The sequence below is a fragment of the Mercenaria mercenaria genome, chromosome 1 (assembly GCF_021730395.1).
Source record: "Mercenaria mercenaria strain notata chromosome 1, MADL_Memer_1, whole genome shotgun sequence".
Lineage (NCBI taxonomy): Eukaryota > Metazoa > Mollusca > Bivalvia > Venerida > Veneridae > Mercenaria > Mercenaria mercenaria.
This window is the reverse complement of record NC_069361.1, coordinates 98647922-98700895: the sequence shown is the minus strand read 5'-3', so window position 1 is coordinate 98700895 and position 52974 is coordinate 98647922. Positions and strand designations below refer to the sequence as shown.

Sequence of the window (52974 nt, the reverse complement as noted above, 5' to 3'; positions counted from 1 at the left end):
CCGTAAACAAATACATAAGAACGCTAGATTAGGATCTGGTGGAATAGGTTTTTTTGTAAAAAATTGTCTTTTTGATACTTTTGATATATCTGTGTTAGATGATACAGCTGAAGGTATTTTGTGGTTAAAATTTAAAAGCAAGGAAGATGGTACTACTTTATTACCGTGTGTTTGTTACCTCCCTCCAGAAAATTCATCTAGATATTTTGATGTAAATGCCTTTTTTGACAAGCTTTTAACAGATATATATAGTTTTCAGAATGATGGGTTGGTGTATTTATGTGGTGACTTTAATAGCAGATGCGGTGACTTAGATGACTTTATAAGGGGTGTTGATGAGGTACCAGAACGTGATATTGTTGATTTTACTACCAATGCTTATGGTGAACTTCTTATTGAATTTCTTGTAAATTCAAATTTTTGTATTGTAAATGGAAGAAATACCATTAAAAATGATTATACCTCTATATCTGCAAAGGGGTCCTCTGTCGTTGATTATTGTATAACTGGTCAAGATAGTTTAAATAAATTTAAAGATTTTTCTGTGATACGTACAACAGAGTTAATCAATGACTCTGAGAATATTTCCCTTTTTGCAGGAACAAGTATGCCGGATCATTCTATGTTAAGTTGGAAAATCACTGATTTTTGTACCAACAAGGCTGTTAATGAAACTTTGCCGTTTGAACCTTATGATAAATTTGATGTAACTAATGTACCTGTTGATTTCCTTAACGATAATGTACTTGCAGAAGTAAATGCTGTTATTGATAAGTTGGAGCAAGGTATGAGAACCCAGGATGATATTGACTCTGTATACAATGAATGGTGTATTATTTTAAAACAGAACATGTATAATCAACTCCCATACAAAACTGTTAATTCAGGTTTTAATAATAAAAAACGACGACCAGGAAAGCCGTGGTGGTCTGAAAGACTAACAGAATTATGGTCTAATGTTTGTAATGCAGAACGGTTGTGGGTGAAGAGTAAGCAAAGAGCAGAAAAAGTAAGGTGTAAATCCGAGTATGTTAGTATTCGCAAATTGTTCGACTGTGAAGTGCAAAGAGCTAAGCGGTTCTACTGGTATAACATGCAGCAAGAACTTCTTACTGAGTGCAATGTTGATAATACTAAATTTTGGAAAAGTATTGGGAAAGTTGGTGTTTGGCATTGTAAAAAACAGAGCATACCTAATGAATGTTTTGAATAATGGTAATATTTCTTGTTCACTTTCAGACGTACTGCATAAATGGCAGTCAGACTTTAGTTCTTTGTTCCATAATGATAATGTTTCTAACTCTGACTTTGCCTCCAACGTAAATGGTACTAGATCTAGTGATGTATTTTTACCATTTAATGAACCTATTTCTATCCTTGAAGTAAAAAAGGCCGTTGATAAAGCTAAATACGGTAAAGCTCAGGGTCCAGATAACATACCCTCAGAAGTTTTAAAGAATAATACAGCAATTTTATTCTTACATTCACTTTTTAGTATATGTTTTAGTAATGGCATTGTACCGACAATATGGGGAAAGTCTATTATCAACCCTATTCCCAAATCAGGTTCCGCAGACCCCAGAGATCCTTTATCTTACAGAGGAATTGCACTTGCATCTTCCATGTATAAAATCTATTGTACTATTCTAAATGATCGTTTAAATGTTTGGGTTGAAGGTAACGACAAGCTTGTGGATGAGCAGAATGGTTTTAGAAAAAAACGTAGTACAATTGACCAAATTTCGTCACTTACTAATTTGATTGAAACCAGGAAGAAATTGCATAAATCTACATTTTCTGCCTTCATCGATCTCAGAAAAGCTTATGATTGTATTAATAGAGAGAAGCTGTGGGTAAAGCTGCGAGAAATCGGTATTTCTGGAAAAATGTTGACAGCAGTGAAATCACTCTACTCATCTGTTTATGCTTGTGTTAGGGTTAATTCCTTTAAGACAGACTGGTTCAGTGTACAAACTGGTTTGAGACAAGGATGTATGTTGTCACCCATATTGTTTAATTTGTATATCAATGACTTAGCATTGTATTTAAAGTCTCTGGCGATTGGTGTCTCGTTTGAAAATGAAAATATTTGTATTCTGATGTATGCAGATGACATAGTTTTACTAGCTGAAAATGCACATGACTTGCAAACTTTATTAAATGCTTTAAATGACTGGTGTAATACCAATTATATGAATATTAATAATGGTAAAAGTAAAGTTATACATTTTCGACCTGTGTCTGTTCCAAGATCAAACTGTATTTTTATGTGTGGTAATGTGATTGTCGATACTGTAGATAAGTATATATATCTTGGTATAGTCTTAAATGAATTTCTTGACTATAATGTAACTGCAAAAGCGGTAGCTCAAAGTGCAAGTCGTGCGCTTGGACTAGTTATTGCTAAATGTAAAGCCATTGGAGGGGTGCCTTATGATATCTACTCTAAACTGTATGATACACTTGTTTGGCCGGTAATCAACTATGGGGCAGCTATATGGGGTTATCGGTCATACTCTTGTATTAATGCAGTGCATAATCGAGCCATGCGTTTTTTTCTTATGTGTTGGTAAATATACACCTAGTGCAGCACTTGCTGGAGAGATGGCTTGGCAGCCCCTATAGTACGTCAATATAAAACTGTTTCAAATTTTTGGGTGCGTCTTTGTAATACATCTGCGGATAGAATTAACAAGCGAATTGCACAATGGGCTATTTCTAAATCACGTGTGTCATGTAAGAATTGGTTTTTCTATGTTAGAAAATACTAACTGAATGTAATTTAAACAACTACTGTGGCATAAATAACCATGTGTCTAAACGAGTTGTCGTAGAAAATGTTGTGAAGATATCAATGGAAAAATTTGTACACAATTGGGCATACTCTATTAACAGAATTGACAGCACGTCTGGTAGAGGACGGAACAAACTTAGAACTTACTGTATTTTGAAATCCGGTTTTTGTGTAGAAAGTTATTGTAAAATGATAATGCCATTGCAACATAGGTCAGCATTTTGTAAATTTCGCTGTGGTGTTGCACCTATAAGGTTGGAAACAGGCCGGTACGAAAATTTAAGTCTGGAAGATAGAAAATGTCCATTTTGTGATGTTGTAGAAACAGAAAAACATGTAATTCTTAGTTGTAGCTTGTATGATGATTTGAGGGAGACTTTATTCCACCATGCATTGAATGCCGAACCTAATTTCCTTGCTCTATCAGAAACTGAACAGTTTATTGTGTTGTTCACATATCCATCATTAGTCAGAAGATGTGCCAAAACCTGTAGTGATATTTTAAGTAGAAGACAATTTTATCTTTGTAAATAATGCTAAGGTACACTTTTACAATTTTTTTACCTCTGTAAAAAAAAAAAAAAAAAAAAAAAAAAAAATGTTTAGCTCCACTGTTCGAAGGAAATGGGTGCTACTCTCCTAGTGCCCTGTTGTCGGCGTGTGCCTTTTCTTTTTGGCTAAGTTTTTTTTCAGCAACCTTTGCTTTTCTTTGTTCTTTGTGCTTAAAGCTTAATGTAACTTCATGTTAACATTGCTCCGCATGCAAATTAAATATGCAGGGGCTGGGCCGATACTTAAGGTCAAGGTCATCAAGGTGTTATACTTAGATTATTTTCAAGGAATTTTTTTTTTTTTTTTTTTTTTTTTTTTTTTTTTTTTTTTTTTTTTTATATATATTTGTTACTATTGCTGGTATGCTATTGATAAATTGACATAAATACTGTCCGGCATGCAAACGGGGTATATGAGGGGACTAGGCACACTATACCTAAGGTCAAGGTCATGTTCCCGGATGCTTCCTTTATAGACATAGTGTTAGTATGTAAGTAGAGGTCTTTATTGTGAAATAAATTTATTTTACCTTCAAATTGCTGAATAGTGGAGCAAGCTGTCTTGTAGACAGCTCTTGATATTTGAATGATTGTTTTATTTTCATGTATAATTTTTGATAAGAAGTGGGTGCTAATTAGCTCATCAACAATTTGATGAGATAAAATCATTTTACTTTTTTTCAGTACTGCTAAATTTTAATTTGGCTGCTTTCTTATATATGGTTTTATGGGCATGCCTCAACATTTTATTTGAGCTTATTAGCAGCTACATCTTTCTTTTAACATGGTGTTTTAATAGTCAAAGTAATACTGATATGTTTTAGCTATAAGTCTCTTATAACTCTTTTATAGAGTGGCAGTGTGCATTTTATTGATATTCTATTATGTATATTATGTAATATATGTTGTACACTGATGAGACTGAAATAAAGAGAGTATATATATTTCGATATTACACTAAAACAAACAAATATCCTCTATATAGCCTATTTCCTCGTGAGTTCACAAATATAAAAAATACATAGCAAAAACAAGAACGCAACAATTGGTGAGCAGCGTAAATGTGGCTGTACCATGAAAACACATGTAATATTATAATGCATTGAATTAATACTGCCAGCTATTACTAACGAATTAAATTAAATATAGTCAGGTTTCTATATTCGAATCTTAATTGTTACTACAGTTTTGAAGAGATATAGTACTAGTTTTGTATTTTGCATGAAAACATAATGGAGTTAATTTTCATCTCAAATTGTAAATAGATATATTTTCTTTTTGCAGTGATACTTAATTGGTAAATATCTGTTTGTTTTTGAAACATGTTAATATTTGTATTGCCTGTGTATATCAGATAAACCTGCAGTACATGTAACGTACTTAATCTAGTTACTATATTAAGTTTGAAAATGAATTATGTAGAAAAGTAGATTCCTTTTCAGACTGGTACGCTCCGTTTCCCTCCCTATTGGTTTCTTTTTCACGAAGAATTCACTTCATAAACTCTATCTATAACGAACAATTAACTTAATAAACTCTATAGATCTATAACGAAATCGTCAGCGTTTTACTTTAAACCAAGGTAGATTACCCGGTGATAAATAAAAAATGTTACAATTATAGAGCAGAATAAATTATCTCTAATCTGGTATAAAACAGTATATGTCTGATGATTATTCATCAATATTAATCGTCTTTTATTCCATGAATGACTCTAAAATCGGAGTTAGTCTAAATGCTACGGCTATTTATTTTAGGCTCTTCGGTGAAATACTGAAATTTATCAGTGAAATAAAATTCATATTTTCGCTGTTTCAAAAAGTAAGGATATCATTTTTATTTTTCACTAGCAGAGTCTACGGAACTACACTTGAATGCGACAGAATATGAATTATAAATAATAGAACATTTTTTTGCAAAATATACCTAAGTAAAGAAATAGATTTATAGAAATACTAACAGGATCATAGATATATACAATCTATCATCATAAAATGTAAAAGAAATCAGGCAACGTAATAGAACTATTTACAGTTTTTCTACAAAGATATCCTGGCGTCACGACATTATGACGTCATGATGCGATGCACGTGACGTTCCGCCGACAAACTGGATATAATTTTGTTAAAATCTTTAAAAAATACATGAAATAATAGAAAATTTGTTTGTTTCGGTGTAAGCCACTCGTGAAAAATGTAAATTATGGTGTTCACTAGTGAAATATATTTCGATATTACACTAAAACAAACAAATATCCTCTATATAGCCTATTTCCTCGTGGTTTCACAAATATAAAAAATACATAGCAAAAACAAGAACGCAACAATTGGTGAGCAGCGGAAATGTGGCTGTAGCATGAAAACACATGTAATATTATAATGCATTGAATTAATACTGCCAGCTATTACTAACGAATTAAATTAAATATAGTCCGGTTAGTACTAGTTTTGTATTTTGCATGAAAACATAACGGAGTTTTTCATCTCAAACTGTAAATAGATACATTTTCTTTTTGGAGTTATACTTAATTGGTAAATATCTGTTTTGAAACATGTTAATATTTGTATTGCCTATGTATATCAGATAAACCTGCAGTACATGTAACGTACTTAATCTAGTTACTATATTAAGTTTGAAAATGAATTATATATAAAGTAGATTCCTTTTCAGACTGGTATCATTTAGAAGATGTTATTGTTATGTTGGTGTTTTTTTTTTCTCTCATTTCTAACTAAATATTTATATCTTATGTACACAATAACAATTTTATTTCAGATAAAACTGTCAGTTTCTATGTAACCGAGTCAACATCTTTTCTAAATACTATTTATGAATGTGACCTAGTATCAATGCACTTCTAGCACATCTTGTTGTATATGTAGCTTTCAATTTTGCTTTTGTATGTTTTTCTTTTGTTGTTGTTGTTCTTGTTGTTTTTAGTATTCAGACAACACAAATATTCATTACCTATTAATGCGAGTCCTATCACATTGCCAGCAGATTTATATTATCTGTGTATCCAGACATCAATATTCAATATTTTAGAAAAATATTAATCACTCTCATAGTCAAATTTTCACATTTATACAACTTACTATGTATAATAACGTATACATGTAATTTATACGTCAGTTTATATCATTTTTCAATTACCATAATTCGTTCAGTATGGATTCTATACTTTTTCTATACGTACTTTTCTGTAAATCTATATAATTTCAATATTTTCCAAATACTCTTATCTTTCATTTTTCAAGTTTCAACTTAATCATTCGGACCAGTTCAGATGGAATACACTTGGCATCAAGTATTCTTTTGCGCGTGCGCATGACTGTGGCTAAACTGTTTTTGTTGTCATTGCACGGTCATGCAAACTTATACCTGCCCATGGAAATTCCCTTTACTTTTGCATACTGTTGTACTTCTAGTCACTATTTCAAACATATTTTACATACTCTCTGACTATTCAATTAAAGTTCCAATTGAAAGATAACATTATATACCCAAATAAGCATATGATTCCAGGGATTAAATTCAAACAAAATTTTTCCTTTACGCGATATGTTGTTCTTGTGTTTACGGGATCTTTGTGTACAACTTGGTTATGTTTCTTAATAGCTTTATCTGGTGATGTAAAACCGAACCCTGGCCCACTGTCAATGAGTTCCAACAGTTCTTCCTCATCCACCTTTTCTTCGATGTCTAACACTTTATCTGAATTAGTAACAAGTACTAGATGCATTTCAGTCTTACAATATAATGTAAAAAGTCTTTTAAGTAAAAAACTTTATGACTCTATCGTCTGGAGCACTATCAGCTATGGAGCAGCTATATGAGGTGACCGTCAGTTTTCCAGTATAACAGCTATACAGAATAGCGCTGCAAGGCTTTTTCTAGGTGTTGGTCGGTAACCGTATACTCCAAATATAGCAGTTAAACAATTATCAACAGTCCTGAACCATTGGTATAATCTCCGAGCAATGTCGAATGATAGAACAAATTTTAAAGTATTTCAGTGGTCTACTTTACAAAGTAACAATAGGTGTAACAAGAAATATCTTTAAAAATGATGGCCGGCGAATTGTAATAAGGAAAGAAGTTTATGAATTTTTCATCTAACATTCTTCTTTCATCTAACAGTTTTCAAATTGCAAAACTAAACACCGCACTTAACAATTTAAATGGTTCTCTTTTAATTTTTCGCAAAGGTTTCGTAGGGTTGCAATTTTGTTTCGTTTATCCTTAGACGAATAATTACAGCAGTAGTTTGATGAAGATTCATGAAGCGGTTCATGAGAAGAGGTCATTAAACGTGTTTATATTTTTAGCTAAATTGGTCCCTATCCCCATTTGTAACAAAATAGCAGGAGACTTACGATATTGTTACACATCGAGTTTGATAAAAATCCATTACATTTTAGTGGTTAATGCGAAGAAAGGCATATCTACTTTTAGCTATAGTGGTCCCTAATAGGGCCCAAGTTCCTATATAAATAAATTTGGAAGAGGACCTTATAATGATGCTCCAGACCAAGTATGACAAAGATCCACCAAGCTGTTCATGAGACGCTGTATAAAGGCAATTCTAGTTTTAGATCTAGCAGCCCCTGAAAGGGGTCAAATGTCCCAGCTGAACAAAGTTGGCTGCAGGCCTAATAAAGATGCTACAAATCAAGTTTGATTAGAATACATGAGAAAAAATCAATTAAAGGATTTTTTTATTTATTATTTTTATTTATTTCTAAAATAGGCTAACTGATCCCGCTATAACAAATAGCATATTCGCTATTCATGAATCTTTGGACAATGACGTCACACCTATAAAAAAAGTGAAGGTCAAGCAAAACATACATTTGCAATTATTTCAATATTTCTGTTTCATAAGCAAAGTTTGACCATAGTCATAAGCAAAGTTTGACCATAGTTATATCACATAGATAAACTGTATGCAGCGTACCTTCATTTCAGTGTAACGAGATTCAGTCATTATATAGCATATATATAATAAAACGGATTTCCACTGAGTTCAATATTTGCATACCATACTAAAGAAAAATATTCATATACAATAAATCAGTTAAATAATTTATAACAAATATATCAAAGCAAACAAGTAGTCATTTTAATATGCAACCTGAATAAGGCACAAAAGCAAGAAACCTTTTCAAATACAGCCGACAATTGTAACAAGGAAAATCTTTTAAAAAGCACTTCTCTACATAAAAGACTCTTATCACACCCTTATTCATGTGATACGCAGACCGTATTCAGCTCTTTCTTTAATTTGATATATGTTGGTATTGAACAGGTTTTTATCATATTTATTAAACTTACTTATCATTTTGAGATATATCAATATTCTTACTAAATATACTGAGCCAAAGTTAGCTTTAAAACTGTGAACAGCGTCGTTTAGGATAAACGCTTCGTCTACATTTCACTCAGCGTAGCACAATCAACAGAGTGAAAGAAATTGACACTCTCGTCCAATCAGGCAGAGTGTTGCATAAATCTTCCGTTTTGACAAATTATCTGTAATGCGTTATCAAGTAGTTTGATTTGCAAACTGAAGTCACGTGGCATAGGTAACGAAAACGAATTTAGACGGCGTCGCCGAAAAATTGGAGTTTCAGACTTGAAAAGCTATTCATAGAAGCTGGAATCCCACATCATTTCAAAAATACAAGTATAGACAGTGTGGATAAAAACTTTGTTAAAAGCAAAATCCAAGGCAAAATGAATGAAAATATCATCCAGAATTGGGTACAGGAATTGAATGCCCAGAATGCAAGAAGAGGTAATGGGGGTAATAAGTTAAGGACGTACAGATTGTTTAAGCAAATTTATGAGACAGAAGCTTAAGTGAAATGTCACTTGCCAGGCTTACATCGCAGAGCACTGGCTAAATTTAGATGTGGTGAACATTGCGCCTATACGGCTCGAAACCGGTAGGTTTGAGAACATACCGCAAGGGCAAGGAACCTGTTTTAACTGCACACAGTCTATAGAAAATGAGAAACATGTTTTATTACACTGTCCGCTTTATGATGATTTACGATACGAAATGTTTCAGTATATTCTCAAACATAATGAAGAATTTGCATTATATAATGAGGATGAAAAACTTGCTGTAATCTTAGGGTCTAACAATTTTAAGGTGATAAGATTATGTGCCAGAATCTGCCATGAAATTTTAGTCAGAAGAAGGAGCTTTTTATACTCTTAATTTTTAAAGTAAGTAAACAGGTTAACCATGAACTTGTAGATATTTAATTATGTCTCCCACCATACATCTTTGTTGGAGACATATTGATTTACTCCTGTCTGTGTCCGTGTGTGTCTGTCACTAATATTGTCCGCACTCTAGGTCGAACATCTCTCATCTGATCTTCACTAAACTTGAACAAAATGTGTTTGACCATAAGTCCTCGGCCAAGTTCAATAACTGGCACTTCTGAGTTATGGCCCTTGAATTACCGGAATCGGCCTTTTTACGCTTGTCCGTGCTCTAAGTCGAACATTTCTCAACCGATCCTCGCCAAACTTGAACAAAATGTGTTTGACAATAAATCCTCTGCCGAGTTCGATAACTAGCCAAATCGGCCCAGGTGCTTCGGAGTTATGGCCCTTGAATTACCGAAAATCCGCCTTTATTCTCCACACTCTTAAGCTGAACATATCGCAAAACGTGTTTGATCATAGTCCTCGGCCAAGTTCGATAACTAGCCAAATCGGCCCAGGCACTTCGGAGTTATGGACCTTGAATTACCGAAAAAAAATCGGCCCTTTTACTCTTGTCCGCGCACTAAGTCGAACATTTCCAATCCGATCTTCACCAAACTCGAACAAATGTGTTTGACCATAAGTCCTCGACCAACTAGCTAAATCGGCCCCGACACCTCGTAATTATGACCCTTGAATTACCCCAAATCAGCCTTTTTACACTTCAAAGGTATTTTTGTAGTGAGTGAACGGTATACAAAGACTGACTTACTATGCGGATGATTATGCAGTGTGGGAGACATGCGCTTTTCTCAAAAGTAGCTCTAGTTACTAATACTTTTTACCATTTTAGAATGCAAAATGTACATTAGGTTTTACAACGTTTTATATAGGAAATGTAATAAATAGCAGTTTCTGTTACCTCAGCTATGAGAAGGTGATATGTAATAGGTTTTACTATCTTGATATGCAATGCTTGGTATATGTTTTACTGTGTTTTAAACAAATGTACAAGTTTAATAATAGTCTCTCATATTTCTATTTTAAGACAGGTTTCCTTGATAAGTCTTATGTTAAAAATGTATTGTATATGTATCATGGAAAGTGAGACTCTAATAAAATATCTTATCTTATCTTATTTATTTCTGTTCGGTCTTTTTTAACGTTTTTTTTTCTGCCAACATTTTAGAAAATCATCACAAAACTGATGTGCTATAATAGAACAATCTGAGACAAGGCATCATCTGGTATCATCGATTTTCACCAGATTTTTTTTACTGAACCGCGTAAGCCTTAAAAAGATGTTATAATGCCTTATTAAATTAATTTGTATTAGTGATATATAATATACTGGTAAAATCTCATCTGCGATAATCGGGTTTTATTTAGAACACTTTTTTTTTATTATTTACTCGTGATATAGTGTTATATGTTACAAAGTTTATAGTTCTACAATCCATTTTGTGGCCAGACATCTAAAACGGCTAAGAAATAACAGGTAAATGTGGGCAGATTCTTTATACATGCACCCGTAAATCTAGGTAGACTAAAGCTTGCAGGAAACAACAGAATCTGATCACAAACCGCCTTCTTACTGTTAGTACATCACTCCTTGAATTATACGCCGGTCAATAGTTTTTCCTATTTACCAGTTTATAGCGTAAAATTAACATAGGTTTTCTTTGTCATGAAATAGATGCAGTATGTGTGACATTTTGTACCACGTGATGAATTAAATTTAAATTATATATGATGTCAAATGATTGGATCATTTATATCAACAGATAACTGGGAATATTATGATTCAGTGTAATTTCCTTTCGTAAACATTCCCGCAAACACACAACAAAATTTAGGATTTGGCTTGCACAAATTTCAAAACTCATCCGTACCCACCTCATATAGAAATGTGATAACATTTTCTAAAAATAAGATGACCATTTTATTGAAAACAGCTCTTAAACACATAGAACAAAGAATGTAAATAACAATATTCATAACTTACTCTTTTTATTTTAAAAAATCAATTAAAATACAACCTTTTCCTCAGGTAAAAAAAGAAATCGCAACACACTTGTGACACATCAATTTATTACATAAATATCTTTCTCTTTAACGTCATCAGAATGCAGGATTTAGCGTTTAAAATACCAAACGTTTGCAGGATATGGTTCCCCCTCCAATAGTCTCCCTAACTCTGGTTCCCCAACTTTGAAAACAATTAACCTGGTATACATATATACAAATATATAATAATGTGTATAAACAATCTGATTCAGGGGTGCATCCACGTAAAAAACGGCGAGCATGTATTTTTGATTTCAGACTTGAAGTACGTTTTTTTTAAGTGCCTGCTCGCTACGCTTACAAGCCTCGTATCAGTAATATCATAGTTAGCTAAAGAAGCCTAAATTACATTTATGACCAGTTATGGGAGAAATCAACAAACATAAAATGTGGTTTAATGGTCATGAAACGACCTTGTTTATTTTTACATAGAAAAAACATATAACATGTTTATTGTATGACAAAAACAGATTTCTGAATTTTTTTACCAAGCAAAATAAATTTATAAAAGTAAATAAAGTAAATAAAATGTGGAGGTTTCTTTAGAAATGGCCTGAAATTTTTTACCAAGCAAAATAAATTTATAAAAGTAAATAAAGTAAATAAAATGTGGAGGTTTCTTTAGAAATGGCACTGGCCAAATGGAAACTTGGGATACCTCTCTAACTGAATTTGAACAAGTGTGGAGATGGGGTAGGTGGTGGGTAAAATCAGAAATTCGATCCTTTGTGTTTATGCAACCCACGCTCAAGAGAACTGGATCAAACCGGTTCCAGATCCTCCCACTGCCGTCATAAATTTCGCTGATGCTACGTGAGCATACCAGTTATGGGAGAAATCAACAAACATAAAATGTGGTTTAATGGTCATGAAATGACCTTGTTTATTTTTACATAGAAAAAAACATATAACATGTTTATTGTATGACAAAAACAGGTTTCTGAAATTTTTTACCAAACAAAATAAGTTCATAAAAGTAAATAAAGTAAATAAAATGTGCAGGTTTCGTTAGAAATGGCCAAAAAGATAGGATCTTCCCCCACATTTTCTAGGGAATTCTCGAAAAAGGAGGAAGTGAGAGAGACACCCATTGAAACAAATATGTGTAAATATACGTTAACAAAGTCTTTTGTACACCAATGGCATAACAAGCGCTGTACATATTTCTTAAAAGAAAACGATATCAAAGACTCTAGTATATAATATCTTTAACATTCAGGTACGACATAATTATTATGTGACTTAGTATGCCTTACAAAACAAGGTAAAATATAGGTATATATGCATGTTTAAGCTGACATGCGTATGATTTTCACAGGTATAATCTATATAGTATATAAATAATTCCAAATGGGGAGATATAACGCAAATCTAAATATACATCAAACTGCACCAGCGCTGCTCTACAATTCAAAACTTTTCTCATGGGAGTAGTCCCCTACCCCCATTCCCACTAATGTGTCCCTCAACATTCATCCATTTTTGGCTGGTTATACCTCTTGTGGCTCATCTGTCTTTTAGGTATCAATTATATAATTCATATATCTATGTATAAATATATTCAACCATTTACATGACGGTGCCACAAATTTGGAACTATAATTTGGCCCGAAATGCTGCTTATTTAAACATTAAATCAAAGAGACATTTAGCTATTTCATGTGTATTTAAGCAAATTATTAAATGCAAATGTATATCTTTATCATTATCAGATCTAGTTTTTGAATAAAAAAAAATGTATAACAAAAATATTTTGAAAAAAAAAATGTTTTCTGTTTTCTCTGAAAGAAAGACCTTCAAGTTCTGAAAGAAATATATTCTGACTTTCGTAGAAGTCAAAAATAAATCTTGGTTCCAAGTAAAATACCAGCCCCGCCCCCACCCCTTCGAAGAAGTTCAAATAGTCGCCCTTCATCCTTGTATAGCACAACACTCACACTTACCATAAACATTAATATAATGTGTAACAAACGTGAAACTATCATGTGGTTGTTTTTACCATGTCACAAAAGAAGACACCATCTGGTTAATAATATTTTGCATTGAATTAACCATTACTTCTCTTCATTAAACACATGTGAGCCATCACACAAGAAATTGTAAGGTGAAACTGTAAAAAAAATATCAGCAGAAGCGTAAATGATAGACTGTTGTTTTATTTCTCATATGGCGGACATACCTATTGACCATAAATAAACGAAACCTGAATAACGTCGGTTTTTCTAACATTTCGGTTGCATGGTTTTGGATCTCCAGTCACATGATGTTAAAACTCGGTTTTAAGGTACAGGGCTGATCTAAGGGGCCGACCATTTGAACTTCTGAGGGTGGGGGCTGTTGATTTTACTTGGAGCTAAGATTTTTTTTTTTTTTTTTTTTTTGCCTTCTAAGGAAGTCAGATTCTTTTTTTCAGAAATTGAAAGCCAGAATATTTTTTCAGAGTAAACCAAAGATCATTTCTTTTTTTTTTCTCAAAATATTTTTGTAATACCTCCGTTATTCAAAACTAACAAGCGCGATCGATTCTGTATTGTCTAATTTGCCCAAGTACACATAAAATAGTTAAAATGCAAGTATGTTTATAAGAAGCAATTTGACCTATTAATGGATCGCGATAATTTTATTTTAACGGTACTTGGTAAAATCCAAAAACAGGTAAAGCAGGTGTATTATCCGATAAGTGGTATTAAATTTGTATTTTGTAGTGTTCTTAATTCTAAATACGATGTGTTATTCCATAACAGATTTGTAGTCTAGTGGATAGTGTGTCGGACCTCTATTCTTTTTCATGTTTGTATGGTGTAGGTTCAAGCCCTTCTTTTTAAATTACTTTTACTTATTCATAATGTTTTTAACAATCGCAGCATTGGTTTCATTTTTCTTGCAAGAGTTTTCTATGTTAATGGATTCAATGTCTATTCTAATATGAGACCTAGAGAAAAATGTCAATACGTACTCTGTATAAGTGCACGAGAAAATCATGATACAAAAAGTTTTACCTGTATTCTTTCTCCAGGTAAAAACATGCTGGAAAAATAAAAGAAAATAGCTCGTGCTGTATTCGAACCAGCACCGTCAGCTTACAAATCATATGTGCTAACCACTAGACCACGCCGCCACTTACATTGATTTTGCGAAAAATGATATTTGTTACAGAATGTGTACACCTGATTCCCTAGTTCTTTGTTATGGGTTGATGCGGTATTAGTAAATAAAGGCCACAGTTATCGCGTTTTGTTAATAAATTACAATTCCTTATTTTGAGCACAGTAATTAACTTCCCTAAGCAATAATGATGAAAAATGACATTTAATGTTTATATACATTAATTATATAATTGACACCTAAAAAATAAATGAGTCCCAAGGGGCAAACTCAGCAAAAACTGGATGTTGATGAGGACATATTAGAGGAGCTCGGGATGCATGCTCCCATGGAAAACAGCTCCGGTGCATTTCGATATATGTTTGAGATAACTCTCACCAATTTTGGAATTTTTTTACATAATAATTCCTGGCCGTGCATGTGTGGCTTATCTGATGAAAATGCAAGCAAAAATGTCTGATAAAGTTTACCGAAATATTTGAATAATAATTACTTTTAGGTAAAACAAAGATAATAACTGTCCAGACGTAATACAAGGTACAAGCAGTCTGGAGGATAGAGAAAGGGAGAAAAAGCAAAATATCTTGTATAACTAGAAGACAGGGGGTTCGTTTCTGCTCTCTCCTGGACTTCAGGTTAATATAATACTACTGATACCAGATTTGCTAGCATAGCATTGTTTTAAATGCTCTTAGATCTAAATTGTATGCTTAAAAATGTATGCTTGCAATTTTTTAGGAACAATGGTGCATTTGGTGCACCCCTGACTCAAATAGTGTATACACTTGTGCACATATACTAATTAAAGTGTAGGAAGGTGGGGGAGACTACTCGAGGGGGAACCCCATCCTGTAATATTTATGTATTTTAAACACTTAATCCTGCATTCCACTGAGTTTAAGAGAAAGTCATTTCTGTCATATTTCTGCCACAACATTAGTATTTCACTGAAGAAAAGTTTGTATTTTAAAGGATTTTTTTATTATAAAGTGTTAAAAATTATAAATAATGTTATTCACATTTGAGAGCTATTCATAAATTTTAGAAAGTGTTGTATTATTTCTGTATGAGTGTAGTACGGGGGTCCTCCCCCTGTGGTACGGGGGTCCTCCCCCAGAAAATTTTGCTATTTGTGCATGCCAACTCCTGAATTCCAAGGGGATTTCAACACTGAAAATTATGGATGTCGATTACTTTAGGTTCAAGTTATATATTATCAACAAAAACTTGGAAAAAGTATTTTAAGTAGAAATCTCTATTAGGGTGCAAGATCCTTGTAAGAATTCTACAGCAAAATGCTGACTGCTAGTGAGCTTTAGGGATATATTTATTTATTTATTTATTTATTTAGATCTCATCGGCATGACACAGATATGCACAATATATTAAAAACACAATAAAATACATGTATATGCATTGCCGCCACTCTAGCAGAGTTATAAGAGATCATTTATGTTATATACATAGTACTACATAAAATCACTTACTAGTATGTAAAATCATAATGTACAAATTTCTAGAACGAAAATTTGTCATATTGTCCATTCTCAAATGTATTAAAGTCTGAAGAGATGCCATTCTCAAATGTATTAGAGTATGAAGTGATGCTTTCCAAACAATGTCTAGAAAAACTAAGTTATGAGTTTGTTACCTTCAAGTTATCACAATCCAGGGCAACTTGAATCAATTTAGAAAAAAGGCAAACTTTCGTTCTAATATATGATCACATAGTCCAACATAATGAAATTTACTATACATGAGCTGAGTGAAGCAGAACCCAACCACAAGACGACTGCAACCAGCATAGACTCAGAGTAAATCAGCCACACCAAAACTGATATGGTATGATAATAAGAAGGAAATATAGATATAATACTTAAAAGATGGTGCTCCCCTCCCGCACCTCCCTGTCCTTAGTTAGATTAGTGTTCATTGATATGCTGTATTATCAGTATAACATACTGCAGTCAAAATTACACTACACAGAATCAATCTGGCATTTTTATTCAGCAGTGTTCAAAATTTAAATGTTGATGGATATGCTGCTCCTCCTAAACTGTTATGTTATGATATATTGTGTTTTATAAATCCCAAGTTAATTTGTTTTCAGTCATATGTTGATCTTGTGTTTCGTTTCGACAAGATCAATATATGATTATGTTACTAATAAAGACAATCATATATAGTACTAATTTATTACACACATTACCGTGTTATGTTTGTTATATTTATTTCTGAAACAAAGTATTTACAAAAACAGACTTCATACAAAAAAAAAACTCGTCTTAAGATTTCTCACAATCTTGTGTTGTTTGTTTCGATATATGGATACTATTTATTTTGATAGTCGTTGATATTATCAGGCATTAAGGATATTAACAACCTTCTCCGAACATCAACTTCAATTGTATGTATATGTTGTACATTGTCTTGTCATATCGTGTACTGCATGTCCTCATGGGCCGTTTGGCCTAATGGAATATTGAAATAAACTATCAAACTATATAGACCAACCTTATTGTGTAATTTCAAAATATTAAGTCTAAAAGCAGTTTCGAAACAAAGAATATGGCTTACAGAGTAATGGAATTTTTTTTAATCTGATTTGGGGCCTGATTTTTTTTTTCCAGTGATTTTGGGAGTCAGAGTTTATTTTCAATATGTTGTAGCAGAATATTTTTTCAAGACAAAACCAAAGACAGGAAATTTTTTTCAAAACAATTCCAGCCCCCCTCCCCACCCAAACCCAGAATATCAAATGGTCGGTCCCTATGGCCAGATATGCTGTTTTCATGCAGGTAACAATATCTCAGTTGTTTTTTTGTTTTTTTGTTGTTTTTTTTTTTTTGTTTTGTTTTGTTTTTTCGTATAGAAAGTCATGACAGAATTTATTTTCTGTGTTGTTTTACTTATATGCAGTGTCTCAGATAAATTTTCTGAAAGAATTCCTCCTAGATATGTCTTCAGTAACTTGTTTTAAATTGTGTTAACATATAAGTAGAAGAGTGTGCCTTTTTTTTATAAAAATTCGTAACATGGCATATTTATATTCAATTTAAATCTCTACTTAACAGCATACGTTTCCAGCTCACGTAAGGCATTTTGTGGGATGCCGTAGTCAGTATTTTCTGGATTGTTCTGTACAAGAAATATCTTTTAAAAAGATGGTTGGCGTGATGTAACTGAAGCACAAGTTACATATGAGCAGAAAGGCCTGTATTTTAAATCTTTTGGCAATGTTGAAAGGGGCCTCTGTGAAGTTTTGTATAGAGGACGGTAGTTCTGAAGAAGACTGTGTTTAGAAATTGTGGAGGGACACACGGCGGACACCAAACAATCACAAAAGCTCACTTTGAGCCTTAATTTGGTGCTTAACAGATGGTAACTGTAAGCAAACAATATTGAAATACGTTCTATACTTTATTTCTGGAATTGTTGGAAGCAACATGAACCCTTACCCTACTTCAGCTTATTATCAAATTGTCTATCATTCAGAATATGTACAGTACTGTTTTCACCGGAAAGATTAATTTAAAATTTAGGGTCTAAAATTTAACAGTATTGGACATGTTGTTGCAGGTTAGCGATGATTTGCACTGGTTAGAAATTGTTGCTGTAATGCAGGGTAAGAGTTAATGACTGTATAAAACAATAAATTAAATAACCTTTTTGTAAAAACAAAACTTAAGTAAAGGAAACTTAACAAAACAGAAATAACTTAACAAGAAAACTTAACAAAACAGAAATATGTCCGGATGAGCAGATAAATATTTGGTTACGCACACTTGTCCAAGTGGTGCGCATACAACCCGATGGTGCTGTACTTATAGAGGTTATAGATGACGAACGCGTTGTCATTTCACTCAGTGTCACACATGACTCAGAGTGAAGCATTTTCAGCATTTCCTCCAATCAGCGCCACTCTTACAAAATCTCTAATTATGGTTGAAAATACCAAGAATACCTTACCAAGCAATCCGATTGGTACATTATTCAGGCGGCATAAGGTCATACGAGGTCATAAAATCGTGCTTAATACGGCACGCCGAAAAACCATCGGCAAATGTGATTTTAGGGATAGTGGCCGATCGTCTATATGAAATAACAAGAAATATCTTTAACAAGAGCACCGCCTTGCGGGTGCTGACGCTCATCTGATTTTTTTTGTATAATAGAAATATTGTCCTACCCATGATTTTCTAAGTCTAAAAAGGGCCATCATTCTTGCAAAAAGCAGGATAGAGTTATGTTTCTTGATGTACAGTGTCCACTTATGATTGTGAAAAACTGTTGCAAGTTTTAAAGCAATAGCTTTGATAGTTTATGAGAAAAGTTGCCTTAAACATAATACTCAACCAAGAAAATGATTTTCTAAGTCCAAAAGGGGCAATAATTATTGCAAAAAGCAGGATGGAGTTATGTTGCTTGCTGTACAGGGTCAGCTTATGATGGTGAACAAGTGTTGCAAGTTTCAAAGCAATAGCTTTTATAGTTTAAGAGAAAAAGTTGACCTAAACATAAAACTTAACCAAGAAATCTGATATTTTCTAAGTCCAAAAGGGGCCATAAATCTTGCAAAAGCAGGATGGAGTTATGTTTCTTGCTGTACAGGGTCAGCTTATGATGGTGAACAAGTGTTGCAAGTTTTAAAGCAATAGCTTTGATAGTTTAGGATAAAAGCTGACCTAAACATAAAACTTAACCAAGAAAACTGATTTTCTAAGTCCAAAAGGGGCAATAATTCTTGCAAAAAGCAAGATGGAGTTATGTTTCTTGATGTACAGGGTCTGCTTATGATGGTGAACAAGTATTCCAAGTTTCAAAGCAATAGCTTTGATAGTTTAGGAGAAAAGTTGAACTAAACATAAAACTTAACCAAGAAATCTGATATTTTCTAAGTACAAAAGGGGCCATAAATCTTGCAAAAAGCAAGATGGAGTTATGTTTCTTGCTATACAGGGTCAGCTTATGATGGTGAACAAGTGTTCCAAGTTTCAAAGCAATAGCTTTGATAGTTTAGGAGAAAAGCTGACCTAAACATAAAACTTAACCAGGCAACGCCGACGCAGACGCCGACGCCGACGCCGACGCCGACAACCGCTCAAGTGATGACAATAACTCATCATTTTTTTTCAAAAAATCAGATGAGCTAAAAATGATGGTCGGCGAATTGTAATAAGGAAAGAAGTTTATGAAATTTTCATCTAACATTCATCTTTCATCTAACATTTTTTCGAATTGCAAAACTAAACACCGCACTTTAACAATTTAAATGGTTCTCTTTTAAATTTTCGAAAAGGTTTCGTAGGGTTGAAATTTTGTTTCGTTTATCCTTAGACAAATAATTACAGCAGTAGTTTGATGAAGATTCATGAAGCGGTTCATGAGAAAGGGGTCATTAAACGTGTTTATATTTTAGCTAAATTGTTCCCTATCCCCATTTGTAACAAAATAGCAGGAGACCTTACGATATTGTTACACATCGAGTTTGATAAAAATCCATTACATTTTAGTGGTTAATGCGAAGAAAGGCATATCTGCTTTTAGCTATAGTGGTCCCTAATAGGGCCCAAGTTCCTATATAAATAAATTTGGAAGAGGACCTTATAATGATGCTCCAGACCAAGTATGACAAAGATCCACCAAGCTGTTCATGAGACGCTGTATAAAGGCATTTCTAGTTTTACCTCTAGCAGCCCCTAAAAGGGGTCAAATGTCCCAGCTGAACAAAGTTGGCTGCGGGCCTAATAAAGATGCTACAAATCAAGTTTGATTAGAATACATGAGAAAAAATCAATTAAAGGATTTTTTTATTTATTATTTTTATTTATTTCTAAAATAGGCCAACTGATCCCGCTTTAACAAATAACATATTCGCTATTCATGGATCTTTGGACAATGACGTCACACCTATAAAAAAAGTGAAGGTCAAGCAAAACATACAATTGTAATTTTTTCAATATTTCTGTTTCATAAGCAAATTTTGACCGTAGTCATATCACATAGATAAACTGTATGCAGCGTACATTCATTTCAGTGTAATGAGATTCAGTCATTATATAGCATATATATAATAAAATAGATTTCAACTGAGTTCAGTATTTGCATACCATACTAAAGAAAAATATTCATATATAATAAATCAGTTAAATAATATATAACAAATATATCAAAGCAAACAAGTACTCATTTTAATATGCAATCTGAATAAGTCACAAAAGCAAGAAATCTTTTCATATACAGACGACAATTGTAACAAGGAAAATATTTTAAAAAGCACTTCTCTACATAAAAGACTCTTATCACACCCTTATTCATGTGATACGCAGACCGTATTCAGCTCTTTCTTTAATTTGATATATGTTGGTATTTGAACAGGTTTTTATCGTATTTATTAAACTTACTTATCATTTTGAGATATATCAATATTCTTGCTAAATATACTGAGCCAAAGTTAGCTTTAAAACCGTGAACAGCGTCGTTTAGGATAAACGCTTTGTCTACATTTCACTCAGCGTAGCACAATCAACAGAGTGAAAGAAATTGACACTCTCGTCCAATCAGGCAGAGTGTTGCATAAATCTTCCATTTTGATAAATTATCTATAATGCGTTATCAAGTAGTTTGATTTGCAAACTGAAGTCACGTGGCATAGGTAACGAAAACGAATTTAGACAGCGTCGCCGAAAAATAAAAACGGACACAACACCGTATCCTTTAGAACAGCGGACTCCCCCATGGCTTTGTTTTAAAATTCACTCTGCTGTATCTCTTCGTTAAAATGTTCCTTACCATGTGTAGATTGGTTATTCAAGAATGAAACTTTCAAGTTTGAATTGGCATTCGTGGTTGGTTTGAACAGTATTTATTTAGAAAACTGCACATATAACAATATACATGAATTTGTACATGAATGGATTAGAAAACAAGTTTACAAAAACTTATATGAATTCTTCTCCATTACGAAATATTTACACAAGTATAAAGATACGTTAGCAACGTGGTCGTGTAACATATGCGATGAAATACGAAAGAGAAACTTTTGATGGTAGGATTTGAAAAAGATGAAATACTACGACAATATATGCCTATTACTAGGTAGCAAAAAGTGAGTTTTTTCGGTAAGTAGGCATTAAAAATTTTGAAAAAGAAATCAAGAAGACATTCTCGCATACCAGAGGTCTACCGTGGTTCCCCGGATCGGGATTTTGACGAACATCTGATGGATGAGAATGTCAAGAAGAGTGCACGGATAAAAAACAAACATGGACACACTAAATTCAGCACACGGTTACAAGCGATGGTCACTGGGCAGGTCGTCGATGACAACAAAGGCTGATTAAAATTACATATCAAAGCGCTTTGTTGATAAGATGAATTTTTGTATTTTGACGAAGAGAAGGGTGTTTTCGTTAAGTGATAGGTGCTCGTTCCCGAACAAGAGGTTATTAAGAGTCCGCGGGCATGGGATATCTGAAAGAAACTGTTGGCATAATTGTATATAGTTACTGCAGGTAAGTAAATAATGGCTAACATTTTCGACCGATCCACATGTGCACAACGGTGACTCTACAATCGACCTTCTGTACAAGTCATGATTTAAAGAACTGCATCCTAGTCGCAGGCGAGCGTGGTTTGGTACAGTATCAGAATCCATGACCTTTGAAGTGTTTAAAAGGTACTGGTATCATTTCATTAGCGCTGCTGTAGTATGATTAATGAATACGTAACTAAGTTGTTCTAAGATATAAGCTTTTTCATTACTATTATGTTACAGTACCCAAAATTATTTCCGTTCTCCAAAGAGTGATAATGTATACTTTTCTATCCTATAAAGGTGCGACCTATACTATAATCACGTAATTATGTCGTGAACTGCTCATTCGTGATAGCTCTCTTTCAATAAACGAAACATTTTAAAATAAATTAGTCACAATACCAGCAAATCCGTAGCTTCAAACACAAGTTACTTATTTACTTCACTTGAAAATGCCATTTACCGAAAATAGCAACCCTAATATATTTCCTTTTTTTCAACGCAATTGCAGTTAAGATATTTACATGTAGCTAGTGTATTACTCTCTTGTTTGTTTCATGGAACGGGCCGTTTGCTGATGTTGATTTAACTCGTGGCCCAATCCATTTGTATATGTTACTTTTGTGTTCATACTATTGTACATATGCCTAGTAACAAATACAATAAAATATTATTAAACTAAACTTGTTTGCCATGATTAACAGATTAGCGGAAGGAAAATTTTCTCGGTGGTCCAATCATTTTACACCACCTATAATATAAAATTAATTTACCACGTGATACAGTATATTACACGTGCTGTTACTATTTCTTGACAATTTATGAGTTGATGACAATCAAGCGTATGCTGGAACACGTGTGTGTACCGGTTTCCCTTGTCTTGGCACTGTCTGGGAACAGGGTACGCAAAGCTCCTTTTGTCAAGCATTCTGTGCCTAAATTCTTTGATTAGCTTTGTGTTAACACATGTATGAATATTTCACAATGGGTAAGTTTTTGTATGGTACGTGACAAATGTGTAAATTATTGGGTTTAACGTAACACCGACACAGTTTTACTTCAACGGCGACTCTCCAGCTTTTCAGACACGGCCCGAGTAGAACCAACGACCTTCCACAAAACAGCTGGATGACTTCCACAAATGAAGACGTTTACACCACCAGCGAGGTTTCGGATACAGAGCGGTGATGGGCAAGGGATTCAAAATACGCGACCATAAGCATTCAGTCACAGCTAAATTTAATGGAGGGAGATCAATGAAGCAAACAAGGCGGGGTTATGGTTCTTGAATACTGTGCTTCCTGTGTCTCCTGTTCAAATAGATCTAGCTGATATTTTAGAGCCAAGTGTCCAGTATATAGATCTCATTTTTGAATTTATGAACAATTACTTCATAATAACTATATAAACATAAAGTTAACCAGTGTGAGTGTATGAACAGAGCTTCCACACCTGTAGCATGTATCCCTTAATTCAGTATAGTTTACTACCTCTAGAGAGACTTGGAAGTTGGGTGTTATACACGACATTTAATTCTGATTGCAGCTCTACAAACATAATTTCTATATTTAGCCAATTTAGCCAATTTATTTGATGAGGATTTTCTACTTTAAAATTCAGTATCTAGCACTGGATATCTTTAATACTTGAAGATAATGAAAAACCAAGTAGAGTTACGGTTCTTGTACACTTCACTTTCCATGAATGTCCTCATCATTTCATGAATTCCATATGGCACACAAGCTAAAACTCTGCCCCTGCACACGAACTTTGTTCAGAATCGCACATGCTTACCAAAGGTCAGCTCAATATTTATGTCTACATACCAAATATCAGCCCAATACTAGTCATGAAATAGTATATACACTGCACTCAAACTGCACCTTCACAAATATCTGCTTTATATCTGCCCCTGCTCATCAAACAGAAGCTCAATATCTACAACTGCACATGAAATATCATGTCAAAGGAGCGGTGGTCTAGTGGTTAAGGTGTTGGCTGCTCAACCAGGGTGTTGTTGGTTCGAGCCACTCTGGGATCATGACCATACCTTCCCATGACACCAGTACTGGTTTTTCCAGGAAGCGGACTCAAGAGTGATTTAAATAAGCTTGAAGCTTTCATCACAATCAAGCTAAAATAAATTAGTATAAACTAAACTATACTAATTATCTCAAAAATCAACTCAATATGAGCAAGCAGGGTGAAAAGAGGTCTGGAACAGGTAATGTATGCACTTGAAATCATTTAACTGGAACCAATGTGAACTTGTTCTGTTGACCAAGGTCACACACCTGCACACCAAACCAGCCCATTAGCTTTTTGGATGGCAAATGGAGATCAAAAGATAACCTTTATGATAGTCTATCGTAAACGAAACTACTGATTATTTTAAGTCTGAAACTTAAACTTAAGAATGGGGAAATATTCAATTTGTCTAACTTTGTTTCTGGCTATTTATACCAATGAAATTTGTAAATGATATCTGCGACTGCAAACTGCACAATTATTCATAGTTCTGTCACAATGTGTGTAAATCCAACAATTACAGAGCAAAAAAGACAAATTTAGCGTTTAAAGTCTAAATTTCAGACTTCAAAATATGATTAATACAGGCTGAGGGCTGCCAACTACCATACTTTGACAGAAGGACAATATGAAATTCATTAAGTTTTTTCCAAACTTGCTAATACAATCAAATTGAAATTACAATAAAATAAAACAAAAAACTGAATTTAGAAGTTTATTAAATAAGTTTTCAATTGTTCTGTTTCTTAAAAATGCATGTGATTAATGTGATCAATATATAAAAGTCAAACAAAGAAAATTTTAATTTGTTATAGAAAAATGGAACACACTGGCTTCAAGTATAAATGTCTTCATACCAAGGGATATCCTTGACTATTTGACAACTTCTAAGTCAAACATGGGCCATAACTTGACAGAGTTAAGGATGTATGAGCGAATTTTTTCCAACGTTAAGAATTTTTTCATACTCTGTGAGCTTGAAGAATATTAGTTTCCAAGACAAACAAGAGGAGAAAAAACACAGGTCACTGAACTCATTTTAATTTTATAGGGCATTTTCTTCACTCACTGTTTAAGCATTTCTAAAATTTTGTAAAATTGAAAAAAATGGTGGTACTTTATAAAACATATAATATTCCATTTAATGTTTTAGGGATTTCATGTCTTACAGGTTAATATGAATACAAGGTGATATCAGTATTATATAAGCATAAATGTCACTAACTGGTCTCTTTCATTTTTACATATTTACATAATTACCCAACCCACTTTACTTTCAATGGAAAAAAAGTATTTAGATCTGAAAAACAATTCTCATGTTAAGATTTTCAAATTATTTTGCAGCTTTAATGTCACATTAAAATGCTTCACAACAGAAAGAAAAAAAAATTGGGTCACTGTGCATCTAAGGGATTTATTAATAAAAAAACTGTTAAAAACTGGTGAATTTTGAAATTTTTTGTTCTTTTTGTTTTAATTTATATTTTCTAGGTAATGTAAGGTGCTATCTTGAAAACTTTTATTTCAATTATAGCTTATTATTACATGTATCAGTCACGAAAATATCAAAAGCAAACCTGATCTACTTTAATAGATATTTGAAATTACCTACCCCTACCCCCATTGTAAATCTTACATCAATTTTAGGCAAATGCCAGCCAAAAATAAGAGTGAAAAAAAAAATTCACAGAAGATAGAATCAATTTGGTCAAATGGTACATTATTAGCCATATTTTAATTATTTAGCATTAATTTTTGGCAAAACTTTTGTTAGAAAGCAATATTCGAAGAAACATTTTTCGAAATGGCGGATATCCTGAAAAAACGCTCAAACATTCTTAACTGCAATAAATTATTATGATTTCTTACAAATTTAAACAACAACAAATTTTCTGATCAAAAAAGAGCAATAATTTGAACCAATTTTTATTAAAAGAGTTCTCTAACTTTAGTATGGATGTCTGATGACAAGGATGCCTTGCATGAAGTTCCAATCCAATATGTTGAGTTGTTTCTGAGATACAGTCTGATTGTTAACTGCAAAATGGTCACCAAATATTCTAAGCTGAAAAATGGCCCTATTTTGTACTATATTCATACATGAGTTATCTAACTTGGTTATAACTGGAAGTAACAGGGTAACATCCGCATCGCATACAGACTCGATTCCGCTTTTGAAATCGAAGACCATTTTATGAATTAATGACAACCTGAGTAAATCTATCATAAAGGCAACATAATTATCTTTCTAAAGTTTATGATATAAAAACATTTGGCATGTTAGGCATCCAAAAAAGTGTCTTAAAATCAGCTTGAAATGTGCATATCTCTTTAATCATGGGAAAAAATCTCAACAACAAGCAAACGGACCTATACATTTTATTTAGATATGTTATAGGTCATATGTTTATTCATATCTGTAAGCAGTTGTTAAAATTTACATTGTAGAAAAAAATATTTTCACAAAAATGTCATCAATATCATGATTTTCACACATTCCATTATGGAAACTTGTCTGAAGTTCAAATTTTTCAAACCAGTCAAAAAATCAAGCACACGACCCTAACTTTTTACTTGCCACTTTTTCTTTGCATATTCTTAAGTTTTGAAAAATCAAGGTTTTATCAAAATCTACAATGCATAAAATATTTTCATCCGAACATGCAGAACTACCTTAACCCTTAGCCTGCTAAATTTCTAAAATGGACTGTTCCATCATTCAGTTTGGGCAATACCATTTATTATTCGAAGGGGTGTTCACTGAAAATTTACTGACTGAATAGCGAACAGTGCAGACCATGATCAGCCTGCACGAATGTGCAGGCTGATCTTGGTCTGCACTGGTTGCAAAGGCAAAACCAATCGCCGCCAGCAGGCTATGGGTTAAATAAAACTAAAAGTTTTGTGATTTGATTTTTTTCAGTAAGTCTAATAAGTGGAAAGCATTGTTTGAAGTTCAAACCTATTATATACAGTTGGTTAACCAGATACAGCTTGATGGTTGCAAGCAAAATGTTGACAAAGTTTTTTAGGTAGAAAAAGGGTCATAATTTGAATTTAATTCAATAAAGAGTTATCTAACTTGGCCAATTTGACAGGTCTGTGTAAAACTTCAACCAGTTACATACAATAGTTAAAGAGATATGAACTTGCATGCAAAACATTCAAACAAGATTTGATGCAGATACTTATGGTAGGGTGAGTCGAATAGCTCTCAATAATCTTAGAAAAGTTGAGCTTAAAATGAAATTAACTTGTGTTATATGATATTGTTGATTTTATTCTCAACTGATATTTGTTGCTAATATATTTATCTATGGCCCAAATCGCCTTTCTTTCAGACCTTATTCAGAAATATCTTTACACCCAATCCAAATGTTCTACACAAGCCATGTGATGCTAATTATGTTACAGCTTCATCTTACTTTTCTCTTCAGCAAGTCATACTTTGGCTTACAGATTTTCCATGTTCCCCATATTGTCTCCTATCTATGTTCTAGCTTCATGAAAAAAACTCCAGTACTTTTCAAGTTATCACATAATCCCACTTTTTTGTCATATTTTATACTATCTGTTGCAAACAGCAACCATATTTATTGCCATAGCAAAGAAGTAAAAGGATGTGCATATTCTCCATACTGCCATCTATCCAGGTACCCAGTTTCATGAAAAAACCCACAGAATCCCACTTTGTATGATGGCCAGACTGGCTGAAGAACAGACTTGGGACAAGGTGTAAGACCCCTCGGGTGAAAATCAAGTAGTGGACAAGAAAAACATCAACAGCAAAATTGCAATTACCCTCATTTTCATAGCGTTACACCATCAGACAAAGTTTTAGTCTTTAAACGTACATAAGATACAAATGTATTTCTCTGGTAATAGTTACCATAGTAAAAATGAAATGAACATTGCAAATATATACGAATGTTCATAGTCACTAACAATGAAACAAAATAAATATCATTAGAATAACAAATGAGCCGCACCATTAGAAAACCAACATAGTGCATTTAAGACCAGCACAGATCCAGACAAGCCTGCGCATCTGTGCAGTCTGGTCAGGATCTATACAGTTCGCTAACGGTTTCTCTAACTGCAACAGGCTTTGAAAGCGAACAGCATGGATCCTGACCAGACTGCGGGGATGCGCAGTCTGGTCTGGATCCATACTGGTCGCAAATGCACTATGTGGGTTTTCTAATGGTGTGGCTCAAATAACAAAGGGTGTGTAAGAATTCAGAAATCTTACACCAGAAATGTAAATGTCAACCAATGTGTTGTATACTGTGCTATGCTGAAAAAAATATTTAAGTAAAATGGAAAAAATGATGTATCTATCCATTTGTGAAATGCTTCTATCCAATTCAACAGTTATTTGTATCAAGTGGCAACACTAAGTGATTGCCTTTCTAAACACTAAACATGGCACTTGTATATTAAAGAAGATACCAAATATCAGGCTTTTCACAACTAATGAAAAAAAAAGGTTTAATTGTATAAAATAATTACTTACAGATAGATCTTTTGTAATTTATTTCATTCATCAGTTTCAGCATTAATGAGTGTAATGTACATAAAACATACAGTAAATATCTACACAATCAGCTATATCATACTGCAGTCAAGGTCATACACAACTGACCGGTGCAGTGTTAAGAGTTGTTTCCCCTGTATCCATCTATTCCTATGCTCTCATGACACTATACAGCCACTGTTGTTTTTTGGGTCCTTATCTGACATAGGAAATTCTTTTTCCTTCACTGGGGGCAGTTCCTTAGGCTTCTCTTTGTCTTCTTTCTCTCCTGGTAACTTAAAAAAAAACACAGACAATAATTAAAACAGCTGTTTCAATGTAATATCAACATCATTTTGTAGACAAGAATGAGATAGAGCTTGATATAGAAATATGATAATGACGGATGCACAATAAACAAGAGGGCCCTAGGTCGCTCACCTGATAAACACACCATAACAGTATAAACATGTTTGACATAGTGATTTCATGGAAACAAATATTCTGACCAACTTTCATTAAGATTGGATCAAAAATGTGGTCTCTTAAGTGTTAACAAGCATTTTCTTCAATTTGACCTAGTGACCTAGTTTTTGAGCTAAGATGACCTATATTTGAACCTGACCTAGATCTGATCAAGGCAATCATTCTGACTAAATTTCATCAACCTCGATTAAAAAAAACAGCCTCTATTGCATACAAAACGTTTTTCTTTGATTTGACCTAGTGACCTAGTTTTTGACCCCAGATGACCCTTTTTCAAAATTGGTCTAGATTTCATCAAGGTTATCATTCTGACAAAATTTCATGAAGATCAGTTGAAAAATACAGCCTCTATCGCATACACAAGGGTTTTCTTTGATTTGACCTAGTGACCTACTTTTTAACCCCAGATAACCCATTTTCAAACTTGGCCTAGATTTCATCAAGGTAACCATTCTGACAAAAATTCATGAAGATAAAATGAAAAATACAGCCTCTATCGCATACACAAGGTTTTTCCTTGATTTGACCTGGTGACCTAGTTTTTGACCCCAGATAACCCATTTTCGAACTTGGCCTAGATTTCATCAAGGTTATCAATCTGACAAAATTTCATGAAGATCAGTTGAAAAATACAGCCTCTATCACATACATAAGGGTTTTCTTTGATTTGACCTAGTGACCTACTTTTTAACCCCAGATAACCCATTTTCAAACTCGGCCTAGATTTCATCAAGGTAACCATTCTGACCAAAGTTCATGAATATAAAATGAAAAATACAGCCTCTATCGCATACACAAGGTTTTTCCTTGATTTGACCTAGTGACCTAGTTTTTAACCCCAGGTGACCCATTTTCGAACTTGGCCTAGATTCCATCAAGGTAATCATTCTGACAAAATTTCATGAAGATCAATTGAAAAATACAGCCTCTATCGCATACACAAGGTTTTTCCTTGATTTGACCTAGTGACCTAGTTTTTGACCCCAGATGACCCTTTTTCGAACTCGGCCTAGATCTCATCAAGGTAATTATTCTGACCAAAATTCATGGAGATAAAATGAAAAATACAACCTCTATCGCAGACACAAGGTTTTTCCTTGATTTGACCTAGTGACCTAGTTTTTGACCACGGATGACCCATTTTCGAATTCCGGCCTAGATTTCTTCAAGGTTATCACTCTGACAAAATTTCATGAAGATCAATTGAAAAATACACCCTCTATCGCATACACAAGGTTTTTCCTTGATTTGACCTAGTGACCTAGTTTTTGACCCGAGATGACCCATTTTCGAAATCGGCCTAGATTTCATCAAGGTAATCATTCTGACCAAAATTTATGAAGATCAGTTGAAAAATACAGCCTCTATCGCATACACAAGCTAAATGTTGACCGACGACAGACAGACGACAGACAGACAGACAACAGACAACGGACACCGGACATCGAGCGATCAGAAAAACTCACCTGAGCATTGCTCAGATGAGCTAAAAATCAAAATTACTTTATTTTGTTAATAAAATAATTAAACCTCTGAGTCTGTTATTTCAACTAAATAAAGATGACCTTTGTTGTTGTTGTTTTTTTTTCTATTTTCTTCTTCTCATAAATTTGTGTTTATTTGTCGATATGAGAACACATCTAAGCCTAAGACATTTTTCTTTGTTGAAAGGTTGTCTCCATGTGGAGGTTCACATACAAAGAAAAAGGCTTTTTGGGTGGGCCTTTACATAGATTATGCAATTATTTATGTCATGCATTCAAAGCAAAGTTAGGTTACATATGCATCAAAAAGTAAATGATTTACGACCCTTTTCTAACAGATACCTGTGGTCCTGCTTTTGGAGCCATTTTTGAATCCATCTTCTTGTAAACTTCCACTGACCAAAGGGAACTTAACTCTGGTGATTTGTAATCCTCTGGACTGACTAGTCCATATGTGGCCTTCAGCTCTAATATCGGCGGGTCATATGCAACCTTCTGATGGTAACTGTCAAACAGATAAGACAGAGAAATTTGAGACAATATTAAACATTTAAACATTTCATTTTATTTTATTATACCTCACATAAATACCCAATGGGATTTTCACATCAACGTCCACTTCATGTTAATCATGTATACCAAGTTTCATTCAAATTGCAAAGAAACTTTAGGAGTTGGTTACATAAGTTTAAGATGTAGTTATAATATGTTTAAGTCCAAAACAAGGGTATAACATAAATGCACAGACTGGTCTGGATCCATGCTGGTCGCAAATGCACTATGTTGGTTTTCTCATGGCATGGCTCAATTACACTATGAGAGCTGCCACGTAAGTCCCAAAAACATGTGCAAGACCACTTCATGTTGACAATATATCCCATGTTTCATTCAAATTGGGTTAAAACTATAGGATGGTTTAAATACACAAGATAGACATATCAACAGAATTACAGATGAACACTTCAAATACTAAATACCTCCTAGGTGGCATAAACATTGAAGGATTAGATTAGGAATTACCCTTAGCGACCTTGACCTTTGGAAATTTCGACAGAACAAATCCCCATGTCCCAACATGTGGTTAAATGATTATTGAGGCATTAATGAAGAAGATACCATAACACTGAGAACCAAGAAATAAAATTTTACCAAACGCTATCACATAATGACTCATGTGACCTTGAGTTTTGGGGTACTTGACCCTTAACCACATAATGTCCAACCCTTAACCAAGACCAATCCTTAAATGAGTTGTGATCATAATAATAGGTGCAGTAGTTGATAAAATTCAGAAGCTTGTCATAAAATTTTAACCAGAAAACAACAGAAATGCTGACACTGATGCATTGGTGAAAACAACAGCTCTCCTTATTCTTCAAAATTATTATATGGTCAATTTAACATTTAGACCATCACATATTATATTGATGTCAAAATATCTTACATCAGTCCATTTTCTCGTTCACATTTGTCCAATGTTCTTTTCATCACAGGACCAAGACGTCTGAAGAAAATATGGTTGAGAGGTTTGGCTTGTGTGCCTGGGCCTTTAGTGGAAGAATAATCCTTACAGGTGACAGCTGACTTGTCATAACCTGTAATACATAAGCCTTGCTATTGTAGTAAAATAATTTGATATGTGCAAAAGCAATGAAATCTAGACTCAGGGTTCTGAACCAGCATAAACTGAAAATTATAACCTTGGTTTGGACAAGCAAAAGTTTAAAGTTGGCTGTTTGGACAAGCAAAGGTTTATAATTGGTGGTCTGGCAGATAATTTTCTTCAGTGTACTCTAAGAATTACATTACTATATGAAATGCATCAATTCAATTGTTAAATAATATCTTAACTTTCTTTAAACAAATATGAGATGCATAAAACATTTCATCTAAATTTAGTGTTAGACTAGTAGAAATTTACAGTTTGCAGTCCTGGAAATATCATAGGAAGATGTTCATGTAAACAACTGGCAAACAGGTAAGAACTGTCTTCTCATGTAAAAACTTGTCTTATTGACTTCATTAAACCATGCATGTGCTTAAAAAGAATGCTTAGAAACAAATCAATCACCTTTTATGTAAATGTTGGCAGCATTTTATCTTTAAAGGTGGTTAATCAGATTTTGGTTAAAAACTTTAAAGTAATGGATTTGTTGAAACTTTAAATACTGACCATTTACACTTATTTGTGTTCAATGAGTCATATCAGATTTTCACTGGAGGTATTTTTTAAATTTTGTTTTCCTATCCTGGTTGTCCAACCAAGGTAGTGTTAATTTAGCAAACATATATAAATTTAACCCAAAGGAATAGAACTACAGTTATATTTGTCAAAAACATGCACTGACTATTAAATATTTACCAGCAATTGCAATTTTCTAAAACTATTATTACCTCCCTTTACCTATTATGACTGCACAACCATGATAATTTGGAAATGAGTGGAAAATAAGAGGAAATCAGATTGCTGAAATATCAAAAAATCTATCAAACACAAATGTTAAACTAGAAATTATTATGAAATTAGAATAAACAGCATGTTTCTAAAGTATTTTCAAATAAAAGGGAGGCAATTACAAACTTTCAAAAAAATGAAAATGTAATAAATGTTGCTTTAATGTGACTGACCACCTTTAACATATGAACTGAACTATAAAGCAAAATGAAAGCTGAAATTTTACATGTAATTCCTTCTTGTAGTCCTCTAATTGCCTCGCCACATTTATCTTGAGCTAACAAACCCTCAGCATTGTAACAATGTGCCTGAAAAAAATTATTTTTCATTCACAGCACTACAGTTATGACAGATGCACTGTCATCCAGCAATTGTCAGGAATAAAATATTTTAACTAGAATGCTTAAGAATCAAACCTAGAAGAATTACAAAATAACAGCTTAATATATAATTTGCTCAGTGATTATCAAAATCACTTCATCTGCAGATATCAACTGGCAGATATTGTGCCACATACAATAGATCTATCTTGCCAAGAGATTTCTTATTTGTACTTTATTTTATATACAGGGCAAGTTATAAGAAATGCAGCTGTATCATTGATGTGTAAATGGAGAAGTACAAAATTCGATGTACTTACATGTGCTATGTAAAAATCTGACTTCAGTTGAAAATACTTTCTCCATTTGCCAACTATTTTTGCATCAAGACTTGCCAGAGCATCATCTTTATAAAAACATAAGATATATTAACCCTTAGCCTGCTGGCGGCAATTGACTCTGCCTTTGCGACCAGTGCAGACCAAGATCAGCCTGCACATCCGTGCAGTCTGATCATGGTCTGCACTGTTCGCTATTCAGTCAGTAAATTTTCAGTTAACACCCCTTTGAATAATAAGTGGTACTGCCCAAATTGAATGGTGAACCAGTCCATTATAGAAATTTAGCAGGCTAAAGGTTAAATAAATAAAATGGATGTGATGGTCCAGTATTTCTCACCTGGTTACTTGTACAAAGGAGTTACTTTAAGTTTTTACTAATGAAATAATAAATGAGCCAAAACTTTAATATAAGTTAATAAATTATTGGCAAGAGTTCAAATGCATAAGAAATGAGTGTGTATGTAAAAAAAAAGATCAGTGAATGAAAAGTATTTCGTAGAAATTTAAAAAGCTGAATGCTTTTGAAAACAGTATACCGATTTATAGTAAAATCTAGAAGATGCTTTTGTAGGAAAGCGCATGTCTCCCCCAATGCAAAGTTGTATAGGCAAGAAGTCAATAGGGGACAGGAGCAAAAGTCAAAGAGGCACTCATGGTTGGCTTCAATAGGGATCATCTACTTGGCATGTCCAATCATCCAACTAAGTTTCAACATTGTAGGCCTAGTGGTTCTCAAGTTCTAAATTGGAAATGGTTCTCCATATTCAGGCCCCTGTGATCTTGACCTTTGATTGAGTGACCCTAAAATCAGTAGGGATTATCTACTCTGCATGTCCAATCATCCTACTAAGTTTCAACATTCTTGGTCAAGTGGTTCTCAAGTTATGATTGAACAGTTTTCTATGTTAGCCTTTTGACTTAGTCAAGTGACCCTAAAAATTGATACGGTCATTCTCTTTAGTCCTATCACCTATGAAGTTTGAAGGTTCTAGGTCAAAAGGTTCAAGTTATTGCTGGATAACCGTTTCCATTCTGGACCTGACTTTTGATCAAGTGACCAAAAAGCAATAGGGGTCATCACTCAACATGTTTAATCAACCTATGAAGTTTCAACATTCTGGGTCAAGTGCTTCTTAAGTAATTGATCTGGAACGGTTTTCCATGTCATCTACTCTGTAAGTCCTATCAACCTATGAAGTTTGAAGGTTCTAGGTCAAATGGTTCCCATGTTCTGTCTGCTGTGACCTTGACCTTTAATAGAGTTACCCCAAAATCTATAAGGGTCATCTACTCTGTATGTCCAATCATCCTATGAAGTTTCAACATTCTGGGTCATGTACTTCTCAAGTTACTGACCGGAAATGGTTTTCAATGTTCAGGCTCCTGTGACCTTGACCTTTGATTGAGTGACCCCAAAATCAATAAGGGTCATCTACGCTGCAGCATGACCAATAATCCTATGAAGTTTCAACATTCCGGGTCAAGTGGTTTTTAAGTTATTGATTGGAAATGGTTTTCCAGGTTCAGGCCTTTGTGACCTTTAAAGGAGTGATCCCAAAAACAATAGGGGTCGTCTACTCAATAAACCCTGCCATCCTTTGAGGTTTGAAGGTTCTAGGTCAAATGGTTTTGTATAAATGAAACCTAATATATGGGACAGCTTAATGGCATGCTGCCTAACCATGGCAGATTTTTGTTTTATGTTTTTGGGGTTTTTTTTATATTATCTATTTTTAGTTTAAATGGCCCCTAAAACCAGTCAGGCTGAACCATTTGAAAAAATTAATGTGTAACAAGAGCTCGTAGAACACAAAATGCCCACCTTGATGCATTCAGTAATTGCACAAGAAACAAAAATTATTTGCTCACTGTAAACAAAAGTTCTATTGTTCTGGTTAAATGTGTTCTTGACCTTTGACCTACTGACCTCAAATTCTAAAGGAGTCATCTAATGGTCATGACCAATCTCCCTATCAAGTTTCATGATCCTAGGCCCAAGCGTTCTCATGTAATCGTCTGGAAACAGTTTAACTGTTCCGGGTCACTGTACCCTTGACCTTTGACCTACTGATCTCAAAATCAATAGGGTCATCCTCTGGTCATGATCAACCTCTCTTATCAACTTTCATGATCCTTGACACAAGCATTCTCGAGCTATTGTCCAGAAACCGTTCAACTGTTCCTGGCTAATGTGACCTTGAACTTTGACCTAATGACCCTAAAATCAATAGGGGTCATCTGCTTGTCATGACCAACCTCCCTATCAATTTTCCTGATCCTAGGCCCAAGCGTTCTTTAAATAATGTCCAGAAACTGTTTTACAGTTCCCGGTCACTATGACCTTGAACTTTGACCTACTGATCTCAAAATCAATAGGGGTCATCTGCTGGTGATGACCAACCTCCCTATCAACTTTCACGATCCTAGGCCCAAGCATTCTTGAGTTATCATCTGGAAACCGTTTTACTGTTCCGTGTCACTGTGACCTTGATCTTTGACCTACTGTCCTCAAAATCAATATGGGTCATCTGCTGGTCATGACCAACCCCCTTATCAACTTTCATGATCCTAGGCCATGGCATTCTTGAGTTATCATCTGGAAACTGTTTAACTGTTAACTGTCACTGTGACCTTGACCTTTGAAATACTGATCTCAAAATCAACAGTGGTCACCTGTTGGTGATGACCTACCTCCCTATCAACTTTCATTATCCTAGGCCCAAGTGTTCTTGAGTTATCATCCGACCGACCGACATCTGCAAAACAATATACCCCTCCTTCTTCGAACAGGGGCATAAACATAATGTACAAGTTAATATCAATCACAGACTTAACTAACAACTAGAATGTGTCTGTAGGACAAAGGGTGTGCCCCCACTGGTACATCTGTCACAAATAAGAGGCAATAATTCAAATGTTTGCCGTTAAGTGGGTATAGCCTCAACAAACATTTTATGAAAAGGATTCTTTATTCTAGGCCATATACTTTTTGAGCTATGAGCATCACAAACAAAAAATCCACTATTTTGGCTATTCCAAGGACCATAACTCTGTAATAAGTGCTAAGATTCCCAAGAACAATACTAAGTGTGCAAGGTCACATCACGATAAAGACTCAAGCAAGGTTTCATGAATTTACATCAAATACTTTTTGAGCTAGGCACATTATTAGGTGAAAATGTGCATTTTTGACTATCTAAATAGGGGGTGGAGCCAGCCAAAAAATAAGAGGTGCGCAAGTTTATATCATGATAAAGACTCATTCAAGTTTTCATCCATTTGTATCATATACTTTTTGAGCTAGGTGCGTCAAATGGTGAAAATGTGCATTTTTGACTATTTCAGGGGAAATAACTCTAGAAATAGATGGCGGAGGCAGTCAAAATATAAAGGTGCACAAGTTTATATCACGATAAAGACTCAGGCAAGGTTTAATCAACTTATACTGAATTTTTTTTTGAGCTAGGCGCGTCACAAGGTGAAAATGTGCATTTTTTACTATTTAAGTGGCCCTAACTCTGGAAATAGGGGGCGGAGCCAGACGAAAAATAGGAGGTGCACAAGTTCATATTATGATAAAGACTCATGCAAGGTTTCATGAATCTATATTAAATACTTTTGAGCTAGGCGTGTCACAAGGTGAAAATGTGCATTTTTGACTATTCCAGGGGCCATAACTCTGGAAATAGGGGGCGGAGCCAGACGAAAAATAGGAGGTGCACAAGTTCATATTATGACAAAGACTCATGCAAGGTTTCATAAATTATATCAAATACTTTTTGAGCTAGGCGTTTCACAAACTTCGGACGGACGGATGGATGCACAGACAAGACAAATCTATATGCCCCCACCACTCATGGTTGGTGGGGGGGGGGGCACAAAAAAACAATCTCGATATAGGTTGCTAGCTTCAAACACCTTGCACCAATACACGTGGTACTTTAAGACATACAGTTTGTCACACATCCAATAAATTGGAATCTTTATAAATATGATATACATAAAATGTTGTATAAGTGGCAATTTTTCATCCTACTAAATATGTTTAATATGTTTTTAAGGAAATATTATTTTACCAGAAAAATGATATCAATAATCTGTTGAAAATATTCTTTCTAGCTCAAATCACAATAACAATAGACCAAGGAGAACAGCTTCAAAAAGACGGGGAAAATTCAGATCATTGTCCTTCAGTAACTTTTTTTTATACAGCGTGATACAGGATTCAAGATACAAAGAGCAGCTTTTTGTTCTTTTTTTGAGACAACATTTAAAGGAGAACTGAAATAAAACACTATTCTATTGAAGGATACCTTACATTAAAAATGTATACCTACAATCATTATGGTAAAACGTGATGAACATGTAGATCAATTTGTTTTCCTAGTAATAGTGTTTTCTTCCACAATTTTCCACTAATTTCAAAAATATAATCATGTTTATAGATAACTTTTATTGATAGATATAAAGAAGCTACTAACTGTAGATTTTCATAATTCCACTATACACTGTATTTGTTTATTAATAACTTCCATGTTGTATGATAAAATATGTTTTGTAAACATTGTCCCTATATGGGGGACATTAGTAACTGTTGCAATTTCTAGTTTTACAGATATTATACTAAGACATTTCAAAAGACAAAAATTTAAGTGATGTTCCCTTACTTTATGGATACTTTCAATGCAAATTTTGAATGAAAATGGGAAAATCAGGATCCTAAATAGACCGTAGTTTGTGGCAGTTGTGAGAAAATTGATTAAACTATGGTATAAGTATCAAAGATATCTCGATATATCTCTAACCTATAGGTTATATTACCTGCACGCTTGTATAACTGTCCTGTTTCATTTGCTAATGCCGCTATTAAACTGGCGGAATGTTTCAACTCAATAGCTCTAGCCAGTGTCACTGAAATAGCAGAAATCATTTAGTGAATACATCAGGATAACTGCCTTGTGAAATCCTTAAAGTAGATGACCAGCACTTTTAACAAAAGTTTTTTTATAGCACACACATTTCCCAATAAATGTTCAATGCTAAAATTTACGACGATAACAAAGTGATTTCATAATAATTTTTCCAAAAAAGTTATTTTGATAAAGTAAATATCCCCACTGATCCCAAACTCTACAGTGGTCATCTACAGGCCATGGGCACCATTTATATGAAATTAAATACATGCAGACCAATGAAGCCTTCTCAATTAATTTATAATGAAAATTCTTTAGCTGCTAGCTAATTATGACCTTGGCACTTTGCCTACATAGCAACTTTGGCACTTTGCCTACATAGCAACCTTGACACTTTGCCCACACATCACCTTGATACTTTGCCTGAACCAGTGCCTGTTGTGTAATTAACAGTAATTCTAATTCTATAGAATTACTATGAAAGTTGTTAAAGGTCAGTTACGTAACACAAATGTCTGGCAGAAGAAAAGACAAAAGTTTTGTTTAAATGTTACAGATGCTGCAAAACTGAAGACACTGTATTACATACAAGAACTGTCCGTTAGACAGCACGTTCAACTTTTCTCAGTGCTTGACTCTGAATTAGAGCTTTGCCAGTAAAAACTTTAACAAAAAAATTCTAAGTTAAAAAGGGGCATAACTCCCTTTTCACCCCAGGGGCATAATTTGAACAATCTTGTTAGAGATCCACTAGGCAATGCTACATACCAAATATCAAAGGCCTAGACCTTGTGAATTTTCAGACAAGAAGATTTTTTTCCCCTATAGATATGTCTATGTTAAATTTGGGAATCCCAGGGCAGGGCCTCTTTTTACCCCAAGGGCATATTTAAACAATTTTGGTAGAGAAACACTAGGCAAAGCAACATACCAAATATCAAAAGTCTATGCCATGCAGTTTCAGACAAGAAGATTTTTAAAGTTTTTTTCCTGTATATTAAGGCTATGTAAAACGTGAGACCCCGGAGCAGGGCCTCTTTTCACCCTGGGGGCATACTTTGAACGGTTTTGGTAGAGGACCACAAGGCAATGCAACATACCAAATATCAAATGCCTAGGCCTTGCAGTTTCAGACAAGAAGATTTTTAAAGTTCTTTCCTATATAAGTCTATGTAAAACTTGAGACCCCCTGGGGCAGGGCCTCTTTTCACCCCAGGGTTATAATTTGAACAATTTTGGTAGAGGACCACAAGGCAATGCTACATACCAAATATCAAAGGCCTAGGTCTTGTGTTTTTAGACAAGAATATTTTTTAATCTTTTTTTCCTATACACAATGTATAAGTCTAAGTAAAACTTGGTACCCCCAGGGCAAGGCCTCTTTTCACCTCAGAGGCACAATTTGAACAATCTTCATAGAGGACCATTAGATGATGTCATATGCCAAACATCAAGGCTCTATGCCTTGCGGTTTTGGACAAGAAGATTTTATAAGTTTTTCCTTTCTGTTGCCATGGTAATCAGAGTTCTGCATGGAATTCAATCCCTTGAATAATTTTGAAAGGGGGCCACCTAAGGACCATTCCTGTGAAGTTTGGTGTAATTCTGCCCAGTGGTGTTGGAGAAGATTTTTTTTGAAATTTTTGACGGACGGACAACGGACGACTGACGACGCACAATGCATGTCGGACGACGGACATTGAGCGATCACAAAAGCTCACCATGAGCCTTTGGCTCAGGTGAGCTAAAAATATATGAAAATATCAACGGATAAAATGAACACAATTTAAACATAACCAAAAAACTTTAGCTAACCATCATACTTATGCTATCAGTATTTAATATTGTTTGCAACAAACAGCATACTACATGACAAACAATTATAAATTCTAACATTAAAGAGGAGAAACCAGCACAAATATTTGACTGCAATAATGCCTGTCCCATTCTTTTAAAAGAGACCTTTATAAAATCAGTCAGCAGAGATGCATAATTTTAATTTTTCACTTAAAAGTTCAATATTTTTATAGTATACATGTAACTGCTAATATTGTTTTGCTCAATGATACGAGTTTCCCTACTTTCCATAACTAACAAACGTAAATTTTCTATATATTTTAATGGGGAGAAAAAATGGTTCTTCACCAAATTGCAAAAGTGAGTAACTGTTAACGATAATCAGCTCTTCACCAAGGAGATAGCCTATCAAAGTTCAATCAAGTAATTTACTGTAAACTGCAGTGTACATTCTATTTATAAGGAAACTTTTAACAAAATGAAACAAAATTCAAGGCATGATCAGTTTGTTATTTAAATTTCTTCTTTATACAAATACTGGTTATAAGGAATTTGTTCACTATATGTTTATAAGAAACTCCAGATGCAACAAACATATTTTGCTGGACTTGAGGACTTTGCTACATCAGGAGTTAAAGGCGTACGCTAGAGTCTCTGTATATGAGATGGGCAAAATTTTTCCCAATAATACAAAACAAGAGTAATCTGCCCTTGAAAAAGGCATTTTTGGGGAAAATGTTTTCAAGGGCAGATAACTCTTTTTCAATACCGGTGACCTATGACTTTTATTGCATATCTTTCTTTCTTAGATGATTGTCCTTCAATATCCAAAGTTAGAAGAAATTCTATTATTGGGAAAAATTTCACCCATTTCATACACAGAGACTCTAGCTTACGCCTTTAACTGTATAATGAATGCAGATAAAAGTTTGCACACAAATGAACTCTAGATCTTGGCCTTAAGACAGTTCAAGTTTAAATATACAGTGAAACACCGCTCGCTCAAGCATCGATGACTCGAGCACCCGGGCTCGCTCGAGCAATTCATGTGGTCCCGGCCGATTTCCTTCTATTTTCTATGTGAAATTACCATGGCTGGGTCGAGCATCGATAACTCGATCACTGGAGCATGACACCTGGTCCCTGTGTATTAATTTACTCTTTGTTGCTTATGGCAAACTCGAGCAGGTGTCAAAATTTTTCAGACCTTCGGCGGTCAGAATGTATCGGTTAATTTAAAACTTTCCCACGTCGTGAGAATTGCATGGTCTATTCCCTGACTATCTTAAATGTTTGTTTGTCGGTATATTTGATCTGATAATGAATTTAATTATTGATGAAAGGTGGAAGAAAAATTTTATTGATCAAAATTGTTATTAATTATTACTTTTTTCTGCGGGATCGAGAAGATAATTATGAGATCTTAATATTTTAATCAACAGTTGTTTGCATGCAAATAAGGAAATAAGATAGCCTTTTTATAAAATTGAGACGATAAAATGAGATCTTAATTTGGAGAAGAAAATTGCGAATTCGATTACAGTATTTCAAATAAAAAAAATGTCTTAGCTGTTTCTTACAATCTATCATAAATAACATTTGTAATACGTTTTTTTTTTTAAATGTCACGAGTGTGTTATTATAACGCATCACTGTTTCCTCTGCAAATGGTCTCGATGACAATTCGTAAAACAAACTTCCAACTTTCTTCGTATGTTGGTCAATGTTTGGGTCGCTCGAAACCATGGATAACTCGAGCATTTTGCTCATCCCCTTGCGACCTCGAGCGAGCGGTGTTTCACTGTAGTTACTGGACCAATGCCATGATTTCTAATGTAACTAAACAATGCAAACTGTTGTAGCAAAAATCAATTTTTGAACAAGACATTTTTAACATTTATATGAAATTAAATGTGTTTTTCTTTTTTAAGTTTAATCAAAAGTTTCAGAAAAGAACTGAAATACAAACTTTCACAGTTTAAAAACTCAAAAAAAACAACAATAAGCTTAATATGTTAAAAGTATAGTTTTTGGCATTTTGCATGGAAACATTAAATTTTGTTGTTTTCACCAAAACAACTATTTCTTACTCTTAGGGAAAAGAATCAGTGGATTTCTAATTTCAAGGTAGAACAGGTCACGTTTTTACTGGGATTTCATTTCAAATGTTACTGTACCTTCCTGAGCCTCGGCTGTACACTGATTGATATAAGCATCCAATATACGAGTGTCTGTATCTGTCGCGTTCTCTGTATTATCTATCAACTTTGGTATCAACTCCGTCTAAAATTGTGACCAAACTTGCCATGTAAAAATTTAGAACATTAAGCTCTTTGGAAATTAGAAGTAAGAATGAAATGTGCATACTTTCATAACTAAAAATTACTCACTTTTTAAGATTAAGAGATTTTCTTTTTAAAGTTAACAGTATAATTCTTATAGGATATAATGTCAGTTGATGAGGTATGATCCTCAAAAACCTGGAGAAATGTTATATAATCGACTGTCTCACATTACAAAATAAAGGAAACACTACATGGAAAATGTTTTTTGTTTTGGCACCATTTTCCAAATGCATCAATTACATTAGGTAATGTTCAGTAAATATAGCAAGTATGGCTAATTTTCTTGCCAGTATACTAGTTAACCCTTACCCTGCTTTTCTATAATGAACTTGTCCATCTTTCAATTTGGATAGTGCCATTAACTGTAAAAAGGGATGCTTACCAAAAAGCTACTGACAGAATGGCGAACAGTGCAGACCAAGATCAGACCGCATGGATGTGCAGGCTGATTTTAGTCTTCACTGGTCGCAAAGGCAGAATCACTTGCCGCCAGCAGGCTAACAGGGGCGTAGAGACGATTTGAGCATTGAGGCGGCGGCGGGGGAGTCCACTTCCTATGAACGGGGTCTAGGGTGGCCCCGGGAAAATTTTGCATACAGCTAGAGTAAATGGTGCAATCTGGCGACTTCTTGGACTGCTCAGTATCTGTTGAACATACTTGTTTTTTTTTTTTCAAGTTTTCACCCCTAATTACAGCTCACTATGTTTAAACACTGTAATGGCGGTACGATGTTAGATACGGACAATGTCTTGCCGGGGTAAAACCAGTAATGTCTAAGTAGGGGATTGAGCACAAGACCCTGACTTAAAGGGGTAATCTAATCCTTACAGCATTTTAGTCATTAAATGGAATTATAAAGGTAAAACGCAATTCATTGTTTTCTGTGAACCATTGAGGGTTGAATGAATGAACTTCAGGGTTCTTTTTACCAAATGGTCAATTTGGAATTGCAAAATTGCAAGGGTGATTGACCTTCTATATATTTTTATGTAGAAGCTGTAATACTTGTTAATTTAACTAGATCTGTAAAATCTATGAGGATTTTTCTACATTTTATGCGTTGAATTTAATCATTATGGTTGGTGCCTTTGATTTTCAAACAATATGTTTAAGTGTCAAAAATATTTAATATAATATATTTTATGTAAAGACATCTAAAGATCCCGATTTGCGTTTGTGTTTTACTCAAGATACTTTCCTTTGTCGGCAGAATTCGAGACACAACATTAATTGCAAGTTTGGCAGTAAGCAATTAAATACGATTAACTTTCATTAATTCATGTATTGCCTATAATCCGAGTCTGCGGGGCGTGAAAATACAGTGACCTTGGTCGTTGCGAATTATCGAATTTGTGCAATACCCCGTCATCAAGGCGATCTAGCAAGGTGTCAGCGATATGACAAAATTCTGTGTACATATCAGTCGCCGATGTACTTCATGATAAATGGAAGACCGCTTTATTTATTTTCAATTATATTTTCTAGCCTTTTCAAAAACATACAAGTTTGGCATTACGCCACATCTCGAAATACTGAGGCAGTGGGCGCCGCTCCTGCCGCCCCAGCTCCTACGCCCTTGCTAAGGGTTAATCACAACTTCTCCACAAGGACAAGAAGTGGCAGTTGGTGCAATATTTCTAGTTTTTATTTACTTGGGTTTACAATTCAGACTACAACATTAATAGCTCTTAATAACAAGTGCTATTATGTTTTTAAACAAGAGCACCGCCATGCGGGTGTAGACGCTCATCTGACTTTTTTGTCTCTGAATAATAGAAATATTGACCTACCCAAGTCCAAAAGGGGCCATAATTCTTGCAAAAAGCAATGCAGAGTTACAGTACTTGGTGTGCAGTGTCAGCTTTTAATGGCAAATAAATTCTCCAAGTTTTAAAGTAATAGCTTTGACCGAAAGGAGAAAAGTTGACCTAAACGCAGAACTTAACCAAGAAATCTGATATTTTCTAAGTCCAAAAGGGGCCATAATTCCTGCAAAAAGCAGGATGGAGTTATGTTTCTTGCTGTACAGAGTCGGCTTTTGATGGTGAACAAGTGTTGCAAGTTTTAAAGTAATAGCTTTGATAGTTTAGGAGAAAAGCTGACCTAAACACAAAATTTAATCAAGAAATCTGATTTTTTAAGTCCAAAAGGGGCCATAATTCTTGCAAAAAGCAGGATGGAGTTATGTTTCTTGCTGTACAGAGTCAGCTTTTGATGGTGAGCAACTGTTGCAAGTTTCAAAGCAATAGCTTTAATAGTTTAGGAGAAAAGTTGACCTAAACATAAAACTTAAGCAAGAAATCTGATATTTTCTAAGTCCAAAAGGGGTCATAATTCTTGCAAAAAGCAGGATGGAGTTATGTCTCTTGCTGTGCAGAGTCAGCTAATGATGGTGAACAAGTCTTGCAAGTTTTAAAGCAATAGCTTTGATAGTTTAGGAGAAAAGCTGACCTAAACATAAAGCTTAACCAGGCAACGCCAATGCCAATGCCGACGCCGATCAAGTGATGACAATAACTCACTTTTTTTTTTCAAAAAATCAGATAAGCTAAAAATGTTATTGCAAATTTTTGCAAGTGCAAGAAATTTCAAAAATAAATTTTAACTTTCATCAACCATTTTTCATGAAATAAATTCATATACACAAAAACCTATAGGAAAGCATCCATAAATTTTCAGCAATAGTTTAATACCATTTCTAATGGGAAAGTAAGCTATGAATAATGATCAATTTGGGATTTTTGCTTAGGTAAACTAACGCAATATTTCCATCATAAAATTCATGCTTTTTTGTTGTCACTTTATCTATAAGGTTTCTGCGATGACATTTACTTTTTACAATAGGTCCTTTACTTTCTCCAGCTGTGCACATTACAACTTCAACCTCATTGTTATTATAATGGAAGTTCTGAGGATACAGTGTGCATCTATATTTTGTATCAGTAAATCAAGCAAATGGCAGATGAAATTTTTTTCCAAGTGAAACCTTTCTTTTATGTTTTTTTATTAATAGAAAGGGGAAAATTTACCTTTACATAATTGAAGATACCACCTGCTGTGCGCAAACATTTATGTACTTCTTTCGCTTCCTCCATATCAACCCTAAAATACAAAATTCCTACATATTTAACAAGATCTCCACAATGCAGGAAAATATATGCACTAACAGTTCTAGATCAGAGGAGGAGAAAGTAAACTTAAAAGAATTTTTTTTGGGTGAGGGGGTTCAGGGTTTCTGTGCAGCAGCAGTGATGGAACACAAAAAAACTAAAAGTGATTTTTTTCGGCGGGATGGGGAGGGGGAAGGCTAGAGGGGGTTTATGTTTGTGTGTGTGGTGGAGGATAGGGAAATAATAAGGATTATTGCACACCTAAGACTGTCTCAATATTACACATTTTATATTTAAAGTCAATATCTTGAATAATTTTGAAGTGTGCTCTGGGCAACAAATAGAAAGGATAGAACTGAACTTGATTTGGGACCATGACCTTTGACCTACCAACAAAATGCATACGGTCAAATACTAACACAAAAGAATACTTATGATCTTTTTTTTTGTGTGTGTGTGTGGGGGTGGGGGGCTGCGGGTAATGTTGATTCTGGAGCTCCTGAAATCACCTTATCAGCAATCCCCTATATTCCAAGTTTAAAACCAGTACCTTAAATAATTTTGAAGTTGTACAAAAAATACAAAGGACTGAATTGAACTCAATTTGTGACCTTGACCTTTAACTTACAAACAAATTTCATTCCCTCTGCACATTGCCTCATTACCAATACCTATATGTTACGTTTGAAGTCAATACCTTAGATAGTGATTAAGTAATGCTCTGGACACAAAATATGACAGAGAGATTTGACCTTGCTGTGACCTTGACCTTTGACCCACAAACCTGGTTCATATAATCTGCACACTCCGCCATCTTATCGCCACCTACCTGCATGCCAAGACTGAAGTCAATACCATGACAGTTATAGTTATGCTCTTGACACGAAATATGAAGGAAAAATTTGATATTTGAGCTCCACTTTGGACCTTGACCTTTGACCTAACGACTAATTCATATGCTCTGCACATCGCCACCTACCTGTATGCCAAGTTTAAAGTCAAGACCTTGAAAGGTTATCGAGTTATGCTCTGGACATAAAATATGAGACAGACAGACAGACTGACAGACAAACTGACAGACGCATGTGCCATAACATAATGCTATTTTCCAAAACAGGCATGTAAAAAGCGACAGTATCAGGATGTTTAAAGTGTGAGGCAAACCTACACTGAATAAACCATATCTAGCTCATATTTAGCAATTAATGTTGTCAGTTAAGACGTATTTGATCAACAATATTTAATATTTACATGATTTATGAAATTATAAAATATGGACATATTTAAAACTGTATATGATCAGATTTCTACAGATATCATCCTCCAACACTGTGTACCTACCCACTCACCACTTGCGCTATACCTCTGGATCTAAACTTATACCCAAGCTTGTTTATGATCTTTTTTACTTCTGATTAATGGTAGAGTTTTAACTACATATATACAATTACATAAGCATGCATTACTCTAGTGAACAGCATTACAAAGTTTAGGATAGAAGAATGTGTGACTCACTCTTCCTTGGCAGCCCACTTGGCTGAATGTTTGGTGTACCACAGTGCTAGATTGATAGCCATTGATGCCAGCTCAAACACAGTATCCTGTCTCTCTCTGAAACATATACATATAAAGGTCTTAATTACAGAGGTTGAAACCTAAATGTACAAAGAACTCCAGAAACACAGTTTTTTTTTTACTTTATTTTGTCCATTTCTATTTAAAGCACTCATGTCAGACTGTAGAGGAAATTAGTAAAAAATCAAGTACAAATTTCATTAACTATACAACTGATGAAAGTTTAAACCAAAAAGCACTGTCTTTGACCTTACACTTCAACAATCACTTGAACATTTTTGCTGAAGCAACAAATGTGTGAATTTTTATTTTTTCAGCCAGTCAGTTCAAAATGGTTGTTTACATATTTCCTAAAGTATAATTGAGGGACCTTCATATCCAAGTGATTAAGGTCACTCAATCTGGACCACTTGCCCCTCATCACTGTGGGTTCGAAGCCTCACTTTGGATGTAAAATACTTTCATGGGAAGAAGCTATCCAACTGGATTAAGGATGGTTGGTGGTTCTACCCAGGTGCCTGCCACTAACTGAAATAATGCCTGGAAGGGCACCTGGGGTCTTAAATCCAACAAAACATATTGAAACTGGAGACTGTATTTACTAAAAGCACATGTCTCACCATACCGGTTCATTTACATGAACTGTTGAATTGATTTACAATATCCAGCAATATCAAAAATACACTAGAGCTGCTTTTGAGAAACGCACATGTCTCCCACAACTGCCTAATCATCTGAATAGTAGTATATGAGTCAACCATGCACCAAGACCTCAACTGCCTTATCAGACTTTCAGTGCTTTGATTATGAAAAACAAGTTTCAAGGGCCATAATTCCAAAGTGCCTGGGCCGATTTGGCTAGTTATCGAACTTGGCCGAGGACTTATTGGCAAACACATTTTGTTCAAGTTTGGTGAAGATCAGATGAGAAATGTTCAACTTAGAGTGCGGACAAAATTTGTGACACACAGGAGTAAATCAATATGTCTCCCACACCACTGTGTGGTGGGAGACATAATTAGTTTTGGGACAGATGAAAACAAAAATTAAACTGTACAGTGTTTGTGATATCATTAATATATCAAACTATATGGGCAGAAAATATGCTATTACTGTTTTGATTTTACATTACCCTTGTTTTAAAAGCCTTTTGGCTAGGCTTAATAATGAACATTTTGACACTCTTTAAACATATGTTTTCTCACATTCTGTTGTATGTAGGCAGAAATTATACCTGGAAGTCACTATCAACAATACAACAGACTAATTATAAAAATGCTTAGCTAATAGCAGTAGACAAGCGTGAATATTCCACAGCAAATCTGTTAACTCAATAATGTCAGTTTCAATGTTGATTTATGAACATGCCCAAATTGTGCTTCCAATCGAAACTACGTTTATTAATTCCACATTTGCACTTATGCTGCTTTTTTGCACGAGACAGAAGGAGGTCAAACTCCACATCACTTTAAAACTTTTGTTTGGTAGGTCAATAAGTGTTAATGTTTGCACAGTCTATTTCCATAAAGCAAATTTCTATCAAGACTGATTTCTTGTTCACTCGTTGCAACAGTTGAAATATGCTCAGGGTGTTTTTAATTTGAAATTTGGGCTCACAATATTACCCACTGTTTAATTTATTTTGAAATAAGGCGTAAAAAAAAATTGTTTGTTTCCGGTAGCCTGACCTACCCTAAATTTTTGGCCCAACCCTAAATGTTTTTATGGCCTTGGAGAGTATTTTTTTCAACTTTTTAACAAAAAGTTGCAAAGTGTTTATGGCCTTGGAGAGTATTTTTTTCAACTTTTAACAAAAAGTTGCAAAACTGCATTTTTTATGCTTTAAAAATGGTCAGTGATGTTAGAAATCAACTTACTGATGCTCTAAAGGCATAACCCCCTTATCTGTATTCATTTTTTGACTCAAAAATAATTTCCGAAAAGTCTAATAAAAATAAAATAAAAAAAAATAAAAATTTCCGACCTACCTACACTAACTTTTTTTGAGCATGATACCGGAAATAAAGAATTTTTTTAGGCCTAAGCAATTTTTGATGCAAAATATTAAAACAGGTATTTACTCAATTTTTCAGTGGTTTCATGACTTCTATTTTCCAAGGCATTTTAAAATGTAAACGACACAAGTTTCTGATGGAAGAACATGCCACATGAGCATGAATTTTACTAAAACACAAGGGCTCGAATCCATGAGAAAGCTCAAATTGATGAGAAACAGGCATATAATCCAATCTCCTAGCGTTACTTTTGGCTTAGTGGATTTGTTGTGGAATATGCACCATTTTCTGTGCTGCTAGATATAGAAGTGTGAGACTCTTTGGCATTGTGTGGCATGATTCTCTTTAAAATTGACATTTCAGGGACAATTACTCATTACTCATCTTCTATCAAAATTACTATCAGAAAATAGTCTACCAATTTTTTTAAATTTCCTAAAAATGCAAACCATTAATGTATGTTATTAACTTTTCTTACAATATTTTGCATGTTTATACATTGTATATAATTCTATTTAATTTCATCTTGCTTTTGTTGTAACAGAAGTTACAATTCATATCATAACTTTGTCATGTTTTTTGTAATATTTTTTCTTATTCAAGGTATATAATGCATTCATTTTCATTGTTAATTTTATGATTATATTGTACTTTGCATGTCATTCATAGTTTATAAGTCATGTATATTGTATTTGTACATGTTTATACAGCAGACCATATATTGTAAATTGCCAATTGGCTCTGCTAAATATGTCATCCACTATAAATAAAGTTGTTACTTACTTACTATACTTAGTACAGTCCAGCTAAAAAATAAACTGGCATTGGACTAATGTTTTTCTCACAATATGTAATTACTACCATACACTAAATACTGTATAAATTAATTAACACAGAAACAACGCAAATTATTTTCAACAATAACAGAAAAACTTACAATGGAGTATTTCCGAGTAAAGTATTCGTCCAGCGAAATTTTATCGCATTTCTAAGCTTATTTTCAGTTTCACCTTCCTCAAATGGTTTCACTAGACCCACTAACAATGAGAAATAATCATTGGAAGTCTTCTCTACAGTAGCTTTATCATGGTTGGGATCTGTTAACAGCTCTAACAATTTGTTTCTGTGTTGTCTCAGATCACTGAAAAATCAAATTAATATTCATTAACTCACAAGAGCTGTTCCTTAGACAGTACGCTCGATTTTTCTCAGTGCTTGACTCTGAACTGCCCCTGAATTAGACCTTTAATTGCCAGTAATAACTTTATAAAACTTTAACCAAAAACTTTAAGTTAAAAAGGGACATAACTCTGTCATAATTGTTTCTCCTGATGTAGACTGTAATTGATAGTAAATATCTATTTTAAGTTTCAAGTCAAAAGCTTTAATAGTAACAGAGATATTTGTCTTTATCAAAAACTTTAACCAAAAAATTCTAAGTTAAAATGGGGCAAAACTCTGTCAAAATTCCAATCAGAGTTATGGGGATTGTTTCTCCTGATGTAGACTTTGATAGTAAATTATTATTTTAAGTTTCAAGTCAATAGCTTTGATAGTAACAGAGATATTTGTCTTTATCAAAAACTTTTAACCAATGGCGACGCAGATGCCTGGATCAGTGCAATAGCTCTACTTTTTCTTAGAAAAGTTGAACTAAAAGTGTTTATTTTTTAAGTTACCAATGATGCCACAAAGATTTTGCAACCTAAATTTAATGCAGCAATTTAGACAAACTTTGTATTATCAACCCTTTTTTTCTCTACTGGGTGCCGACCAGTCACCGGACAGAAATCAGGGTTTTTCAATTGCCGTTTTATGAAAAATGAACATAAAAACATGAAATTTGCTACGATAAAACTTCAGCTCATTTGCCTTCCGAAAATGTAAAAAACTCAAACAATCGGATGTAAAACATCGGATATTTTGAGGCTCAAAAGGGGTAATGAAATGCACTACATCAAACAACAAGGTGGAATAGTCACCGGACAAAAATTTTCGAAGACTGATTATTTTTATTTGATGTTGACAGTTGTACCGAAAAATAACTGATTATGTCCATCTGTCCTCTACGCCTTCTAGAAACATGTTTCATGCACATTCAAAGTGTTAAACTATCCTCGGGGTTGAACTACATAACAGCAGTGATTAACCCCATGTTACCATTTTAAACGAAATATTATCTGCAGAAAATACCTCGGTGCTTATGCCACCATAAGGAGCCAACAATCAAATCTATTTCCGTCTTTGTTACTTTCGGAAAAACAAGCAATCTATAAATATATTTTTATACAAATGAGGCTCGGAATGGATGTAAATATATATTATCATATGCAAGAGCATTCACTCGTGTGGTATTAACACATGACCTAGCATATGGTGCAGACGTTCATTCATTTTGCAGAAACAGTATTATGTTTTACCAATATGTGATCCAAGTGAGGAATGAATCTAAAAGAAAACTGTCGTCTGCAGTTCTAGGGGTCTGTGCTATACATGTAATTGTTTGAGACCCACTTGGTGCCCCAAAAAAAAGTTGCGCATGTGCTCTGCCATTCCAATGCCCCAAGTTCAGAGGACAGCAGTTTTGTAAACACGAGTGAGAATTGGTACGATATTCCTCGTTTATACTTATTTGTCAGTTAATGTTGATATATGAAAATGAAAAGAAAGTGCTGAATGTTTCCGATTAGCCGATTACTCCGATATAATCGAAACAAAGCCGTAATTACGTTTGTCCGGTATATATTCCTGTCTGGTGACTGGTAGGCACCCAGTACACTGAGCAACAGTTTTTAGTTTTGTCTACAACTGTAGGAGGATAAAGCATAATGTATGTCCAGTGAAGAAGAACTTAAGCAAAATTAAAAAAAGGACCATGGATGAAAGAAATGTGTAGCCCCAGGTAACATCAAAAGCCGAAAAAGTAAAAAGTGTGGAATTTTAAGATAAAAGGTCAGTCTGTTTCCACACAATATTGTTTTTATCCTCTTTTTGACAGAAATTAACCATAACTCTGTTGTGATAACGAACTGCCGATAGTTGGTTCCTCTATCCATGGCACACAAAGCAGGCAATCAGGGGAGATAACATACAGAACCAACAGATGTACAATGAGTAGTCGTAATAACTCACTTCTAGATGTCCAGCATACTGTACTTATGCACCTGTCAATATTTTGCCCGCCCAGGGGGGCGGCGGGCCGACCCGGGGGAATTTGACATTTCAAAAAATTTGTTGTCTAAATCCCCACCCTAGGGACAACCTTTTTTGTCTAAATCCCACCCTAGAGCCTGGTTGGTACATCAAATGTTT

At 34.2% G+C, this 52974-nt stretch overlaps 1 protein-coding gene across 1 annotated transcript; it reads right to left on the bottom strand.

The window, feature by feature from the left end:
• Nucleotides 1–25005: 25005 nt before the first annotated feature.
• LOC123529198 (BRO1 domain-containing protein BROX-like) lies at nucleotides 25006–50805 on the bottom strand (the record flags this gene model as incomplete). The annotated part of the gene is made up of 10 exons (XM_053525455.1): nucleotides 25006–29116; nucleotides 31133–31295; nucleotides 32235–32385; nucleotides 33472–33553; nucleotides 33886–33971; nucleotides 38728–38817; nucleotides 42794–42899; nucleotides 45992–46064; nucleotides 47588–47683; nucleotides 50600–50805. Coding segments are annotated over 10 exons (1170 nt in total), but the record flags the coding sequence as incomplete, so codon positions are not given.
• Nucleotides 50806–52974: the final 2169 nt, after the last annotated feature.